This window comes from Botryllus schlosseri, chromosome 1 (genome assembly GCF_051294905.1).
Source record: "Botryllus schlosseri isolate E-star chromosome 1, Bs_hap1, whole genome shotgun sequence".
Classification (NCBI taxonomy): Eukaryota; Metazoa; Chordata; class Ascidiacea; order Stolidobranchia; family Styelidae; genus Botryllus; species Botryllus schlosseri.
In genome coordinates, this window is record NC_137236.1 from 31,024,198 (window position 1) to 31,096,286 (window position 72,089).

General features: G+C 40.9%; 1 protein-coding gene across 1 annotated transcript; it reads right to left on the reverse strand.

Moving 5' to 3' along the window:
* Positions 1-2,624: 2,624 nt before the first annotated feature.
* On the reverse strand, positions 2,625-46,393 carry LOC145441509 (NACHT, LRR and PYD domains-containing protein 13-like). The gene is made up of 5 exons (XM_080319394.1): positions 46,336-46,393; positions 43,751-43,816; positions 24,205-25,626; positions 9,193-9,506; positions 2,625-3,076 (listed from the first exon to the last, which is right to left on the reverse strand). Exons 1-5 carry the CDS (start codon positions 46,391-46,393, stop codon positions 2,954-2,956), a joined length of 1,983 nt encoding a protein of 660 aa, XP_080175520.1. The 3' UTR covers positions 2,625-2,953.
* Between the last annotated feature and the right edge of the window lie 25,696 nt (positions 46,394-72,089).

Below are 72,089 nucleotides of genomic sequence, written 5' to 3' on the forward strand. Positions count from 1 at the left end.
GACTGGAGGATTGTTTTTAAGAACCGCGGATCTGCTAACGACGTGGCTAACATCGAGTCGTATGGCAAATATTGTGCTTCTGTCTCATGCAGTGCAGGCCTGCTAACACGAAGCTGATTGATTGGAACCTTCCCTTACAAATAACATGCTTTTGGAACGAATCAAATTTTCCGACAAGTACCAAGTAGCCGATATCTGCAGCGTATCAACATGAAAAAAACGGTCACAGAGACATGCCCTATCAGATATGATATTCACACTTCAACAGGGTGTTAATTCACATTCTTACTATGATTTTTTGTTACAATCTACCTATGAATATCCTATGTATTGTACAAACGTATGATATAGGCAGTGATATGCATAGTAGTCATCGTCGGTACTCGAGTCGAAACTACTTACCTGAGTACTTTCAAGTCTTCTCACTTTCTACTCCCCCTTGAAGTAGTTTGAACACGTCGTTTAAACAACTATTTCTACATGTAAGTCAGTATAAAGTAAAAACGTTACTTCTATTTCTTCTCGATTAGCAAGTCTGGCTGCCTTGAACACATCTGTGTACACTGCGTACACTCGACTCGCAATAGTAGATACGCAAGTTGAGTAGACATTAACATAACAATACAAGTCGATGTCGAATAGAGTTTGGCGGATTTGATATTTCAAAATGCATATTCTCTCCAAATTCAATAACGGCTGGAATTCGTTTGAAATTCTCAATGAAATTGAAATCTATCAAGAATTTTTTATATGAAGAGAAGAAGAAAAACATATAAAATACCTTTTCCAATTTACGCTCAGATATATTCCGCAGATCATTCTGCTTGACCAATAGTTGTGTTTGTTCTTTGAATTTGATAATTTCTGCATCAAAAAGTATTCCAAGAAATGCAGCTTCCGCTACGGCATGAACCCGGTTAAAAGATAAATTGGCATCCTATGAAAATAAAATGCAGTCAGCTACGTCACAATCTACACTAACACAAACGTTTCTGAGACACGATCAAACATGAGAGAAGATTGTTACTGCTGAACGCTAGTGCAGGTGAAGCTATGGCTATGATGCTTGTCTTTTTTCAAAGATGTAATCGAACATTTTGAATGGACTTGACAATCAATGTATTGTATCAACAAAATAAATTATAAATTCAGCAGGCAAAAAATCATTTTACCTATAAAATCAACGTGAGTTAATTCTCGATATAAAATGATTCTCGACAACAGCATCTCGTCTGCATGACCATCATAGTTACGCCATAGGCTTCAGCCAGGCTATACTACACCGAGAAGTCATCGTCATCGTGTAGTATACAGCTCCATACACTGTGAAGTGAGTGAAGCTTTATTCCAATCATCAGTAAGGACCATTTTAATCATAAGGAAGGACTCGTTATTATTAAGTTGAATCATCTCAATATCCAACCTTGATGCAGAAGTGACCTTCAGCCGCGCCACTTATCATGATGACATCATCTTCATTTTTCAATTCAACACTCCATATTCCTACACTCAGCTTGACAACCTATGAAATTTAAGATCGTGCATTGCATCGAGCATCGGCCAAGTATCGTGACGTCATATCACACATACAGTGACGATCGACGCATCACGTATCATCGCGAGTTATACGTTATCGACACTGATTTTAATGAAGGCAGAGCTTTAACTAAGGAGTTACTACATGGACATCATTTTGACAACTATATATATATATATATATATATATAAAACCAGAAATTCAGACGAAATATTTTTAAACCGAGGATAGCGGGATGATTTTGAGTTTATCTTTCAGCTGTGCACTGTGCACTGCATGCCGCTCTTTGAAAGAAAATAGTAGATTGCCACTAATTAAATAGCATAAACGTACATCGCTACGCAATGCGAGAAGGAGCTGAAAGGCCACGACTGCGGACTTTCAAATCACCAGATGGAGAATAACTATGGATATATCATGCTTATTCATCGTACATGCGTGTCAGGAAGCCTGGTATTCCAACCAGGGGTCTGAAAATGGAATATACGAGAGCCCGACCGATTATTACTGTCGAAACAATATCCCACTTCAAAAGTATCAACGGTGTCAGCCATTGATTGAGGAACAAATAGGTGCAATTTTGTGGCGTCACCTCACAACATATCAGTAGGAGGTCAGAAAACAGTAATCTTTGACCGCCAGGCTGAGAATATTGATGAATTTCAGGATGCTTACATATCACAGGTGTTCAGTTGCAGCCTTTCTAGTTTAATTCATGTTCAAAGTATAACAATGGTTTCAAAGCCGTTCGGGGAAATGCTCTGAAACTTTGTAATGTGCTTAATAAGGTATTCCACTTCTTTCAAATATATGCTGAATGCATTGGGTTTATAGGTCAGAGTGTGAGATATCGGTTTTATTGGCATCAAGCCAGAAATCCAACTTCGGTCAGGCTCTAAAATGTACCACAGATTATTTGTTGCTTTCTTGGAGCACGAATGCCCTGCAGCGATAAAGTGCCCTAAGACTCATAAGTCTGTTGCAGACATCTCTGGCACTAACATAATTGCAGAAAGAGGAGTCAAATTGATACCGGAACTTTACCAGAAGCACAAAAGCGAAGATATATGAAGAATAAATTAATAGCAAAGAATAACCTTTGCATTGTAATTTTTTCTATTTTTGACCGATGTCGAAAATTGAAGTTAGATTGTACATGTCATTTTTTACGATTTGAACAAATAAATTTAATTTTCTTATTTTATATCGAAATGCTCAGTAATTCATGGTACAGGCATTTTTTTAAAATTCCTGAACCCACTTCACAGCTTCGGAATGAGAACATTGAATGAAGTATAGTGCTTTATCGCACGACTATAACGTGACAGATCACTAACGATTGTCACGTCACTAGTCCCTATACCAACATAAAATTATAGTTCGGCGCCCATATATGTTCGTTAGCACACAACTAAATCATAGAATCGAACTCACTTCCCACTCCAAATTTCCAGATAGCGATTCAATCCGACGATGTCCGAGAAGTGAACGTAGTGCTTCTATTGGGAAATTGTTGGTACCCAAATTCACTTCCTTAACCTTGAACGATGAATATATTTTATAATACGTTGAAGAGAACTGGCCGTGAAAAACACTATTTAAGCCAGAATGTATTTACGTTAAGGCCGGAGGATATTCAATACAACGTACATCACAAAGCCAATATTGATAGTTCGTGACATAAGCCAATTTGAAGGCAAATTTAATTTCCTTGGATACATATTGCACGAAGCAATATGATGTGAATTTATTGCCGGTATTTCAATATTTATATATAATTGAATAGTATATTATATTGAAATGAACCCGAATATTTTCGACTGACACTCGTCAGCAACTTGTCGAGAATTGGAAAAACATTGTAGCCCAGAGGTCTCAAACTCAAATGTGCTCGCGGGCAAATTTCCTATTTTTGAAGGCGCCGCGGGCCGCACCATAAATAATAGGGGAATTCAATGTATTTCAAAGTAATCCTTATTTCCGGGTTTCCAGCATAGGTCTACTCCTGATAACTAGGCTATATTGACATGTCCTTACGGAAGTCAAATGGAATCAGCGTTTCATTTTACCGTCGAATGTTGGAACAGATCAATAACAACTTGAACAAAATGGACCAGTACAATGAAAATAGAAATGTGCAATCGCCGAAGAATCCGTTCGTTACAGCTGTGAAGCGTAGGCTACGACTAGTTAATACTCGCCACATTAAATTGGCGACAATAACATCTATACAGATACCCAAGGTGACACGGGATGTAACCAACTATATCAAAGGGGCAACATAATGCCAATGTCGGTTGCCATAGGCTACCTTTAATATCTAAATATGCTATGCTATGCTACGCAACGCAAGCTACGGCCTTTTGATATTTTACTATTTCTCCTACCAGTATTATAGTTTGTTTATAGTGTCCTATATGGTGTGGACACAAACAAATCTCACGGGCCCACTGATGGCTTTAGGGGTGGGCGGTCGCCCGCCCCCTGGTGGAAGCCCCCCCCTATTTGGATGATGCGCTTTTTCAAGGATAATAACGAATAAACATGGAAATCCGTGTACCAAGCAAGAATATGATTCCGTACAGATGTGTCAATCATCATCAAATCTCTGTAGTTGTTAGACAAGTCCCGTATCCCGATAATCCACACGTCTGTGCATGCGGTGGAATTACTTAGTTTTGATGTAGTCTATCCTTGCACACGTGCAATAATAAATGTTGCAATAATAAATTTATTCTGTTCGTGGTCTTGGAACTCCCCAACAATTGCCTCCAATGTTGCATTGTAAGTGAGTTTGGTATTGTGACGCAGCCATGCTCAATCGCCTGCGTAACAATGGCCAATACGCTTGCATCTTGCAATGCTCCTCGCCTGCTCCCAGACGTCATTGTAGCATCACAATACCAAACTCACATACAATGCAACATTCGAGGCTGATTTTGGGGAGTTCCACGACCACGAACAGAATAGATTTATATTTTCGCAATCAGTACCGCGGTAGCTTTCGATTGATAACTGCTTCATAAAATTTAGGCTAATGCAGGACATGCCGGACAAAAATTACCGTCAAGTTGCCTTCGACCAAATGGAAAGTGTGACGTACACCAATTTCAAAAGCCGTGACATTTGCTTGTGTCCACACCATATAGGACACCATGGTTTGTTGCATGCGTGGTTGTACCAAGTCACGGCATTCCGAGTCACAAAAGTCCTTCTCTGATTGTAACGTTTGACGTGACGAGTTCGAGTACGAGTAATTTTACAGTGGGTCGTTCTCAAGTCCAAATCACAATTTTCAGTCACTAATCATCAACAGGTCATGTTTTACCATATCAAACAAGTAATGTCACGTAATAGTTGATCTTCCACTGAGTGGAAACTTATGTATTAGTTGAGTTTGAGTAGTTACAGACTTCTGGAATAGTTTTAGAGCGAATTTTAAGTTCACAGAAATTGGTAGTAAATATTGTCGAATACTTCAAAATCCCAAATGCCGTCGCGGGCCGCATACGGCCCGCGGGTTGCGTCTTTGAGACCTCTGTTGTAGCCCATGTCAACAGTCGTATGACAAAATATGACGTCACCAGCATGAAATTTCCAATTAGAGAGCGTTCAATGCACTATTCCCAGGTGGTACACGAACGCGTTCTGTTGACAGAGTTTCGACTGGTGTATTTTGAAAAATGTCGACTCCAAGGCACACAAATGGAAGAGCGAACGGCCCCTACCATTAACGCGAAATGTGTGCGAATAATCATCGAGACGGAAAATTTCGCGTTATTTTGTAGGGGCCGTTTCACATGAATCTGCAGTAAATTTCAAAATATTCTACATAAAATTTTGGCACGTCATAGTTACACTAGCTGCAATATTATTACACGACAGCTTTTACGTCATCATGCGTCCTCTGGCATGATGTCTATAACTCATTATTAAAACAAATTATTCCATGCACGAAAATTATTTTAATAAAAAAAAAATCGTTTCAAGCGTGAATAGTATAATAGAAAATTACATTTTCGCGATTTTTGTGGAATGCCTGTCCGCAAAGTGCCGTCAAATAAGACTTACTTTGATATTATGAATTGAATACACGCATAATTGATGTTCCTGCCTGCGGCTTCATCAGAAATTAGGATATCGGCCCTCAAGCACATTTTAGTTTGAGACCCCTGCTTTAGCGCCTACTAGCGGGCTACACTATGAGTAACGAACACGACGCCTGTCAACATGATGTCAAACTCTCAAAGCTTTGGCCTTACTTACTCGGGGCATATTTTCGAAGCTGATTACGTTCAACATCTTGACGATCCTGATAACAAAGGCGGACGAGCCCCAGGTTTAGGACCAATATGTTCTACTGAACCATTAAAACCGCTTCAACGGATTTCAGGAATACACTGTTATCTTATAATTGCGATTACAATTTGACTTCAGTAAATGATGATAATTTTATTTGCTTTTAATTGCAATTTTGCGAGATAGGTGACCCCATATTAAAATGAATACATATTATACTGAATCACGCACAGCGCAAAGAAAATATTTCTGTAGCATAAATCTACTGATATTGTTTTTTGATTAGGGAAATATTTCGAGCCCATTCCAAGACTTCAAAATTCCGGACATTTAAGCATTGTCTAGTAAGAATTTCGTCCCCGACGCAACTTGAGCAGTGCAATTCCCAACATGACTGGGAAAATCCACACGTCTGGCAATCCTAATGTGTACCGCATTCCACAATCCCTGTGATATACGTTCAACGATTCGGAAACATTCGTCATATTCAAAATTACTTGAAAAGTTTGGATCATCGTCCGTGTGCGAATTTTTCGACATAAGTAACGTTGTTGTGATGACATGTAACAATGCCTTCGGAAAATCCCAACACAGCACTGCGATTATTTAAATCCGGGGTGTCAAACATGGCCCACGGGCCGCACCCGGTTCGCCAGAAAAAGTCATTCTTCCTGCGAAGCAATTCTGAATGAATCGGAAAAATGCTTGTAATATTGAGTACATTTATGACATAATGTTTAAATTTTTGATAAGAAATTGGCTATTTCCAATAAATATTCCCCTACGAGTGTCACCCGACAGTATTCGGGTTCATTTCAATAAGATTTTTCTATTCAAATAAATATTCCCTCAAGAAAACAATTGTTGAGTTATATCCATAGGCCACATTAGAAACACTAATTCCAATGGTTTACATAAAATTCGATCAACAAAATAGTCCTTTGCAGAGTCGAAAGCGCAATGCGAAACCGTTATATAGCCCACCGGTCACATGGACGATAAAATAGTGACAAAAATATGATTCTAGTTTCTGTTTTCGCACCGCTGTGTCCGTTTTGGCCCAAAAGTACCCTGACCTCCGCAGAAACCAAAAATGGTACTTAATATTGATGAAGCAAATTACAACGTCCGCGTATATAGTTGAATCTATTTTATTGCTCACAGCGTATAGTCAGTGCTAACTTCAAAATACGACTAAAAATACCCGCTCATACTGTCGTTAAAGCCACTGCTTTTAGCAGTTTATATATCTATTGAACTTATGTCGAGTCGATTGTTTGCGAATGAAGGTGTTACCAGATTAGAACTCATATTATCCGTAAAATTATGTAACATACTATTAAGTACACCGGCTTTATAATAAAGTATTACAGTGACGAAAAGGGAACGAATTCTAAGGAAAGTTTTCTGAATAATTTGACTGATCCTGCTCGCGAGCGATCAACAGGTTTGGATCCGGCCAGTGACGCAGTTTGAGTTTGACACCCCTGATATAAATCCTATCATCAGTTTAAAATGATTTATTTCAGACGCCAGCCCGTGACATAAAATATGTCCAAGGTCGAAAATGCGAAAACTGATATTCGATGCACGATGCGATTTTAGTTGACGAATAGGCTACTGCTTTTTTGTTAAGTCACTAGTAATTTATAACTGGAAGTCACGCTACTTGTAGTGAACGACCTTTAACTCGCATACTGATAACACGGTACGTTGACATGGCACTCACTCGAGCTAAACATCCGACAATGGTCTATACCAGTGGTTCTTAACCTTTTTCCTCCACCCACCCCTTTCAAACATTATCGTGCCCCAGCGCTCCCCACCTCATATTGTAAGGACTGTAATAAAGACAAGGAAAGATGGTGGCTGTGCCGCCACTTCGTCATCCCCCTAAAAACGATTGTCTCGCGCGCCCATAGCGTCATAAACCACACTTATAAGGGCTTCGCTCCCAACAACCCCGTCGCACGATATTGATGGTCAGCAAAATTCGAGTAGCCTAGTCGTGCTAGGCGCCAAAATTTTCTATAATGGATGAATGAATAGGTGGTAATTGCATATATATGTTGCTATGAACTTCTTATCCTCTTACCAGGGCTGTGGAGTCGGAAAATTTTACCACCGAATCCAACTCCGACTCCACACATTTTCAATGGACCGACTCCGACTCCCGAGTCATTAAACGTTCCGACTCTGAATCCGGCTCCGACTCCGACTCCTGAGTCTTTGAAAATACCGACTCCGACTCCAACAGTATTACCAATTTGCTTTGAAAAGTATACGTCAAAGTGACGGTTAAATGACTATCATATAACCATTAAACATGTGCAAACATACGATTAACGATGACATGTGAAATTGTTTCGTTGTGGCACAGCTTGAATTATTTACTATGCATGCCTCACATTATATCAGTTTCCATAACATAACCTCTCTAATAACCTAATATGTATGCATCATTCGAACACTGTACTGTGTATGATTAAAATGTAGATAAAACAATCGAAGTGTTGCTCTTCTGTATGAGTCAACAATGGTCATTCTCATTCGGGCTATTCAAAAAAACCTTTTTTTCCTGAATCTTGCTGGCTACATAATTAAATCGTTAGGTTGCCTTAAAAAACGACGCAAGCCAAATTTCAATTCATTCCAACCAATATTTGCGCTCTGAAAGATAACTTTATGATTGCCAGAAATCCTACAGTTCCTTACGCAAAACAATGCCAGATTACAGCTTAGGTGAAGCGGAACGAAGTAGCAAATTCGGTCGTTGCCATTCCATGTTTACATTCTATAGTATCATCCTTTATGATGATTTCATTTTGTAGATTTCAAATACAAGTATATTTAGTCGTTTAATTCGTGCACAAAGCTTCAAAACTTATATAATGTAAAACGGGCTTTACTCTCAAAAGTGATATAAAATCCCTCCTTATTCGATTTTCACACGCTGTGCGCTGCGGGATATAATACCTAATTCGAGCCATATTGTTGAAAATAAACCTAGCAAGCGCGACAGCAGTGTTTTAACGGGAAATTGGCGATCTGAAAGTACGCGCAATTCGTTTTATATCGTCGCGTAGCGCAACCAAACATTCCAGGATTCGTCATGCTTTATCGGATATTACGTTGCTCTGAATACTCATTAAACGTGATTGAAGATATGTCCTACTACCACATCATCTAATGCGAAGCCATTTCTCTTCACCGCACCACATATTGCCTCCTGAGAGTTTTCGTCCCCTTCAACTTCGCCATCCCCCCTTGGGTGGGCACTGAAGGCAAGTTTAAGAACAACTCGTCTATACCTACCGAGCAACATATCGATCCAAGTGTTTTGTGCCTTAACTCACCTGTATTCTTTTTTCCAGGCACCCCGTAATTATCGACAAAAGCTCGTCGTTGATGTTGCAGTTGGACAAATCCAGGCACTTCAGACTTTCACTCCTAGCTGTAAGCGATCCGACAATGTGAGCCTCATCACGACTCAATGAGATGCCAGATGCATCGATATCGGAAATTCTTCTCATAAGATCGTCGTCTTCTGATTCATAGATTGCTGTATACAGTTCCATGCCAATGTATTTTTCTTCAAATCCAGTCACTTTCTCGAGTTGCAAATGAATCGATCGAGAAAGAAATCGTTGTCTAACCGACCGATATGAGACTGTCAGGCAAATAAATGCACCTCATTACATGTTATTACGAGTGAATAAAGAGAAAGCGTAGTGTGCAGAGAGGTACAGCCATGTGGATAGATTAACGGCATCATTGACTCGCATGTCTGTTTTTGGTTACTCAATGAATCCATGACGCCATGGCATTGCTGTAAAATATTTAGTTTTGCGGTATCGCTAAACTTTCCAATTGGGCGTAGCAGGTTTTTCGGCTAAGAGCGCAATTTAGTGTATGCCGACCAAGGATGTACTCAGGAAACAGGGTGCCGAGTCATACATCAATATCACTTTTATAGGTTTGACTCGAGTAAAGTCGAGCCATTTTCAATTCACCCCTGAGTCAAGTCCAAGTTCAAGTCAGCGAGCAGAGGATCGAGTCCTAGTCATGGTATCGCGACTCGAGTCCGAGCCCCAGTCATTGAGTTGACTGTTCAGTTCCGAGTTAATGCCATGTGAAATGCAATTTTGACAACTCTAATCGGTGATATCGAATGCTTCGCATTCATAATATACTAATTTCCCTAACTTTTAAATGTATCTGGTAGCATTTGCAAATACCAGTTCTGATAGATCAAATAATAATGGTGTGATACATATACAATTGGAGCGAGATAGCTTCGTGGTATAATCCGCGGCTGCAACACCAATTATTACAGGTTTTAGTCCGACCGAGGTCGACTTCAGAATCCCATACCTAAGTGCTGGACGTTTATCTAGGCTCTTAGACGCCAGTAGTATAGTAGATCAGTCGCTATTTGCCTGGGGTTCTTATGGGCCCTCTCGCACGGTGCCTCGAAACTCGTGTTGGCACGGTGACCCTTTTCAATCCCCTTCCGCCAGCACGTGCCATTGTGCCTTATGGAGTCTCTCACACGGTAGCCCTTTTCGGAAAGGGATATCTCGCACGGTGCCCCGAAACTCGTGTTGGCACGGTAACCCTTTTCGGTATAGGGATCTCCCGCACGGTGCCTCGAAACTCGTGTTGGCACGGTAACCCTTTTCGGTATAGGGATCTCTCACATGGTGCCTCGAAAACTGTTGGTGAGCCGTACTTTCGGGTATATGCCTCCACTCGGACAATATATCCGGGTAGATTCAGACTGTGTGCCGCCGCCAGACGGACTGGGGCATTTTTTTGCAACACAGATATCATATATGGGATGTCTTCTGTCACTCGGACATCATGTCTGGGGTATGTTCGGACTGTGTTGCCACCAGGACAAATATCTGGTGTAGATTCGGACTGTGATCTGTCACTCGGACATCATATCTGGGGTATATTCTGCCTATGTGGCAACCCAGACATCATGTCAGGTTATGTTTGGGCTATCTTGGCACTGGGACATGATGTCTGGGGTATGTTCGCTCCATCACTCCGCCATCATATCTGGGGTCTGCTCGGACCATGTTGCCAATCAGACATCATACCATGTTTTCATTGTGTTCTGCTCTTCGGACATCATATCTGGGGTTGATTCGGACTGCCATGTTGTCTGAATGGCAAGTGCAGTCCGAATCTATCTCAGAAATGATGCCCGGGTGGCACAGCACGGTCCTAACATACCAAACATGTGATGTCCTAGTGATGTAACATTGTGCAAACATATACCAGAGACATGATTTCCTTGTAGCAGTATAGTCCAAACATACCCCAGGCAGGTATAAATAGTATATACGATCGCTGGCACATCACCATTGGCTCTTATGGGCCCGCTCGACCAGTGCCGCGAAAACTCGTGTTGAACCGGTGACCCTTTTGACCCCCCTTGCGGTGGTGACTCGCCTTTTCAGAACCCCCTTCCGCTCGACCGGTGCCATGTGTTCTTATGCGTGCGGTCGTGAATCGCCCTTTCGGATATAGCCATCTCTCGACCGGTGACCCTTTTCGGTATATGCATCGCTCAACCGGTGCTAGTATAGCCATGTCTCGACCGGTAACCCTTTTCGGCATATGAATCGCTCAACCGGTTTCGCGGTGGTAATTCGTACTTTCGGGTATATGCATCTCTCGACCGGTGTTGAATATGTATCAAGTAAATAGTCATGTGAATGAATCTTTGTTAATGTGTATATCGTGAAAACTCGTGGTCGTCACTCGCCTTTTTTGCTATAGGCGGTGGCGGTGATTCGCCTGTCGTGTATTCTTACGGGGTCTGTGGTGACTCGCCATGTGTTCTTATGGGTGCGGCCGTGATTCGCCCTTTCAGGTATAGCTCGTGGCGGTGATTCGCCGTGAAAACTCGTGGTCGTGACTAGCCTTTTTTGCTATTGGCGGTGGCGGTGATTCGCCTGTCATGTATTCTCACGGGATCTCTGGTGATGTGCCATTGTTTCTTATGGGCGCGGTCGTGATTCGTACTTTCGAGTATAGGCATCTCTCGCGCGGTGTTGAATATGTACGAGTCACCAACAATAACCGCACGAACGGAAACGTGGCTTGTTGTGCAAGAGGATTTACGCAGTGCGTGCGACCTATATTTCGAATGACCTGCGCGCTGAATTGTTTCCCATGCAGCTGTGTGCTACTATCGATTATTACCCTAATCCATTCAGTGCGAAATAGTTTGCTAAATCTAGGAATCAGTCGCATGGTGTTACTTTAGTAATTAGTTTACCACAGAACCGGCGTAGACGGTGATTCGAATATCAGCGATAACCACGCTCACAAACTAACAGTTCGAAAAGGTGTGAAATAGTTTGCTAAATCTGTCACATGGTAATGTTTTGGTAATTAGTTTGTCCCAGAGCCGGCGTAGACGGCGATTCGAATACCAACAATAACCACGCTCACAAACTAACACTTCAAATAGGTGTGAAATATATAACAAACCCCACGATCACTCACAAGATAACACCTAAGACATAGCCATTTTTCGCGTCTTACCATTACTTACATCCCAATCGCTACAGTTTAATATGTCGATGGTTTTTACTATCAAGTAATAAGTAATGAATAACCGAACCGGCGCAGACTGTGATTCGAAAACCAACAATTTGTCACTTGCACGCGATAGCTATATGTTTTGACACTTCGCACCGTTTTCACATCTATAGAATCAATACCAACTATAATTCCACAAGAATCAAGAATCACAAGTATGTGCATTATACAGTTATTGTCTTTATTAAGTTGAAATCAAACTCTTAACAAAAACACCCATCTTATCACTCGTCAACTCTATCATGAAAATCCTCGAGTCCTTATCATCAAAAATGTTATACCGCGGCGTCGGAATCCATTCGTGGGATGTACTAAAGGTAAATCCAGATAATCCAAAATGAAATATTTTGACTTTGACATAGTCTTAATCGAAATATATTGACAAACATGACTACCAACTTTAATCCAGTCACATTTCAAGATCATACTTTGAAACAATCCTTGAAACTTACAACTCTATTCACGACTGAGTTTTCCGTTTACCAAATAAAGTTTCAGTAAATACTATCGCGATATTTTAATGTGTTACTACACACAATAGAATCAATCAATGAAATAGCACCTGTTGTAAATATTTCCAACTTGACAACCACTTGCGCATACCGCGATCGACTTGTGACGCGATGAGTTAAATAGGAATATTTCAATCTATTTGTCGAAACCTTGAACAAACTAGCAGGTTATTTTTTGTTGTTGTAATCGAGTGAACGGAAATAGTATTACGCCTCAACATTTTAACATCTTCCCATACACAAAAGAGTAAAATACAAAAAAGTCTTGTCAAGTCAATCCGTTTGTAACTTACCCAACCAAAGTAAAAAGTATCCTTATGAAAAGTAGACAAGACTACGCGAGTAATCACCACAATCCAAAATCCATAGCAAGTTCGGTTGTACTCATAGTCCACCAAATCGTATTTTTGTTCAACTTCAAAAGTCGTTACTATTCTGTAAGATAAAGTAATTACTACTCGGTATATTTTATGAACCAAAGTAAATACTACTCGGTGTGTGGTTTGAGATTAACATATTACATTTGAGTATACGAGATTTGAATGTCTGACCAACGTAGTTGAGAATTCATTTCTTACAATCGAACGCAGGCGTTATATTGAAAATTTCCACGATGTAAACATATGAATTGACACACTGAGTTTGACATATGAGATTCTGTAATAGTCGATCATGACTTGATTATTAAATTATGATATTATTAGACCGGGTTGTGTTGAAGGTTATTACGATACCAACAAACTTTTCAGAAACATTGTTATTAACATATCGATTTGTGAAACTAGATTAACATGTCTGAAATGTTTTGATTGGGAAGATTAACCCGTGTTCGTAAAAACCACGCAGCGTATTGTGGACATCAGGAAATATTTTACAAATGTAATTGTCTCCAGTAACCAAGACTAAAGATGAAACAACAATTTCCTTTGTTGAACAATAACCGGTACAATACTTTATCATCGTAATCTGCGGTGAGAATTGAAACACTTTCGCACATTACCCGGGTCAAGATATCACACTAGGTGAATTGACATACCGCCGCTTGATTAATACCTAATCCGTTCGCACCATTTCGCATACTTTGATCATTACAAAAGTAAATTGGAATATGTTTCCTAGATGCATTCAATTCAGTTAGAAATGTCTGGTGCACAACAATCGTAACATCATGGAAGTACTTGCTACACTGTTATTCACTTAACGTGTTTTGCATTGTTGTTCATTTGTAGTATTGATTGAAATTGTTTTTGAACCCCCAAATAATAATTCCGACATGAAACCAAGCCGCTGAAAGTCGTTACCATCACAACGAAACAATTTGTACGATGTTCGCCAAATGTATCCTATAGTTAGGTGTACTAGAATTATTTGTCTAACGCATACACCGACAATGCAATCGAAAATTTTTCCGTTGTCATTCGCTAAAGTAAATGTCATCACAATACTCTGTCACTAAAAGACGTTACTTGGACGTGCTTGAATTCTAGACATAGTTCTGATTTACCCAACACAAGACCCAACGACAACCCTAGTTTACAATCGTGAACACATATCCAAAATATCGCACACTCCGCTATTCCTAAAGTACAAACACCCGATACAAAATATTACTTGTTGTGTTGTTGCGGCATCATCTTCACAATATCACCCTCAATACAAACGATGTTTATGTGTAACATGCTATTGATTTGATTCACACTCACCTGACGGAAGAGGATTTACTCAATCTTTACATAACAATTATTGACCAACATCACATCACCGGATTGTATCTGTTTTGCTGGATACGAGTTATGTTAGTTTAACAGTAAACAAATTTCACCCTCTTGGATTTTGAACTCAATGCGTTAGCAGTCATTCAATATTTTGTTGTGTCAACTAGTTACTAGGTATGTTACCCCACAACTCTTACAAAAGTACGAAGGATATTAACATCGCACTAAGTAAATAACTTTACTCGATATTCTCGCATTACGAAACTAAAGAATGGTTGGTTAGACTCTACAAACTGTTTCGATATCTCACGACCTTCATTGTCTGAATGGGTGTTCATGTATCTTAATAATCAAATTGTTCAACACAGAACTAGTACTAACAGAAACATCAGAGTTGTTTACACAAAAGTTTGTATGTGTACAGTATGTGAATACCATGTGTAAGTCCAAAACAATTGCGGTATCCATCCGAGTTTAGTTAACACAAATTTATTACAACGGAGCCACGTAAACTTTCGCGAAAGAAAAGCATACTCATTTCTGGATGGTTCTATCAATGCCATAGCAATAGATCAGCTACTCCAACAAAAGAGTGCATATGTATTCTAGTGGCGGTCCCTAAATCATACACACGAAACTATCTACTTTTGCTAACGAAAAGTGCTGAGTCATCACATAATCGCTCTCACAATAAAACAGCTAGTAGATATTATCATTCAAAATATTCGTAACCCTTTACACACCAGTGACAAATCATACAACGAATATGTTTTGTGGGTCGAATTGTTGTTCAGTGTCAAGTCTACCTGTTGAAACTTACATTAAAACAACACAGTCACAATTCAATTAAAACCACGAATCTATTTTCATTTCGTCACAAACTGTCACATACAGAAAAATAAATTTTCTTTCCCCAACACATACTTGTAACCAATCGCTTTCATTAAACACACAACTTCATAAAAGTATTTACTTTCTACAACATAGACTGTCCGATGTAGTCAAGAAATATTTTTATTAATCAAAATCATCGATTTCTGTTCACAGTGTTAGTGTGTGCATGTCATACCTGTGGGCCCCGTATTAAAATGGACACGACACGACTGAATGTAAGGGGGGTAGAAGTCTATCGCATCGATTTACATGTGGTCTTCGCTACGGTTTCAAAAAACGAATCATCTATTTTGCATTGGTCGAGACCGAGCGAATCAGCCACATGTATTCGCGGTAATGATTTTGCTTGTCATATGCGAATGATAGGGTTGCTACTCCGACAAATCAAATCAACATACAACAATCTTCTGACGATCATAATAGCAATTTCATTCTTCACCCCTACGTAACTGTATACGCACGAAAAGTATATTGTACAACTCGGCAACCACGTTTAACAAGACCAATCACACTACGAGCGTTGAACACAAGATACCTACCCAAGTCAAAATATCACTCTGGTTTGGTCAACTGACGTTTACCTGTGTAAAATTATCATTTTCACTTGGAGGTCCACCGTTACCTAACTAAAATACCATTGTCCTTTGGAGATTTATCGTTTAGTCAGTGTAACAAACCCCTTTTCACCTGGAAATCTATTTTTGCTCTGGATAACACACCTTTTTCACTTGGAAATATATTTTTTTTCTGGGTAACAAACCTTTTTCACTTGGAAATATATTTTTTTCCCTGAGCAACAAACCATTTTCACTGAGCAACAAACCATTTTCACCTGGCGGGTCGTCGTTTACCTGAGTAAAAATATCATTTTCCTTTGGAGATCCGGCGTTTACCCGGTGTAACAATACATTTTCTCTTGGTCATCTAGCTTTTCCTAGAGTAACAAAACCATTTTCATTTTGAAATCTGACAAACACACCGGCCAATTTGGTATTTGCTGTATTGACGATAGTTTGAAATAGATTACAACGAACAGTGACGGAAATATACACGACTACCGGTTTCAGAGTATACCTCCATCAGTCGTATCACATCAATATCATCAGTTAACCACATACAATATGCTCTTGTACCCAGAAATGCATGTTTTGGAAAATTGGACAATAGGCTTCGAGAGTTCTGTGATGTCCGGGTTCGTGCTTTGGATTTTCCAGAGTCAAAATGTCTGAATAAAACACCTCCTTGACGATGGTTGGTATGTGGATAACGGTGTTCGGAAAACGGTTGGATTCATCTCACACATCGCGATAACAATTCCAGATCGAGTTTTCCTCCCACATGTTTACTATATTGTGTCTTTATTGGTCAATGTATGTCTCGACATTCAGTTTGAAATCGGAAACTCTAATAAAGTATGCAAACGGATCCGGATATCTACTCTGAATCGATAAACCAATGAACAATATTCAAAGTAAATATGTTACACCCTGTGTTTCCACGAAAAAATACCATCCAGACATACGTCGCGCTTGTTTGCCCACACCAGTATACGCGTAAATGGAGGTGTGTGACATTGCATGCAATGTGTTGGTATACAAACATCGATCCACAGACATTATCATAGCCGGTAGTTTTGATGCAGTAGTAATTACTTTATCTTACAGAATAGTAACGACTTTTGAAGTTGAACAAAAATACGATTTGGTGGACTATGAGTACAACCGAACTTGCTATGGATTTTGGATTGTGGTGATTACTCGCGTAGTCTTGTCTACTTTTCATAAGGATACTTTTTGTTTTGGTTGGGTAAGTTACAAACGGATTGACTTGACAAGGCTTTTTTGTATTTTACGCTTTTGTGTATGGGAAGATGTTAAAATGTTGAGGCGTAATACTATTTCCGTTTACTCGATTACAACAACAAAAAATAACCTGCTAGTTTGTTCAAGGTTTCGACAAATAGATTGAAATATTCCTATTGAACTCATCGCGTCACAAGTCGATCGCGGTATGCACAAGTGGTTGTCAAGTTAGAAATATTTACAACAGGTGCTATTCCATTGATTGATTCTATTGTGTGTAGTAACACATTAAAATATCGCGATAGTATTTACTGAAACTCTATTTGGTAAACGGAAAACTCAGTCGTGAATAGAGTTATAAGTTTCAAGGATTGTTTCAAAGTATGATCTTGAAATGTGACTGGATCAAAGTTGGTAGTCATGTTTGTCAATATATTTCGATTCAGACTATGTCAAAGTCAAAATATTTCATTATGGATTATCTGGATTTACCTTTAGTACATCCCACGAATGGATTCCGACGCCGCGCTATAACATTTTTGATGATAAGGACTCGAGGATTTTCATGATAGAGTTGACGAGTGATAAGATGGGTGTTTTTGTTAAGAGTTTGATTTAAAGTTAATAAAGACAATAACATTATAATGCACATACTTGTGATTCTTGATTCTTGTGGAATAATAGTTGGTATTGATTCTATAGATGTGAAAACGGTGCGAAGTGTCAAAACATATAGCGATCGCGTGCAAGTGACAAATTGTTGGTTTTCGAATCACAATCTGCGCCGGTTCGGTTATTCATTACTTATTACTTGATAGTAAAATCCATCGACATATTAAACTGTAGCGATTGGGATGTAAGTAATGGTAAGAAGCGAAAAATGGCTATGACTTAGGTGTTATCTTGTGAGTGATCGTGGGGTTTGTTTTATATTTCACACCTATTTGAAGTGTTAGTTTGTGAGCGTGGTTATTGTTGGTATTCGATTCGCCGTCTACGCCGGCTCTGGGACAAACTAATAACCAAAACATTACCATGTGACAGATTTAGCAAACTATTTCACACCTTTTCGAACTGTTAGTTTGTGAGCGTGGTTATTGCTGACATTCGAATCACCGTCTACGCTGGTTCTGTGGTAAACTAATTACTAAAGTAACACCATGCGACTGATTCCTAGATTTCGCAAACTATTTCGCACTGAATGGATTAGTGTAATATTCGATAGTAGCACACAGCTGCATGGGAAACAATTCAGCGCGCAGGTCATTCGAAATATAGGTCGCACGCACTGCGTAAATCCTCTTGCACAACAAGCCACGTTTCCGTTTGTGCGGTTATTGTTGGTGACTCGTCCATATTCAACACCGCGCGAGAGATGCCTATACTCGAAAGTACGAATCACGACCGCACCCATAAGAAACAATGGCACATCACCAGAGATCCCGTAAGAATACATGACAGGCGAATCACCGCCACCGCCTATAGCAAAAAAGGCAAGTCACGACCACGAGTTTTCACGGCGAATCACCGCCACGAGCTATACCTGAAAGGGCGAATCACGGCCGCACCCATAAGAACACATGGCGAGTCACCACAGAACCCGTACGAATACACGACAGACGAATCACCGCCACCGCCTATAGCAAAAAAGGCGAGTCACGACCACGAGTTTTCACGATATACACATTAACAAAGATTCATTCACATGACTATTTACTTGATACATATTCAACACCGGTCGAGAGATGCATATACCCGAAAATACGAATTACCACCGCGACACCGGTTGAGCGATTCATATACCGAAAAGGGTTACCGGTCGAGAGATGGCTATACTAGCACCGGTTGAGCGACGCATATACAGGAAAGGGTCACCGGTCGAGAGATGGCTACATCCGAAAGGGCGATTCGCGACCGCACGCATAAGAACACATGGCACCGGTCGAGCGGAAGGGGGTTCTGAAAAGGCGAGTCACCACCGCAAGGGAAGGGGGGGGGGTCAAAAGGGTCACCGGTTCAACACGAGTTTTCGCGGCACCGGTCGAGCGGGCCCATAAGAGCCAATGGCGATGTGCCAGCGATCGTATATACTACTGGCATACACGAGTGGCGGAACACAGTTAGAAATATGCCTACCCCAGACATGGTGTCTCAGTGCCAGAACAGTCCACACATAACCTGTGCTGGTGTCCGGCTCTCTATTACAGGCAGAATATACCCCAGTCATGATAGAGTGGCGGATCACAGTCCGAATCTACACCATATATGATGTCCGAATGGCGGACCACACAGCGAACACACCCAAGATATGATGTCCTAGTGGCAACAAAGCCCGAGCATATCCCAGACTGTCCGGTCGCTCGAATGCAATATCTGTTCACGAAGCGACGAGCAATCTCTATCTGCGTATGGGCACTCAACCGTTCATCACGCATTGCGCATCTATCCATCGGTTAGTCATCAATAAATCGACTCTCCGCGCTGGCACGTTATCTGGGCAAGATGATTTCACCTCGAGTCAACAGAATGACTACTGAAAAATCATGTGGCACCATCATGAATATATTCAATTAGGAATTAAACCCTCAAATTCTCACTCTCTACTACCATAGTTGCGAAAAATGGTCGCATCCTTTACATTCTGGGTTGATTTAAATTCAGAAGTTTCACCTGTCCGCCAAATATTTTTGGAAATTTTACCGGTCGTCGAGATGGAAAACGTTGAGAACCGCTGCTCTAGAGAGCCACCTTACTTCTGCATAAAGTAAAATATGTTGATGTTGCGCACCCGGGATATCACACAAAGCCGAAAAAGCCTTGAATGTAACGCTCGGCTACGTATATAACACTGGTAAGTATACACGACTTTTGCGCCAGGACTTCTTTGGTTCTATAACACATATTTGAGGGGCGCTGAATACGAATCTGACGTTATTTTTGCTCCATCACGTCACGTTTTTGAGATATATATGTGGAATATTTTTACTTTTTCGGGGAACTCAAGTATATTTTGACTACTTGCAGTACTTACTGAAGTGGTAATGTTTGACAAATACTTGAACATCTACCTGAACTGTAATCTGGATGAACTAATTACATTTGCAATCTGGTTTTTGTGAGGTAGAAAGTAGTTCAGGTATAATATTGCATCACTATCATGAGTTAAATTGTCAGAAGAAAAGTGTAAAATAGCCTCACGGTGCCTGAGTATATTATTTCGAAGATTATATCCATGTGTGGTGTCATTATAGTCATTTTGCGTTATATGCGGTGATACATCATGTGATTTCGTATGTAGCCAACCCCGACTAACCGTTAAAAGTATGCGACCACCCTCCCCCGATCAAATATGCTTAGATATTTACAGACTTTTAGTAATTCCCAGACCTTTCATTTCGTCTTCCACATGAAGTAGATTTGACATGTCTTAGAAATGACTACTTCTACTTGTAATTGAGTAGTAATGTAAGGCGTTACATGTGCTACTTGAGTTGCAACGCTGATCAATTCGACCGACTATAGTTCATAGCAAACTATTACGACAAATCAGAAACCATCAAAAATGTAAATCTTTTTTATTTGGAACTAGCTTTTAATCATGCAACACACTAACAAAAAGCCTCGAAATTAAGCGATGTTATTCTCTGGCTCTGTTCCAGCATGGAACACGTGGTATTTGTTGTAGTCCACAGTATCTCCCATGTCGAGCGAGATCGACTGTCCTAGAACCGATGCATATTTATTTCTATTGTGAAGTAACATGTACTTCAGGTTTCGTGTTGAGCTGTTAGTAAGCAGTCTCCATTCGACCGATTGTCTATAGCAGACAATGTAAAGAATCCCGTCATATAATGGCACCTCACCAATAGAAAAACAGTTCAGAAATAGCTTTCCTCGATTCCGAAAATATGACAATATATTGGAACTGGAAAAGAAGAATTAGCATGGTAAGTACAGGTGGAGATTGATGATGATAAATTATTTCAATTTAACATGATAAGCATTTTTTTCTTTGAAAAAACAGACATCCTTTTTTTTCAATGTTTCAAAACAAGCTTAAAGGGCCTCATATTCGGATTATGCACCAGAGTGAACAATCATCTTCTACATAATATACCAACAATAAAATGTTTATTTTTGCAAACTTTTACGTTTTACGAAAGAGCAGAGTCCTGTCACAAAATGCATTGACCGATTAAGTCTGCAGGACGGATGTAGAAAGACAGATAACGTATGGAACAATCTTTAAACGAAGTGTGGTATAAAAATATGATAGCTTCTACCGACTAAAAATAGTTGCACCCGCATATAAATTTATGGATCAAAAAGAGGTCCTGATCGAAAAATAAAGGGAGCCACTGGTTTCAAGTTCACCGAAAACTCAGTTATTCTGTTCTACAACACAGGTTTCATCATTATAGATGATCTCAACAACAATATTTTATCTGTTGCTGTTGTACGCTGACCGTAATGTCACTAACTAAAGCCGAAATTTGAATAATTTATGAAGATGACAAAAAGGCATAGTCAAAATTGAAGTGATAGAGAAATCGATTTCAGCAACCACAAAGTAGCCTAAATAAATAATTGAAATTTTTAGAACAAAGTCTTTTGGAAATTATTAAACCAGTGTAATTTTATTGGTCGAAAAGAGCTTCTGATTGAATGAAGATAGAGAATTACTGGATACAAGTTCACCGAAAACTCACTCATTCTGTATTACAACAACCCAGGTTTCCTGATAGATGATTTCAGTAACAATATTTGATCTGTTACTGTTGTATGCTTACCGTGATGTCACTAACGAAAGCCGGAATTTGATTAATTTATTACAATGAGAAAATTTCACACAGAAAAAATCGGACTTGATGGAGAAATTAGGAGCACAGAATTGGATTCAGCAACCTTAAATTAGCCTACATCACTCATTAAAATTTCGGCGCAAAATTTTTGTCGAAATTTGTAGACCAGTGTAATTTAAAATTCACACTGCGCCGTTCAGAACTTCGGTCAATTCAGGAGACATTTTTTGGCACATAAATTTTCCCGGTGAAAAATGCAATGTGTAACGAGCGGATCTGTGTTTGCCAGTTTTTTAATTTTCCTAGTTACACCCGAATAGCATTCCGTCATGTTAGGAGCACCGACACAACAAACACCGACGTATTTTCCCCAATGTAAACCTTGTTCTTGGACATAAGTATCGAGAGATCGAAATAATTCTGAACTGGTCGTTCGTCCAGGTAGTTGCAGGGAACAATGAAATTCGGCAATAATACTGCCTTCGTGATCATATCGAACAAAGCAAGCAAGTATCACACAATTACTCAAATCCGTGGATTCGTCAAGTTGTACAGCGAAATATTGCGAATTCTTTACTTGCTCAATAACTTGTTGTTCGACATCAACTACCATATTAACTATTCTTTTTTCAATTGGATCATTTGATAGTGGTATGGCTTTAAGTTTGTTAGCTAGTTCCAGACCCAAAATCTCTTTCACAGCTGCTTACAGGCAATGTTTTATCAAATCTTTTCCAATAGTAAAAGGCTTTTTCGCTTGGCTAACTAGGAGGGCAATTATACAAGATGATATGAGAAGATGTCATCTTTTGTAAATCAATTCTTTCATTTTCAACTTTGTACAGTAGGCTTTTAAAATAAGAAGCAGGCTTTTCAACGAGGTCGGCATGCAGTGAGTGAAAATGTCGAGTGAGCTTTGAAGGCTTCATTGCGTCGTTTGGAAGTATTTTGTTACAAACCAAGCACATGGAAAGTGATGTTTCTTGGAGCAATAGAAAATCCGTGCTCCAAGTACTTACTATCGCATTGCCTTGTGAAGTGGACTTTTCGCTTTTTGCTTGCTGGATAAGCCATATCGGCATTGCCTAACCGCTTCACGCTAGGTGGTAAATCTGAAGTGCACCCTTTTTCTGTGCTGGTAGACCCTTTAACTTCAATTTCACTGCTGGACTTCACTCGAAAGAAATTCTCAATACATTTGCGTTGTCAATTTGCACTAAATTGAACGGTCAAATTTCGTTTGATTTTGCATAAAGTCTTCTAAGCCTTCACATACAACTGGTCTTGGAAGTTCGACACTTACAGGTCAAACAGTTGTTCGTACACAACCATTCAAGTATGTACCAGCAGCAAGTGTTACGCCGGACGTAGGTAGGCCTACTGCGCATACCCAGACAAATTTTGGGTATGAGGTTACCCTGAATTCCGCTAGGCATGTAAACACCCCAACTAGCTGGTGACTGGAGTGAATTAGAAATAATATATTTATCTCGTTTCTATACTGCTGCTCAGGTGAGAAATTAGCACCAATACATTGATCGATCGAACGGAAGTACTAATAAAAATGCGAAACGCTATGTGAAACGACCAAAACGGCAAGACCTCGATGCTAAAGATTTGTAGTGATTGCTATGTGCTGTGTAGTAGTATGACACCTGACGCGCCGGCCGGAACGATCGCTTCTATGGCAGTTGTGTTGTCATACTGACTCCCAAGACGGAATTGATAAATGCCGCACCTCGCTGTTTGTAGTTGTATTTTCATCACTGCGTTACACAGGATATACTGCAAACGTATCGAAATCGATTCCCCGTCTTCGAGACGGTTGCTACTGCTGTGACTCAGTTGAAAAGCATTTGCTATAAAAGTTAACGCAATGAAGTTATTGTTTCATCACCCTGCATTTTGCGATTAGGATATAAAATTGAAATATGTCTCGCGGACCGGCAAGAATGTGGCCGCGGACCGATGCCACCACTGTCCTACACTACGAATACCTCTATATTTTCTAATGAGGCTAACCTTCATGGACGTTATCCGGCTTTTTGTCGTAAAGGAGGCCGCATACAAATCTCCGGACGACCGACCACCGCTCTTTGTGCATGTGGTTCGAGATGAAGCTCATGAACTTTGGAAGCGTCATTTCGACTACAAAGCCCGCTGCGAAGAATTCTTGCAGACTTTGATGACAGAAAAAGAAAATGAAACTTCCATCCAACAGATTGCAACTGTGGAGGTTCTTTCCTGGAACTTTCATCATGAGATCTTGAACTTCTTCTTTTGAAAGTCCAAACTTCTTCAAATCATTTTCAGAGAATGTCACTCTCCCTTCTTTCATGCCACGATATGCCATCGCCTTCAATTTATTGATAACTCCGGCGATAGCATCAGGCTTTCTAATGTTTTTCACGCTGCTTAGAGTGGATATGATTTTTTTGTAGAGTCCTGTGACCGTCGCGGGAGGAGGTTCGTCCGGATTATTGGCCATTATCACAGCGGTCAATACCAGAAAAACGGGAATGGAAACTAAATTGATTAGCCTTGGTGACAGTTGTTCTATTTTCTTCCATGCTTCATCCCCATGCTGACGTAACAGAAACACAAAAAGCTTCTTTGCGTCATCTAGGGTCAGACCAGAAAGTGTGATGATGTCGGCCGGTCGCGCTTCCGCGGGTAAATCCGAGACAAAGAATTCTCGGGAAGAGATGACGATCTTTGAATCACCGAGTAGATTACGTGAGAGTATATTGTACATGATCGTTGCTGCCACGGCTCGAGTATAGGGATTTATTCTCTTGTCGCCATCTCTGTTTATTTTCCACGTAGCCTGATCCAAGCCGTCGAAAAATAAAACTGCTTCTGATTGATGTTCGAGCAACCACTTATAAGCATGATCCTCGTCGTTCTCATTCTGAAAGAGGCCACCGAAAAGAAATTTAGATGGTCGGATTAATCCATCATCTCGCATGTCCTTTATTTCTATATAACATATTAATTTGTACTTCAGCGGTGAGCGGCTGGCAATGTCCTCGAGAGTTTTTTTCGCGATTCTGCGCATGAGAGTGGTTTTCCCAGATCCCGCAGACGCAACTATGGCGGTGATAGAACGTTCTTCGATGATAGCTTTCTGAAAGACTCCATCTAGCTCGATGAATTTGTTGTCGTCAACTTTTTGTCGGAGGAATCCGAACTCCTTTCTGAATTGATTTTTCACAACCCCTTCCTTTCGCCAAAGGAAGAACTTTCTTTTTCTTGCTACTTCCATTTCGTGAACCTCTTCATAATTTCCTTTGAAATATTCTGACTTGGTGACCCTTCTCATCTGTGGATGCACTTGGAAATCAGGTCTGTTGAGGTCATCGACGCCGATGTCATCGAGAATTCTGTCTGCCGTCTTCCGGGACGTATTGTCGTTTATGCATTTGATCAGGGCTAATGGATCTGCTGGAAGATAACAATATTCTTTCTTATTTTTTCTTGATATTTTAATAATAGAAATGATCGTGAAAAAGCTATTACTGCTTTATGTGAATATTTTATATGACCCACACATTAAACATGAATATTGATTATGGTTGAACAAAATTTGGAAATTTTAAAAATAGCATACTCCATGATTGTGTCTTATTCTGTGGATTATTGATAAAATAAATAACGCATTGAGCCTGAAAGAAGCTCACAGGAAAGATGTTAAGATTTCGGGCAAAGCGTTTGAAAGTAACTGCCCAAGAATGGGCGTGCCGCCGACCATACAACGGTGTGAAGACTAGTAATCACATAACCCCAGCTCTTGATTGGCTAATCGGCCATGCTCCAATGATCACGACAGAAGCAGCTTGTTGATTGGGTGTTCAATGAGTCTGCTACCAGTGGGGATTCTGAAAACGCATTGTTGGTAGGTTGGCAGATGATGATTTATTATTACTTCTGGACAATCGAGCATCAAAAAAGTTACATATATACTACGGCGTGAGCCAAATAAGGTCACACAAAGTATAGTGTTGTTGTTAAGCTTTATATTTGTATTCACTGATGATGGATCCCTTCTGAAACGGGGAATTTGTTCACCACTTGCATAAGCGCATTTGCTTTCACTCGATGAAAACATGGCATGCAGTCTACACACGTTTCCTTTGCAATGTAGCAGTCATGCTGTTCAAGTTTTTGTGAGGCAGCTGTTGTTTGTTCATTATGTATTTCGTACCTCAATATGTCCTCACGAGTAAATTTCGAGTCATCAAGCAATCGATGTCGATAAAAATATTGTTTCTTGCATATTTTAGGATTGTACGCGAATCACTGGTTGAACCCGTGAGAGCGACCAATCATTCAATGATAGCGCCTTTTACTGAGCCTCCGTTTTTCTCACACAAATATATTGATCGTAAACAAAGTTACCGAAGCTTACAGCTCATGCTGTCGTAGATTGTAGTATAGTAAAGTGATTTAATAGTAAAATATATATTTCTATACTCTTAACTTGACCAAACCTCTTGATTTATTGAAATTGAATTCCAATATAGTTTATATAATCCTCAACCACGAGCATAGGGTGGAATTGCATCATATCAATTTGTAGCTGGGTAATGTAGGCTATAGCAGTGCTTTTCAACCTTTTTCGTCGTGGTACACCCTGTTAACATTTTCTCAAAACTCGTACACCCCTGACCGTATAATACACCGATAACGCCGAAAGCCGCATTTTGATCACATATACAATACGTCCAGATTCCAGCGGGGAGTCGCCATGGCGCATGGACGACAAATGCTAATATGAAATTTGATACTGGGAACTTAACACCGCGGAGAGCCCTTGTGTAGCTCTGTGCCTTCACTTATTTCTTGAGATATGCAATGCGCAAATTTTCTTATTGTAGAAGCAAAACATCCCAGCAGGCTTACAAGTCGGATGTTGGACGGCACGCTCTCTCATAATTGCCAATATAGCCAAAGTAGATTGGGCGTATTTTTATATTCAGGAAGGGCTAGAAAAAAACAAGAAATTGAGTGACAATAAAATGAATTAATCGACAAGATAGCGTAATGGCGAAGCGTCCGGTTTCTTGATCGGTAGGTCGTGGGTTCGATCCCGGCCGGGTCAGACCAAAGACCTGATTAGTAGCACTGGTGTCCATGACTTCCCTGCTTGCCGCTCATGCATTACTGGGATAGCATGGAGGGTTGGTGCATGACTTAGAAAGCCGTAGAGGCTACATCCGTACTTTCTTGTACAGAGGCATATGCACATCATGCACTTATGGTATGCATATGCACAGATCGTTTGTATGTGTATCATGAGTCGGTGTCTATGCCGCAAAATAACATCAAGGACAAAATTAAACCAAGTCCTTCGCGCTAAGTGCCAAGAAAAATCTCAATTCAAATGAATCTGCCACGAAATATTCTACTTTATGAACATATAGGGAGATCTACGGAAAATGTTGCTGTTCCCTGGCTACGCCAATTCGTCCGGACTGGTATTTAAGTCATCAAGATCCCAAATTTTGGTGTCAGACTAATCAAGATTTAGGTTGGTCTTGGAAGTTCACAGTAAATGACTTGGGTAATTTATTATTTGATATTATAGGTAATTTCGAGAATTATTCCCCGGGCCCCTCATTATCTTCTCACGGGTCACATTTGGATTGCGAGCCACGGGTTGGCCGACCCTGCACTAGCTGGTCGATCCGTGGCTTACCTTTGTTCACAGCGCATCGAAAGTCATGCATGGGCGCAACTAGTCGGTTTCGTTTCTTCGACTTAATAGTCATCAGGGATGGAAATACTTGTTCGCACTCTCACCTAAATGGGAAAATTAACCTCTGGGGAATAGGGTGAGAATACGAGGAGACGATGCTACAAAAACTCAAATCCAACCCCGCCTTAACTAATAACTCCCTTCGGTCGAAAAAAAAAACAGAATCTACTCGCGTACCACCTGGATGACCATCGCGTACCACTAGTGGTACGCGTACCACAGGTTGGGAACCACTGGTGTAGAAGGTCGCAAAATTATGGTTATGCGGTCGTAAGTCCGCAGTTTGAGCACCCCTGGCCTAGCCGAAATAAGGATAGACATTTGAGCAAGGCTGCAACGTATAGTAAATGATAAACACGAATAAGGGCTCGAGGTTACTGGACCACCATCTAACGCAGTGGTTCGCAAACTCGACCCCGTGACTGCGTAAGCTTGTATTCTGTGCTATTCATAAGCTGACCGCAGGAAGCACCAATTCAAAATGTCCGAGATTTAGCGGTGGTTTCCTCGATAATCATCAGACAGATATCGCAAGCAGAATACATGCTAACTCCACCCTGCTCTACTCGAAAAGGAAGTAATACGTCCATTACCAAAGGTTGAATGATGAGAAACATTTGCTTATGACATCACATTGTACGATATTACACACTCAGTGATTCTGTTTTGAAGCATAAACTGGCGAATTTTTGTGATAGCTATAGTCATCGTATCATCGGTTCATCATAATGTGGATCTGGTACATCCCTGTACACCCCATCCGAGTGGTGCACCCTTTGAAAACTCTGGTACACCCTAGGGTGTACGACAACCCCGGTTGAAGAGCACTGGGCTATAGCATCTTATACGTTCGTTTCTCTATTCTATATTTTGGCTGGTAACTATAATCCGAGGCTGTGCTATTACTTAGGTAGTTTAGCATTTCTACGTATATGTGAGCTTAAAGCGCCTTCTTGCGTTTATAGTCAACTCTATATACGTTCATGAATCCATAATCGATGACCAGTCGAGCTGTATTTCTGACAGCTAGCACAATGCAATAACGCGAGCATGCCTCATACTTCGAAAAGGCAACTTGACTTGACTCGTGACTTGACTTGACTCGTGACTTGACTTTACTTGACTCGACTTGACTCGAGTAACCTCTAAAAATCGAGTGACTTGACTTGACTCGAGTCACCTTCCAAAATCGAGTGACTTGACTTGACTCGAGACACCTTCGAAAATCGAATGACTTGACTTGACTCGGGTCAACATGTGCAATGACTCGAAATAACTCGTGACTCGAAGGTGGTGGCTTGATCCCAACACTGGTACATGAATGCTCAACCTTTGTTCAGTTGTTGTTCATTTTTCGATTTAAAACTTTGTGTGGCCCACCTTCTATCCTCCTAGAGTCATGGTCTTTTTCAATGCGTGGTAATCGCCGGCACTGATATGCCTATTTGTCTAAACCAGTGGTTCTTAACCTTGCCTCCAGTGCCCCTTGGGGGTGATTTTGAAGGGGGAGGAGACACTCAGGGGGCGATATGGGGGAGGGGGCGCTTGGATCAGGGGCGATGAAGAAAAATGGCTTCGCAGTAGATAATGATGTAGTGGTAGGACATATCCTTGATGAGTATTTAGAGCAAATTAACATTCCACAAAACATGTCAAATCCCGAAATTGTTGGTCGCGCTTCGCGACGATTTTTGTTACATATGTTTTCATAAATGTAGGGGGTTATTATATTTCGTGTAAAATTAATTGCGCGTACATTTAGATCGCCGATTCTCCGTTGAAACAATGCCTTCACGCTTGCTAGGGTTATATTCTACAAAATGTTTCTAACTATCCTGAAGCGCACAGCGTGTGGAAATCTAAGAAGGAGGCACTGTATATCACTTTTGAGAGTGCGAGGCAATTGTACATAAAATACGTTTTGAAGATTTGTGAATGAAATGAATAACTAAATATAATTGTATTTGAGAGCTACAAAATTAAATCTTCAGAATATTTCTTACTATCTAGTGTTGTGGTCCACAACCTCACAAGAAGGTTACATAATATGAGTTGCTTTATTTGGAATACATTCACGTTAAAATTAATAACTGGGTAGGCCTACAGTACCAAATTCAATGTGGGCAGATATATGCATCCCATTCTCAGTTGACTTACTTGGTCACACAAAGCACTAAAACAAAATCCAATACCATCACTTTCCCCGCATTGCCAATCGCAGATGTGAATTCGGAATGGTTTGAACCATAGGGTATGGGAACGTACCAGATTGTTGGTATATCAACCTTGATTTGCCCCTGAAGATACCACATACTATCAATATATGGTTCATTATAGTCGAGGGGTCCTCGAGAAATATTTCCAATACTAAAGTCCCAAAAAGACCGACTGGAAACGGTCATGACCGAATAAGTTTAATTATTAATTACGTGGCCTCAATTTTCCAAGACAACAGCTCACTCAGCGCTATTGGTAAATCTGATTACGTGGGCTGAGAGGATTGAAAGTTTATAACGACATATATATGCAATTACCGCCTATTCATTCATGCATTAAAGAAAATTTTTGCACCTAGGGCCACCACGCCACACAAAATTTGCTGACCACCAAATCACGTGACGGGTTTTTTAGGGGCAAAGCCCCCAGAAGTTGGATCAATCACCCTATGGGTGCGCAGTGAGCAAGACAGGTTAAGAACCACAGGTCTAAACTATGCGCATTTTTCTCTACCTATATTTAAATGTAAACATCTAGGACAGTGATTCTCGACCTTCTTGTCTTCACGGACCCGTTTTGGACCATCATTGACCTCCGCGGACCCCAAAAGGTACAAATTTAGGTCTAATATTTGCAATCGACATTTGTCTTGTGCTAATGATACCCATAGGCTTGGTGATAAACAGCGAATTTTCTTTGAAATGTGATCATACTATACACGTAAATATTGGGTTGACTTCAATCACTTCAAAATGAATCCTACGATTGCATTTTTGATATAAATAGATTTTGCGTCTTCAAGAACCGGAAACAATCTTTACAAATATAGGCGGTGGTGAATGGAAAACATGGGGTGATGAATTCGTGAATGTAATCGATTGCGATTATGATTACTTCTGATTCTCGCGATAACGATTACGATTACAACAAAATCTGAAAGTTGTCGATTACGATTACATTGGAAAAGTAATCATGAATACTTGCGATTATATTTATTTTACTTACTTATAAATTTATCTTGGAACACATGTTGCAGTGGTTCTGAACCGGGGTCCGCGAAACATTCTCGGGGGGGGGGGGGGGGGTTCGCGAAACCTCTAAAGTTGTAAAATGATTGATAACTTAATTTGTATTTTTTATCAGGGAAGTAACGAGACCGTATCGCCTAATTATTGATAAATCTTAAAATCAGCATATTGCTGTTTGGAGATATTTTGGTAGGAATTGTAGAATTTCTTGAAGAAAAAGCTGGAAAAGTAAGTTCACAATCACGGTGACTCCCTAATGGTAGCGAAACCCATGCTATCCTGCGATATGCATCACCATCACCACCGTTCCACAATAACTTCAATATGAGCTTCTAGTTACAAATCACCAGGCTGGATGTTAGATGCTCATTAAAAAATAGGTTTCTCAATTTTGGTACCGTCTTTGTTGTAATCAAACCACTGTGTGTTTGTTTGTATTGGGGTATTCATGGTGCTTGTCGACTGCTATGGTCATTTACACCAGGCCGATATTCCTTTTATTTTCCGTAACTGCCGACTTATAGCACGGCCCACTTGTACTAGGCTTTTGTAAGACACCGCTGACGCGGATGAGATGGCGAGGAGGAGCCAAGTTAAACTCCAACACTTAGATATCGGAATTCGGAAGTCGACCTCGGTCGGACTCGAACCCGCATCCATTGGTGTTGCAGCCGCAGATTACACCGCTGCGCTATCTCGTCACTTACAACCAATGTGTGTCGTTGGAGGCGTTACTCGTTTTTTTTACATTCGACACCAGCCACCTTCGTGGAAATGGAGGCAATGGAAGCATGTTATGCATATGTGCAGGTCGTAGGTAGGTGCATCAAGGCGTTGCCAATTCGGTATCGATTCTCAGATAAAAAATTTTCGACATCGTCAATCTCATTAGGTCAGATTCCCGGGATTGGCCGTCCTCCGTAATGCCCATTCTCTGTAATGACCATTCTCGGTAATGTTTTTCTCGGTATTGTCGGTATCGCCTAACGCTTCCGACGACACGTGACACTTCTGACAACAATTTTGAACACGATCGCAACATATATGGCACAAAAATTAAGAAACAGAATATTCAATGATGTTATACCATCCAAGCTAGTCATTTCTACACAGCAGCTCATCTTCAAGATATTCTGGAATAGTTATGGTTACGTGATGAGGATCAAATCCCATTTTTGTGACTTACTTGGAAAAAGCTGTTTTCAACCAACCGCAACAAATCATATCTAAACAGCAATATGATTGTATATGTAGGTTATCAGCAATTGGGCAATTGAAATGAGTTTACACAGAAAGATATGTAATCTCATACGCCCATTCCGTTGATGTGCTTACTGAAGCATCAACAGTTTAGAAGCAAAACTGCTTCGTGGCTTTCCTAATATATAAAAGTTAGAATTTTGTAAATTTAGAAGTTTTGCGAACCCAGTGCAAATGCTTCGCGGACCCCCAGTTGAGAACCACTGGACTAACTCACGAACTACATTTCTATGGTAACAGAGAAGAGAAAGAGATTAATTCATGAAGGTCAGCACAACTAAAGTATCAACAGAGAACGAAAAGAGCAAATACAGGTATATGAAAAATTATCGTTTGTCCCAGAAGTTACCTAACCATGATACCAACGAATTTAGTGCGGATTATCCCACTATCCTAAAATCGGGTGTGTGCATCAGAGTTGGATCAATTGTAATTTGTAATTGAGCTGAATGTAATAAATTACATTTTTCAATGTAATTGAAATGTAATTGTTATTGAAGCATTTTTATTTTGTGTAATTGTAATTGTAATTTGACAAAAAAATTTCTTAATTACAATTTCAATTACAATAGATTGCTATTGAGACCTGACAAGCGCAACATAAAATAATTGACTTATAATGCATTCTCTTGAAATGTCGACAAAGAATTTAATGGATCCTTTCGCGGAAGCCCTTGACTGCGCCCTTGCGGGAGAAGTTTTTTTTTAAATTTAGACGGTTATGCTGGCCTCGGCTGCCATTGTATACAATTTTTAGATTACTAACCAACGGATGGATTCGCAACACGTGACTCACGATTGAATACGCCGAAAAGCGAACTGCTGAGCCGGCTAAAAGCAGCAGAATTGATAGTCCCATAGCTGGCGATCCAAGCGTCGAAATTTGATATGTATTGTCCTAATCGAAAGCTAGTGTCGCACTGATTTCGCAATAAAAGTATATTTCCAGGCAATGGTACCATCCGAGAATAGTCGTGAAAGTCTGAGAATCGGTATTGTTCTGAACAATCGCTTGGCATAATTGGTCATTGTTGTGGTCATGCTGCTGCGGCGCTCTCACTTTTCAGAACAGTCGGCCTTAAACGGCTATTTTGGAGCAGTTACATTGCCCTGACGAGATTTTAATTTGTATTTTCGGAATAATTGCATCAATAGCTTACGATAAAGACCAGATGCATCAAATTTGCACGCTTGGATCGCCACCTCTAGGACTACAAAGTTTGCTGCTTTTAGCCGGCTCTGCAGTACGTTTGTCGGTGCATTCATCCGTGACTCACATCTTGCGCATCTATCCGTGGGTTGGCAATCTACCATACGATTTCAGATCATGATGCTGCATCGTTACTTCGTCTGGCTAACTAACCAGACCACTGGATATTATATAACGTCTTATCTGACAAAGCACAGTTTTGTTTTCACTCCTTATCCTAATTCCTACGTCCCTCGATAGAAATAATATTATTTCTTTAATTATATACTATATACGCAAATCCAACACGCGCATATAATATAATAATTTTTTCAACGTCATACTGCACCCTATCCCTAATCCTAACCCATAGGAAATTAGGCAAATAACATTTTGCATTTCTAATTACGCGAGTCATAATTACCGAGCATACAAAACACGCTTATATTACCGGACAGTGACATCTTAATAACCATACTATGTACGCACATGAACGCATTTATTACTACACAATCTGAACTAGACTTGAATTGTTGTTAAATACGACGCTACGGTTGTCAAGGAGCACGGTTGAATCTGTGATTATTCAATTACATGTGTAATGTAATTGAAGCATGCAAAGAGTAATTGTAATTGCAATTGTAATTTGATATTTTTAGATTGGCGTGATTTTAATAGTAATGTAATTAAAACATGCATGAAAGTAATTGTAATTGCAACTGTACTTGAACTGAAATAATGTAATTGATCCAACTCTGGTGTGCATTATGCATGAGTACAACAATTCTTGGAAAATATCCACCTCAAAATAAAACTTGAAATCACATCTTTTTTTATTTTTGTGTCAATCGCGTATCATATTCAACCATCCTGCTCAATAATTCGTAATATCAGTATTTTGCGTTGCCAATTAACGAGAAGTGTTTTGATAATTAGCTAGAATCGTCTACGCTGCGTACTAGCATGCGGTCTCCTGCTGAGTTGGTTTGCCATTTGTACGCTAACGAAGTTAGGTCAACTATTTCTGCACGCACGCGCGATATTCACTGTTCCGGTTAATCGCGTCAACAATATGCCGAAACCACTGCGTCTAAAGCAGGCCAGGGGCGCTAAATCAAATAGCTGGCACAAATAGTCACCTCTGCAACAGGCTTGGTTACGCTGGACGCATGATGTACTGCTCCTTCAGGTTACGTGCTATAAATGAGTACAGAATTTTCCCAGAATCTACAGTTTCAGGAAGCGTGTTTTATATAGAAAATTGCAGTATAGCCAATGAAATCGACGAAATATGACCTAGAGCCGTGTTCTTTAACCTTTTTCGTTGTTGTACATCTTTTTAACGTTTACCCGAAACTCGTACACCCCTGACCAATGCTCCCTCTAATTTTGATGAGTCTGCGCAATCAGGCCAATCACTGCGCAGGCCCATAGACAACAGTGCGGAGCCAGGCTCCCATATGGTAATAAGCCAAATTTCTGGGGGGGCTTCGCCCCCCAGACTCTACCCCGGGCCTTACGCTTTTTGCCGATACTTATCATATATATTGGCTGTCCGTTTAGTGGGTATATATCCAGGGCGCAAGAAGCGAGAAAAATTTGTATAGTTTATCATTGAATCGGTCAATATGATCGAGAATTGTATATATATTGCTATCAATTTCTATCCTCTCTCTGCTCACGTAATCAGATTTACCCGGAGAGCTGATCGAGTAAGGTGTGTTGGAAAAGGTAGAACCCATGAACAATGTTCCCTCTAAATTTTCGCGAGTCCACGCAAACACGCCTACTCATTGCGCAGGCCCTTGGACAGCAGTGCGCAACCAGGCCCCACACAGGTTGATGAAACCCCTCTGTGTCTGTGCTTTTTGCCAGTACTTATCGTCTATACATTAGGTACCCGATTAGTGGTTGTGTCGCGACAATGTTCCCTCTAAGCTGCGCACGTGCGCTGTGCTGAGACGGTCTCTGCGCACAGAAAATCTAATCTGCGCACAAAAAATCCGAAGTGATATTGTTTTTATTAGTCGTTGCACACTGTTGTCTAAGGGACCACGCAGGCGCGCAGACTCGTGAAAATTTAGAGGGAACATTGCCAGTGAAAATAGTGTTATCACTGAAGTCTGAAACCGAGGCACAAGTGCGGCCCGCAAAGGTAAATATTGCGCTCCGCGACGAAATGAGAATTTGCAATCACGTGCTCCTCACGAAAGAGAATTTTTTTGTAGTATTGTCTCGTACGCGTAAGCGATACTGATATCATTTCAATAGCGCATTACTTTCTGTGAATGGCGAAATAACATGCTTTAACGCAGGCTCGAATTGTATCATGAGTAATGTATTGCATCTTATCAATTCGTTTCTCAATTTTGGCAGGTAACTATAAAGCGAAGCTATGCAATTACTCATGTATAGTCAAACAGTTCTACGTATATGTGAGCGGTACAGCGCCTTCTTGCGTGTATATTCAACTCTATATTCGTTCATCGGTTCAGAATCAATGACCACTCAATCTGTATTTAACACAGCTGGCAAAATGCAATGACGTAATCATGCCTCATACTTCGAAAAATCAATTTGACTTGAATTGTGACTTGACTCGTGACTTGACTTGACTTGACTTGACTCGACTTGACTTGACTTGACTCGACTTGACTCGAGTAAACTCCGAAAATCGAGTGACTTGACTTGACTCGAGTGACCTTCGAAAATCGATTGACTTGATTTGACTCGAGTCAAAATGTGCAATGACTCGAAATGACTCGCGACTCGAAGGTAGTGACTTGATCCCAACAAGATTTACCAGTAGAGCTGATCGAGTGAGGTCTATTGGAAAAGCCAGGCCCTCCAAAGAATATTAAAACATCCGCGGGAGTACCCGTTGATATACCGACTTCGTTACATGATGCTATTTCGTGACCTCATATCTGTTATGTCAAAAGATATGGAAATCACCCAAACGTACTCAACTAAATGACGTACACGATTTGGAATTGGTATTTTTTTATTGGCAAATAATGTTCCCTCGATATGCCATTTGTCTTGTTGTGCGCGACTCGGATCGCAAGGACAGGAACATTCAGCGCCAGCCATTTAGGCGCCTATATACAATTAAACATGTGTGTATAATTGTATATATGTCGAGGTTTTCGGTCAGCACAAGGGCAGTCCTTTTCGGCCAAGGTTTTTTCGCTGCTGATCGTTCTGGCGCACTTCTCGCAGCCACATGTTACATAGCCTATAATTTCATATGTCTTGGTGCGTTGTGGCGCGGTAGTGGCCGACTCCCAAGTAACAATCATGCTTATTTTTTCTTGTAGAAAGGGTATCCTCTAGGGTTGGTGTGAACCTCTGAAAGGTTCAGGTTCGTGTGAACGCGGACCCTTTTTGAAAGGTTCTGTGTGAACACGAACGTGAACCTGATAATGTCACGTGACGTCATATTGCTAATTCCAACTTTACATTTTGTGAAGTGATAGGCTTGCCATACCGAGGGCCAACTCGGACCAAAATGCTGAAGTGCATATTGACGTTTTAAACGTCTACAGATATATCAACTGGGGCAGTCAATTGATATAATCATCCCAGAAAATGAATATCTTCCGTCGCTTTGTCAACAATTTCGATGAGGACTGAGTAACGCTATACGTTGATATTGAGCAGAGTGTAAAACGGGTTTCTACAATTGCTACCGATATTATAACATTGACAAGTAATACAGCAGTAGCCAATACCCCAACCGCAAGGATTTGGTTTTTCTGATACAATAGAATTATGAAGTCACGATTGATCCCGAACGCCTGCTAGATTTTTACAACAGACAACGATATCAATTTCATTGATTGGTTGAATAAGCAACATTCGCCGACTAACTAGGTACCTACGAGTAATGTATTTCGCTCTTGATGTTGTGTAATTGCGGTTCAAGCGCACAGCCGAGAGTCACTAAATATTCACAAACGGAAAGATGGATATTTCGAGCAAACTATTGTAACAAAGCAAGTAAAATTTGTGAGATGGTTAAGGTTCGTGGTCGGTTGGTGTTGATTTTTTTATGTTGCCAGCGCCATGCATAGTGTGGCGAAGAACGCGAACGTGAACCTCACGTTCACACCATCCCTGGTATCCAATAATCAAGATAATTGTCACCACTGAATCACGCCCGGCGCGATTTTTTTTTGAAAAATTCCAAAAAACTACATCATGATTTATGTTAATTCACGAAATAGTTTTTGGTTCCCTTTGAGCACGGCCCCTCAAATTGAGAGGGTTGGGAGTGGGGCAGTTAAAATACTGAGTAAATCTTACTCAATGTTCATGCCACGCGGAGAAGACTATTCGTTAGATTCTCGCAGATTAACTTGGAGCTAGCCCATTGTTATTTATAACTTTATTAAAGCATGTTATTTCGCCATTCCCAGAAAATAATGCGCTATTGAAATGATATCAGTATCGCTCACGCGTACGATACAATACTACAAAAAAAATCTCTTTCGTGAGGAGCACGTGATTCCAAATTCTCATTTCTTCGCGGAGCGCAATATGTACCTTTGTGGGCCGCACTTATGCCTCGGTTTCAGACTTCAGTGATAACACTATTTTCACTGACATACAATGTTCCCTCTAATTTTTCACGAGTCTGCGCGCCTGCGTGAGACACACACGATTCTGGCTTAGTATATCATTATGGGATTCATCATTTACCTCAGCGGTTCTCAACTGTACGGTGGAGCTGAGATTACAACTATTACTTTAGAAGGGAAAATTCAGAATCATCCTGAATCCTGAAGTTGAAAGATTAGGGAACCAATTCGTCGATTCAAATTGCATATTGACGGAACCCAACACACGCTGATTTATTTAGGTGTAATGTGACCGTTCGTCTGCAGGGGGACAGCCTCTGGCCTGTTGAAATAAGGATGTGCGAGGCTGTAACGTATTGGAAGTGCTAAATACTATGATGAGGGCTCGAGGTTACCAGAGCACCCTCTAATTTAGTAATTATTCAACTCGACCCCGTGACCCGGTTGCTATGCCCTTGCAATTATGTACACGGCGCTATCAATGAGCATCCTACAGGAAGTACCAATTCAAAATGTTTGAGCTCAGTCAATAAGTCTATAACCAACATTTAAATAATGAGGAGCAGCATTTGCTTATGACACCACAAAATAATGTAGTCTACAAGTTGCGCACAGCTGGAATATTGTACAATATCCCACATCCAGTCAATGTGTTCTGAAGCATAAACTTGCCTCATACTATGATAGCTAAGCTATAGTCACTGGTAAATTTTATTGCGGATCTGGTACACTTTAGTAGATCCCATTTGAGTGGAACACTCTTTCAACATATTAGTACACCCTGGGTGTACGATACACTCGGTTGAAGAATGTAATATACACATCATCGGTCGATGCTATGCAACATATGCAAGGTTTGCACATCGTCTGCGATATGTTTTGTCAAACAGAAGGTTTATGGCCTCGAAGGCAAGCGAAATAGCTGGAAACAACATATAACGATACATATAAATTTTGGAAGATATTATGGACTGCTGCGTTCCAAAATCCAATAATAGTCGCTTAGATCGGACACTGCTGATGTCGATTGCTATTCACGGCCGCATTTCGATTACTCATGTTGGCCACCGACGCATCGCAGGCAATGTTCCCTCTAATTTTTCAAGAGTCTGCGCAAACACACCAACTCACTGCGCAGGCCCTCGCACAACAGTGCGCAACCACCCTCCAATGGGGTGATCAAATTAACTACTGGGGGGCTTCGCCCCCAGACCCCCCCTACGGCTAGGCTTCTTCGGGTACTTATCATGCACATTGGTTGCCTATTTAGTAGTAGCGTCCCTAAACGCGCGAAGCGCAAAAAATTTTCTATAATTTATGATTGCATCGGCCAATATGACCGGAAATTGCATATATATTGCTATCAATTTTTATCCTCTACCTGCTCACATAATCAGATTTATCGGTAGAGCTGATCCAGTGAGGTGTGTTGGAATAGATGGGCCCTCTAAATAATAATAAAATATCTTCGGGCGCACCCGTTGATATAATGACTTCGTTACATGACGCTATTTCGTGACCGCCTATCCGCTATGTCAAAAGATATTGAAATCGCCAAATCGTACTAAAGTAAAAGACGTACACGATTTCAAATTGGTATTTCAGAACTGGAAAATTATGTTCTCTCGATATGGCATTTGTCTTGTTGTGGGACTTGGATCGCCAGGACCGGAACATTCGGCGCCAGCCATTTAGGCGCCCATGCACATGGACAATTACACATATATTTGTATATATCGAAGTTTTCGGTCAGCACCGTGGCAGTCCTTTTCGCCCAAGGTTTTCTCGCTGCTGATCGTTCTGACGCACTTCCTGGATTCGCATGTTACATAGCCTTTAACTTCATATGTCTTGGCGCGTCATGGTGCGGTAATGGCCGACGCCCAACTGCCCATTTCTATAGATCATGCCTAATTTTTGTTGGGAAAGGGTACCCAATAATCAGATATCTGACAATAATAAAACGCGCGTATAGCGCGAAAAAAAATCCTGAAAAATTTCAAAAAATACACCATGATTTATGGTAATTCTCGAAATTCCCCTTTGAGCTCGGCCCCTCCAATTGGAGGGTTTGGGGTGCGAAAGCTACGGTCCTGAGTAAATATTACGTAATGTTCATGCCACGCGAAGAAGACTATCATTCGTTAGTTTCTCGCAGATTAACTTCGAGCTAGCCCATTGGTATTTAAAACTTAGTTAAACCATGTTATTTTGCCATTCCCAGAAAATAATGCGCTATTGAAATGATATCAGTATCGCTCACGTGTACGAGGCCATACTAAAATAATATCTTCCGTGAGGCGCAGGTGATCGTGAACTCTAATTTCTTCACGGAGCGCAATAGTTACCTTTGCGGGGCGCACTTGTACCTCGGTTTCAGACTTCAGTGATAACACTATTTGGCCCTGGCAATGTTCCATCTTAATTTTCACGAATCTGCGCGCCTGCGTGGTCCATTGGACAACAGTGCACTGCAACTATAAAAAAAACATCATTCTGATTTTTTGCGCGCAACGTAGATTTTCTGTGCGCAGAGACCGTTTCAGCACTGCGCATTTGCGCACGTGCGCAGCTTAGAGGGAACATTGATTACAGGGGATAGTTGTAATGAACTGCCTGGACGACAAATACCCAATCTAATATGTCCATGTACATTTCCGATCAGCTCCGGATTAATGTATTTATTAATCTTGGCTTACTATACGCACCGAAGTCGCGAGCTGTGACGTTATGAATAGTCCACTGGAATAGATATAGTCGATAGAGTTTTCAGTTTCACGAACGAATCTCGCTACTAATATTTGTAGGTTCACATATTCGTATCAAACACTTATTCTATGTGATCAGATTCACCATCGAGTTGTTGGAAGAGCTGCATTCTAGAATAGTTAGTTATAAAGGACGGGTTAGTCCAGTGGTTCCCAACGTGGGCGATATCGCCCCCCAGGGGGCGATTTGTCGGTCCAGGGGGGCGGAAATAGCCAAGGGGGCGATAGGGGGGGGCGAAAACGGACGAAGGGGCGATAGGGGGGCGATGGCGCGTTTAAATGGCTATATTGGCGTCCATGACCAAAACTGCCACACCCAAACCCACAATTGGGAGTCCGAGCTCGAAGGAGGCCCACAATTTTTTCGTGAATTAACATCAATTATAGAGTATTATTTTGGAAATTTAGGCAACTTTTTCAAAAAAAATTCGCGCTACGTGCCATTTCGTGGTCTCATATTTCTTGCTTATTGGATAAAAATCAATTGCCCATGCAGAAATACCAATTTGAAATTGTGTGCGTCTTTTAGTTTAGTACGTAGGGGCGATTTGAATATCTTTTGACATAGCAGACAGGCCACGAAATGCCATTACGTAACGAAGTCATTATACCCACGGGTCCTCCCGAATATGTTCGATTAATATTTACGGGCCCTACATTTTCCAAGACACCTCACTCAGTTTTACCAGTAAATCTGAATACATGAGCAGAGAGAGGATGAAAATTGACAGCAATATATATGCAATTCCCAATCATATTGACCGATTCAATTATGAATGATAAAAAATTTTCCCGCTTTGCCCGAATTAGGCCGACTAACTAAAGAGTCCAACAATTTGTGCTGAGAAGTAGCGGTAAAGAGGTATCGGGGGATTTTGGTTTGAAAGGTGCAGAAGTTTGCTTTATCGCCCTGTGGAGGGGGGTCAAGACCAACGTATTGGGGGGGGGCTGACGAAGTGCTGTTATGGTCTTTCTGGAATCAAGTCGGAGATATCACCTTCCTTGTTAGTCAACTCACCAAAATTCAGCTGGAAAAGTGTAATTTCAAGGTCGAGCCGAAAAGTTGACCTTTTTATTAGTCAACTCTCCGGTGATTTAAGTCTGTATGCCCATTTTTATGTTCCCAATATTTGGGGGGGGCGATTATCGGTATGGAGTTTGAAAAGGGGGCGACGAGTCGAAAAAGGTTGGGAACCACTGGGTTAGTCAATTAGTCGCTTTGCTGCATACTGTTAGTAGTTAGTTGCTGACATCCCACCAGGATTGTCGATATAGCGGAAATATATCTGAATCGCCCAAACGTGCTAGAAACAAATTTCTTTCGTGAGGAGAGCACGCTTCAAAGTTGATATTTATATATGGGGTGCAATATTTTACCCTGCCCTTCACATATGTACTGTGTAGCTCAGATTGCAAAGGGCGTTGTTATATTATAATCGAAATTAAAGTAGTGTTAAATCGCTCGCAACGCGTAGAAAATGTCAAGAATAATTAAAGTCTTTTAGTAATTCGGGAGTCAATTCGTAAATTTGATGTGCATATCGACGGCTGCTAACACAAACAAATTAAATTACGTGTCGACTGCCGCACAAATACTCTTCTGCTGCCGCTCATTGGCAACCCCTGATCAGCTATACCTCATAGAAATCTCACACAATTTGGGTTGTCAGAAACATCGAATAAGTCATGGTCGACAAGATAGCATAATTGTGAAGCGTTCGGCTTCTTGTTTGGTGGGTAGTGGGTTCGATCCCCTGCCGGGTCACCCAAAAGTCCTAATTAGTAACAGCGGTCTTCATGACCTCCCCGCTTGTCGCTCTTGCATTACTTGGATATCATGGAATTTTGGTGCAAGACTTAGATAGCCGTACAAGGCTTCTTTGTCCGCTGACATATGCCCACCATGAACTTATGGTATGCCTATGCACAGATCGCGTGTGTGAGTCGGTATATATGCCGCTTAACCATGATAGACAAAAATAAACCACGTTCTTTTCCTTCACCAATTCCATTACTAGTCAGTAAATTCTTGGGAGTTGCTGCTATTGGCATATTCTCGAATTGAGGTGAGGGCGCCGAACTCAAACTCGGCCACATCAGTATGACGAGCCAGATATAGGCGTCACTCCATGAAACCTAAAACAAACTACAATGTTACTTCCCAATCCAGTTCTTGCGACGCATTTGAACTTTATTACGCACATATTATCGCCATCTTCTGACCAACCTTACTATTCCACGAAAACATATCATTGTATCCCTACTGTCTGATATTGAAATAATCATTCGACCCCGGTGGCAGATCAGCAGTATCCTTCATTGCAACACAATTTGTATTTCTACTGTATATTTTGCTAAGGAAGCCGCTATCAGCAGGTGGTTTTTGTTGCCGGTACGGTAGGTCCCGGGAAAATAATGCATTCGGAGACCATTCCGACACTGTAAAATATTCGTGTCTGCTCTTCGTGTTTCTGCTCAATGGATCATTACGGAAATCGTCCGCGAGACGCGTGGCATTCCGTATAGCTTCATTTTTGCTCAAATGCATTCGTTGAAAATGACCTGGAACTTTTGTATGAGGAGGCATGTGTAAATTCCGTATACTTCTTATAATACCCAACGATAATTGTGATCATTTGGAATCGTACTTTGTAATGGTGTGGAGAGTGCAGTTAGATATGCATGACTTATGGTCACGAAAATGACCATTGAATTTATGAAAACATGCTGCACTACAAAGTTCCTGATAAAACACTCACACTCACCAATTTGATCTTCTGCCGCAACGTTCACCGAGCTGTTTATCATCCGTAGATCGATGTTTTCGCAATCTGCCAACAATCAAGATCCTGAGACGCGTGAGAATATTCTAATACATCTTATGTTCCGATATATGAGCATTTGAAAGCATTTGCAAATCAAGGTACGACTTACCATCATGAAAACTTACAAGAATGTCTTACTAATATTGGATTATGCAGTGCGCCATCAGACATGGGGTGATTACTTTATGAATGTAATCGATTGCGATTGCGATTACTTCGGAATCACGCGATTACGATTACGATTACGATTACAGCAAAATCAGTGAGTAGTCGATTACGATTACGATTACATTGGAAAAGTAATCACGATTACTCACGATTACATTTATTTTGCTTCTCAGAACTAATCTTGGCCGATATATTGGAAGACAATGTAAGGAAATACGGATTGCGATGAACAGGCCTCATGAGATAACAACTTTGTTTTTAATGGTAGTCATTTGCTTGTTGCATCACAATGTACCCATTGCCCAACTTTATATGGGGACGATTTATCGCACGCATAGATTTGCATTCTTGCCAGGTTCGTAACTGTCGCACCCTAAACTCCCCAATAGTGTGGGAAGCGAGCTAGAAGGGGTCTCAAAAGTCTTTCATACATCAACATAAATTAGAGTATTTTCGAGAGATTTAATTAACTTAAAAATTTTCTTTGAGCTTGGCGATTTAATGTAATTAGATCAGCGGTTCTCAACCTTTTTGGACATGCGCCCCCCTTGGCGATGGTCAAAAAAAGTGCGCCCCCTTACTCCTACTGTACTTATGGTCATGTCAAAAAGAGCACATCATCTAATACAGAGGTAAGCAACCTTTTTGCTAATCACGACCGCATTTCGACTACTTGTGCACCAAAATCGCGAGTAGCAATGTTATAAAGAGTTGCTGGGGCTGAATATGGTCGCGAAATTTTTCAGATTCACGAATGAATTCCGTAATTAATAGTATAGCAGTATCACATAATATTACTATCAAATAGCCTATTTATCCTTTCTCAGTGCATGTGATCAGATTCACTGGTAGAGTTTATGGAGGTAGTGCTTTCGAAAATTTAGGGCAAGTTATAAAGGATAATGCATCTTCGGGTGGGCCAATTGGGATTAGTCACTTCGTTGCATGTTGTTATTTCTTGAGCCCCCATCAGGATTGTCGATTGTATCGGTAGTGGAAATAGTGGAAATATATTGAAATCGCCCAAATGTACCGTAAACAAATTTATTTAGTGAGGAGCACACGATTCCGATTGCGGCTCAGATTGAGAAGGGTGCTACTATATTAAAATCGATAAATAAAGTAATGTTGAGTTGCGCGGAGTGCGAAGAAAAATTCAAGATTAATTAAATCTCTCAAAAATTCGGGAGTGAATTCGTAATTTCAATTTGCATGTCGACGGCCACCAACACATACTAATTCAATTAGGTGTCGACGGCCGTGCAATTTCCCTTCTACGGTCGCAGGTTGCCCATCCCTGATCTGATAGTATAAATATGGTATGTCTTACGCCAAGTTTAAATCCGCATTCCAGAAAGCTGGATATTCCGAGCAAACTTATGTACCAAAGCAGGTAAAATTATTGAGATTGCCAAGGAGCATGCTCGTGTAGTGTTGATTTTAATGCCGCCAGCACCATGCTTAGAGTGGCCCGCAGTTGAAATGCAATAAATTTCAAACAAATATGGTATGACTAAGTGAAAATTGTATTATATGAAAAGGTTCACAGTGCAGAACCTACTAAGGTTCGTTTGTGAACGTGAACTTCTAAATTTCCGAGGTTCACACACAGAACGCGAACGTGAACCTCACGTTCACACCATCCCTATAGAGTACAATATTTAAAATCTTTGTCGCGGCAACGGCCAAACTGCGTTTAACTATAGATTACTAACCTACCGTAGCCGTAGGTTAGCAATCTATAGCTTAATTAAGCATAACCTAACATCTATACATAGGTTACTATTTGAAACAAGGAAGAGTGTTGATTATTTTCCTGTTGCGAGGTAGTGGCGTCTGGAGTGCATTGATATATCCTGATATAGAGCATGGCGGATGTTCTTACAATCAAGCTACAATTGTACATCCAATATCTGTTTACCACATGTGGAATTGTGGATACTTCTTACTCAATGACGAGCAAGGCTAATACTTCTGACGTAAAATGAGCAGTGGCGTTTGAAAATCAGACGTTTGTGCTATCACTAATCTGGTATAATATCTCTTCTTAGTTCACGAATGTTCAGTTTATGTCATAGTCCTTGTATAAAAAGTAATCGTTCTTTCTCAAAGAAATCGATTAGATATGGGAAGTAGTCGATTACGATGACGATTACTTTGGAATTTTTTCGAAAGTAATCGATTGCGATTACGATTACTTGAAAATGCTGTAATCGTCGTAATCGATTACGATTACTAATCGCGATTACCCCATGTCTGTGCGCCATATTATTATATTGAATAACTTTAACATGATTTTTGGTGAATATAATATTGAAGAAAGAAATGGGAACTCAGATACTTCAGTAATTACTTACTGCCGTGCACTTGTAATATTGCGACACCAGAATTCCCGTCTTTACCCCCTTCCGCCATGATCACGATCCGGTAATGTTAAATATCATACAATACTAAGAAGGCAAGGACAGTAAATAGACCACATTTTTTGAGAAATTATATTTGAATACCGCTCTGAGACTAGAAGAATCGATTTGAGTCCTCTTATTCAGGAGCTTTGAACATCCACAACATTAGAACATACAATAACCCTATAGTAATAAATGGGATTGATGTAATAAAATACTCTAATTCACCGGGCAAAACCACCGAGATTCTAAAAAAATTGAGCTTGGTGCGTCCAGACTATGATTGGGATTTAAGGGGAGATAGGGTAATAACAGGGGGAGACAGGTAATAACATTTCTCGCTAACCCCATTATCGCTGAAATACGTTGTCATGTAGCCTATCGTGTGTAGATCATAGTCCAAAATAAAATGAAAGTTTTGATCATGAAATTTGTTATTGTATTTCTACTTATTTAGTAAAATATCACTTCTTTTATAGTAACAATGCATATCGCCAGTGTTAGAGAGCAAAGCGTAGCACTCATTTGAATATTTAAAGTGTTGGTTGGTCTACCAAGGCCTATTTTGTCTAGATGTCGCATTCTTGCTGCCGGCGGCCTCTACGAAAATCCATGACGTCATGGTAGCACTAATTCGAGCTCACTGCATGGGATTCCTCGTGTGCTCCATATTTTCTCAGAAAAATCTGGTATTTATTGTTCGGAAATAAAGGCCGAAACGAGAGGTATAGAACAGACGGGCGAAGCCTCACCCTTGACAACACAATTCATATTTGGCTTAGAATTTTTTACAACTGATATAAATCGAGTGTGACTGCCACAATGATTACGAAAATCTAAATACCTAATCGACTTCTCAAAATATTCGGCGGCAACATAATATTGTGCTACACGCCTACATTTTATCGTCGGTACTACACCGAGCTATACTTACCGATAAAAAACGTGGATAGCTAGGACGTTGTTTCTAATTCGAGTTTGTAACAGTTCATTTCGCGAGGTAGATCAGGAAGACAATTCGTACTTGAAAACCGCGTTTAGAAATGGGCGGCGCCGTGTCTGCTATGCTCTTTGATTAATCAACGTATCGCACAATTCAAGATGTTGAGTCGGATACATCTAATTCGCGAGTGATTTTGGCCGCCGGCTTTGCAGTAACTCAAATTTGATGATTTTGAAAAGAGGGGCTCGAGCCCCTAAACATGAAGACGACATTGTGTTCACTTTTCAAAGACATGTCTGTACTGCCACGAGAATATTTATTTTGGCCGTGATTAAAATTTACCAACAACTCGTAGCAATAATGATCAATTCAAAACAAAAATAAATATTTGGCAAAGAGCCATGTCTTATACCCAAAAGAGTCATATACGGCTCGCGAGCCATAGGTTCCCGACCACTGCCTTAAGCAGATATTTTCATTAGGCAAAACTTCATACATTGGACTGGAAACTGAATATTTCTCGAAACAAGTGGCTCTTGTAAAATATTGCGATCAATAGGTTCAAGGTTAAATCTCGGAGGCCAGCTCCTCATCACCTAGTGCGTTTTTGGAGGACTGCTGTCACACATACACATATAACAGCAGTTCATTAGCTTGTGTTGATGGAATACTCTGATTTCTGAACCCTGTTTAACTTCTAATGATTCAAATCGTTCTCTAACATCGTCATCTTGATCGAAATCTTCAAACGTAAATACGACTCAGGTAACACTGGAGCAGCTGCATGAGGCAATGGATGTACAGCTGGCAATATATGTAGCCGATTGTTTATTTTTCTTGCCATATCCTGCAGTTTGCATCTAATCTGTGTCTGAAAGTTCCTTGTGTGATTACATCCTTTACCGTCCAACCAAAGCTGGACTGAAGCATCGGCTCATATCGATACCAGTAGGCTACATTTTTCCTATAAATATTCGAGCGACCCCTTCGGTAATACACTTAATGCACGATTAACCCTACGTTAGTACCCTGGTAATTGTGACACCGGTATTCCCGTGTCCGTCAATGTATTTCAACCTCGTCTATATACGAATCAAATCTTGAAGGATTCTACGACATGATAGCACGAATTCAGTCACAGGGGTTAATAGCTCGGGCTGGATAAGAGGTTATAAGTCGTGAATGGGATGTCATCATTACGGCATGACTCAATGAGAAAGGACCGTTAAAAATCGTATCTTGCACAATTCAGTAGAAAATGGACGACAGTTTCGGCGATATTACAATGGAGACATAGTGGAGTATCTGAATATCCTATTTTAAACGAATGGGCTTGAAGCCTACAATGGCCGGAGCGCCGACGGAGCATGATGACCTCGAAATGCCGACATGCATGCATTGACGGGAATTTAATTGAAATTAAACTGTGGAAACGCTTATAATGTATCCCTCTATCTTCACACGCGTACAGTTCCTGCCAGAGAGTTTGCGAATATGGGCGGACAAGTGACTTAGCTTCTCCGATGGTCACCTCAGGGACCTGACGATTCGGGCCAGACAAGGCCGCGGATGCTGCTTCGCGGTCGGCGATCTCGTTGCATGGATACCTTTGTGACTGGGATTTCATCCAAATTCTACCTCTATACCTCTTCCAATAACCCGCTCAAGCAAGGGGAAAAACTTGTTAAAGATATATGTCGGCGCAGTGAAAGGGTTGGATATCGTGTTCGAGTAACTAAGCGAATCTGAAAAAATCACATATTTGTCTTCTTTGCATCCATCATCGGAAACCCAGGACAGTGCATGAAGAATCGCTAAAAGTTCAACATGAAATACGGAATGATAAACATGACAAGTTCTAGGCTAACCGATACCGATCGAGAGGGGTTAGAGAAAGCGTAAGTGGTTGCTATTGATGTCTTGGACCCATCTGTATATATCTCGATAGCTCCGTCGTGGCATTCAAACATATAGTCGTGGAAACATGCTTTTATGACATCTTGAGTAACATTCTTTGGGTGTAAACGTAGCAGTTGCGTATTGACGATTGGTGGGCAGGCCAACCACGCAGCTTGATAGTGGTAGAGGTTTTTCTCCCCTGAAATTTTCCGAAACAACGGGACGTTGGAGTGAGTGTTATACGTGACAAAGCTAGGTCTAAGTAGCCCATATATCTCGTGCCATGACTCTTGCAATAGCCCTAGTGCGGAATGTTGGTCTGTATTTTGTTTGAGTAGGTAACAGCGATAAGTCATACACAGATATTTATGTCTAATGTGAAGAGGGGGCCGTTACATGCTGCTTGTAACGCACAGACTGCGGACGATGTTCATACATGAGTGCCGAACCTCGGTATGGGAAATATGCCTGTGTATATTTTGGGTATTCGGCATACCCGCAATTTTATCATGAGCACATCCTTGTTGGCCAATTGTATACGCTTCGAAAATAATGGTCACTATGTATTACGCGAAATGGGAGGGAGGATAAAAACGTGATTTCGTGGCACATGTCAATAAGAAGAGCACGAGCCGAGAAATTCCATTTCATCGTTGCTATGAATCGGATGAACAAATTAATACTCGCTTTTTCTGAAAGTTCTTTAGTAGGGCCGCGAAATTTGACAGTGTTATTGCGAGTATGTAATTATGCATGGTAATTGCAATTCATTACTGCGCCTCATTGTCATTCACTCCGGTAAGTGGTGTGTATCGTGATTGGAAATTACTATTACTTGATTACAATTACTGAATTGTGCTGTAATGCGTCGAGTAAACGTCGATAGTCATTCGTTTTCTATTGCCTTGCACGTCAGGACCTTCTGTTATGTTCGCATGAATAAAGTGTCAAGTTAATACATTACATGGCGTTGTCGGCAGGACCTATCTAAAAGAAAGGCCACACAAACTATCATAGATGGCTACGAGAGGAGAGCAAATGGAGGAACTGCTCGAACACTTGATTGCAGAATCAGAGAAACGCGAAAAATAAAGGGAAGATGAGTTGAAGAGATTGGAAGATCACCACAAAGAGGTGTTGCAGCGCATGGAAGCTGATTACAAAGATGCCATTGCATCTCTTATGGGGCAACTCAAGCCTAACTCGGAACGTTCGGAGGAAAACATCCAGTCACGTTTCTCCGAATAAACCACCAAGACTTGTGGCAGATATAGACATAAAAGACTTTCGAGGGTGGGAGCAATTATGGGCGGATTATGCAACAGTTATGACACTAACGAGTTTACCGAACGGCGAACAAGTATCCCACCTTAAAAGATTGTTCTCCCCAAAATTACTGGACACACTTATCCACGTATTTCATCCACAATATTCCGAACAAACCGATCTAACTGTCAAAGATATTCTAGAACAGTGGTTCCCAACCTTTTTCGGTGTGAGGGCCGAATTTAAAATTTCAGAGTTCGGTCGGGGCCGCACGAATACTAGGGCAATGAAACGGACCAAAATAGTCATCAAAATATGAAAATCGGCATTGTTCCGATCAATCGCTTGACGCCATTAGCGATTGTTATGTTCATTGTGTTACCGCGCTCCCATTGTTCAGAACAATCGACCTTTGATGGCTATTTCGGAGTCGTTTTATTGTCCTGGCGAGATTTCAAAACTGCGTACAATGTTTACCGCTACTTATCTGCAGCATTGGGTGTCCATTGAGTGAATCGACTTTTCTCGCGTAAACGCGCGAAGCGCGAGAAATTTCTTTACTTCATGACTGAATCGGTCAATATGATCGGGAATTGCATATGTTGCTATCAATTTTCATCCTGTCGCTGTTTACTTAACATGATGTACTGGTAGAGCTGAGTGAGGTGTGTTGGAAAAGGTAGAGGCCCCTCGATAATAATTAAAGATCTCCGTGGGTATTCCCGTTGGCAGAAATGTAACAGCATTTCGTCAGCCCCCGGGCTCCAATAGGGTGATAAACTGGCCCCGCATCACGTTTTTCGCTTTTGACACGAAATTAAAGTTTTATTGTTTAGTGAGCCAGCGCGAAGCGCGAATATTTCGATAATTCATGATAAAATCGGTGAATAAGATCGGGAATTGCATGGTTGTCGTCTCTGCTCACGTAATCACATTTACCGGTAGAGCTGAGTGTCTTTGAAACTGTGGACCCCATAAAATTGAACATCTTCGGGCGTGCGGACCCCGTGGTATGACTTCCTTACATGATGTTATTTCGTGACCTCTTGTCTGCTATATCAGAAAAAGTAGAATTGCCCAAACCTACTAAACTGAATGATCACACGATTTCAGATTGGTATTTCTTCACTGGCATATAATTTTTTTCCTGCGGGATGGTATTTGGCTTATGAGGTTCAGATTGCCAAGACAGGGACATTCGGCGACAGTCATTTCGGTGCCTATATGGACAATAAAACCTATAGGTATTTTGTATATATAACGAAGTCTTTGGTCAGCATAAAAGCAGTCAACCAGTCAACCACCTGTTAATGTGAAAGAAAAACTGTATTTTCTAGGAGTTGAGCCTATTTATATTTTTTAGTCAAACGACCACGAAGTGGGCAAAACTTACCATTTTTTAGGATTTTCCTCCGGTTTTGAAAGTTATGAATACCTATATATATCTATAGCTACTGCTCGTTCAACTGGAAAGTTAGGGCACATTGCATTGAAACAGCTGTGACGTAACGTTAGCAGTCTACTCACAACTTCCCTGCAATTATATAATTAAAAACTACAGAGGCCAAGCCAAGCAAGAGTATACCTATTTTATAAATATAAGTTTTTTTTGTCATAAATCGAGTTCTTACTATATTTTGGGGCCGCAAGAAGGCTATCTGGGGGCCGCATGCGGCCCTCAGGGCCGCGGTTGGGAATCACTGTTCTAGAACGAATCTATAAATACTTGAGAGATCAGCGGAATGTTGATCTTGATAGAGTGGAGTTTAAAGAACGCCAACAACGAGCTGGCGAAAGCTTTGACTCATCTTATATGGATCTGAGGAAGATTGCCAATAATTCCGAACTTTGAAAGCATTGTTTTGAAACGCGTTTGACAATACGCATTATTTCAGGCGTCATATCAGGAGAAGTGGGAAAGGTCTGATGCAAACCAAATCCTTTCCCAGTTTGAAAGAAGCTGTGGACATATGTCGGAGTATGGAATCGGTGTCCATAGGTGACCAAGCCTTGGCGACTGCAAGTTCAGAATGGAATGGGCACACTGTGAGCAAAGTCATAAGGAGCAAGAAACCAGCGAGCAAAGGGGCGAACACATGTCGGAATTGTGGGTTACCTCATGCAGAAGCTGCTAGATGTCCAGCAGAAGAGGAATTATGCTTTTCTTGTAGAAAGAGTGGACATTTCTCTCGAATGTGCCAAGCAACAAACTTGCCGAAGAATATGGTGATAACATTCTAAAATCTATCGGGGCGTGTCGTTGAAAGAGCACCACCATCGGTATAGTCATTACTGTGTATGATGTTCGAGATCGTAATTTGGGACGGCATGCTGTGTTGCCTGACAGTGGAGCGGGAATTTCAATCGCGTGCGAAGAGTGGATCATGTCGATCGGATTGAAACGTGCTGATTATTCCAAGCCGCCTTGCGACGCTGTCCTTGCTGCAAATTTCCAGCCGATGAAATGCGTAGGATATGTTGTTTTGAAGATGGAATACGGCGGTAGGAAGGTGACTCTCGAAGTTCTCATCTGTAATGATTGCGAAGGAGCGATGCTTGCGTGGTATGTTTGTGAGGAGCTGAGAATTCTTCCGGCAAATTATCCGTCTCCATTACCTATTGCGGAACAAGTAGTTACCGATAAACGAGACATGTTACGTGAGGTTATCGGTGATATACCTACAGAACCGGTCATGGCTGAGATCTGTCGAATCGAGCAACGTATATTCCAGCATTTTGAAGACGTTTTCTCAAACGATGTCAAACTGTCGCCTATGACGGGTGCTGATATGAAGATACATGTCAAAGAAAAGTTTGAAGCTTATGCCACACACGCTGCACGGGTGGTTCCGTTTCCTCAGAGGAAAGATGAGAAAACTCTTATCGACGAGATGATAGTCAAGGGTATTATAGAACCGGTCACCTCGCCCACAGAGTGGTGCCATCCGATGGTACTGGTGCAGAAACCCGGTGGAGGTATACGTTTATGTGTTGACTTAACCAAATTGAACAAGTTCGTGAAACGTCCTGGATACCCTTTGGTGACAGCAAAGGAAGCTGTCGCGCAGATACCGAACAACACGAAGTACATTAGCACGTTTGATGCAACACGCGGATACTGGCAGCTCCCGCTATAGAAGGACTCTGAATTGCTCACTACGTTCATGACTGCTTGGGGAAAATTCAAATTTATACGCGCACCAATGGGCTTATTTTCAACGGGAGATGAATACTGTCGCAGAGGGGACGAAGCACTGAGAGGGCTCCAGGATGTCGCAAAAGTCGTTGACGATATTCTTGTTCATTCCGAAGACTTCAAGTCACGCGTCCATCGAGTATGGAGTTTTCTGCAGCGGTGGCTTGAAAATAAAATAACGCTGAACCGTAAAAAGACAAGATTCGCAAAAAGCGAAGTCAAATTTGCTGGATTCATTATATCCAAGTACGGAATATCTGTAGATCCTGATAAGAGCTTCTTGGAGGTACAGAACTTCAATTAAATATACTATTTAATACTAATTAATTGTAGATCCTGATAAAGTGAACGCGATTACAGAATTTCATGCTCCGACCAACATCACAGAATTACGTAGCGTCATGGGAATGGTGAATCAATTGGGGGAATTTTCGAAGGAGATAAGCACAGTGGCAAAGCCTCTTCGCTGTCTACTCGAAACGAAAAATGAATTCATTTGGTCAAGCGTACAGGCCGACGCATTTCGGAAGACGAAAGCAGCATTGACTAATACATCTGTATTAGCAACATTTGATCCGAAGTTGCCCGCGAGTTTGCAAACAGATGCATCAAGGACAAGAGGTTTGGGATACGCTCTATTACAGTTGCATGGTGACACATGGAGACTGGTTCAATGCGGCTCCCGGTTTATACGTGACACAGAATCGCGATATGCAATGGTAGAGCTGGAACTTCTTGCAGTTGTATGGGCAGCACTCAAATGCAAACTATTTCTGACAGGATTTCAACATTTTGAAGTGGTTGTCGACCATCAGCCGCTAGTTTCCATTCTAAATGCTCAAACGTTGGATTCCATCGAGAACCCACGACTTCAGCGACTGAAAGAGAAGTTATCTGCATTTGTATTTACGACGTCATGGAGAAAAGGAAAACTTCGTGCCATTCCTGATGCATTGTCAAGAGCGCCAGTGCAAGACCCAACAAGAGAGGATCAAGCAGCGGAAAGAGACGACGCCGCTTGCATGGCATGCCATCTCACCACCAAGAGCCAAATTTTCAGAAGAGAGCAAGCGGGTTGAATGCACTAGAAGACTTGGTCTTATCGCGCATGAGACAAGTTGCACTCACTGACAATAATTATCAGTCATCAATCGAGATTATCCGAAATTTGAATGGTGTAAATAACCATATTAGTCGACAGACACAATAAATACCTCAAAACAAGCGCAATGTCTTGATAAATTATTTTACCACGCGCAGCTTAATATTCTTCAATCCAATAAAATAAATTATCAAATGCTTCTCCTTGACATATTGATTCGCGGATAGAGTCACAATATTACTAATGAGGCAGCTATAGAATGTATGACTAGCCTACATCGGATGCGGCAGGTTGTTACAAATATGAAACATGACTAGGTAGCCTAATATTGAAGTATCATTTTATATTAGGACCAATTCCTACAGCTACGTTGCACGTTTATGTTCAATACCTCGAAATAAATGCAATAAAACAGTATGGTATTGTTCAGGTTAGCTGAGGGCCTCATAAAAAGTACCAAATAAACGCATCGTATCTTCGCAAACATTTCTATAACATGTCATGTTTGCTACAACTCCGCAAGCAACGTAGCACTCACGCAGCAAATAACATTACGGTCCATTAGTTCGGCTAAAGTACTTTTATCACGTTTCGGAAATTGACGCACCGACTCATAAGTTAGAAGTACTTTACTCGAGTACCAAAACTGACTACGTTGACAGCCGCATATTAATTGTTAGCATTCGAAAGGTTCAAACTATTATTGTATGTGACTGTTTAGGTCTCAACGTTCTTTGCATGCAATGCGGGAGAGGAGTAACGGTGTAAACATTTGACATCTGCTCGTGATTTTTTTGCAGGAATCGGAACCATGTCAGAATCCAAACCAACTGAACGTGAAAATACACACTTACGCAGTGCATGAGCTAAAGAGTGATAATAGTCGTTCGTGTTCGGTATACAGGTCAACTTCAAATTACTATCTCTCGCATCTCGCAGCATAACGGGGACAACACGCCCATGTTTTCCCACTAACCGAGACCTTTTCTGGGTTTGAAACTTCCCCAATGCTCTCCGCGCCTTTCAATGTCAGGTGTCATTTAAGTTAGAGTGCTAAATATGGGTCGGACACTACAACAAAGCTGCATTTGAAGATAAATTATGACTCGAGCACGCTCGTCCAATTCTGATGGATTAAAATTTGAATCATTACACTTTACAATTTCAGCTACCAAGCCAGGGCCCATGTGACACTTGGGTATATAGTAACTTTGACTGCTGTACCCGTTCGAAGCAAATAAGAAGAAAATTATCCTCCGCCGAGAATAATGGCTTATAATTCCGTGGTATAAGGTCGGAAAGGGAAATGGAGCAACGTTTTGAACGAGGTATTAGTTAATGCTTGGTAGTGCGGAATCATGCGTAACTGTTTATTTGAAGCAACAATCTTTTTCCTCTTACACTTCTACGTTACATCAATCAAATAGTTGAGTAAGGCGTAGAGTAATAGTTACTAATGCAGCAGCTATTCATTATATTTGAAGAGCTTACATTGGCTGTGCAGCTCCGTTAGAATACCGGCTCATCATTCGATAAAATGTCGTCGTATGAATTTACATCATTTCACATTCATTCAGCTTCCAAATAAATCTCCGAACAAATCAAATTTTAGTGCTCCATAAGACTACGCACTCAACGATTCATCTCTTTGCATACCAAGCACTTATAATATGCATATTTGTCCGATTTCCACGCGGCATGTATTCATGTATTCCTACTTCGAAATTTATTAGTCTTGTTAGTACGTGAACAATGCGACTTAGTGACAGGTATTATTATTCACAGTCAAATGGTGCCAACTGTTCCTAAATCTGACAGTTGATATATCAATTTTGACAACATGAAATGCGTAAGAGGAGCGACCAGATAAACGTGGATATCACCTGGTAAATTACTTGCAATGTTAGAAGTCATTTTGGGAATGGGAAATATCAGCTTAAAGCAGAAACACTTGCACGATGTGTACATTACATTGTAACAGTCGCCACTTGAATCGGATATTTCGGAGCATTTTGCACCAAGATCTTTAACGATGTAGGATTAGTGCGAACCTAGGTCTTTGGTATGCGCACCGGGATCCTGTTCGAAAAAAGCCATTGTAGTTTTTACCATGGGAAGATTTATCTGAATTGCACGAATCTACAGTAATCTTAACAATCAAATTCGATGAAATTTTCAAATCCTATCAATCGGTGTACTCAAGCGAGCCGGAACCTTTGAATAATGATTTTATGGATTGAATATAATATTTGATTTCCCTGGTTGATACATTTGGAAGGTTTGAAACGTCAAGATGTACCTCAGCATTGCGGCATTATGTGGCCCGAGTCGTCGCTGGGTATTGTGTACAAAGGGCTATCAGTTCACTGAAATAGTGGGTTGGAATTACCTTTATGGCGTCACAAGGTTCACGTTCGCGTTCACGCAGAACCTTTCAAAAAGGTTCTCGTTCACACGAATTCGAACCTTTCAGAGGTCCACACCATATCCAGTTATCTTAACTGCGGCTATAGACTGTGCACAATGTACGGTGTACAGTACACGTGTCTAACTAATTCTAAGCAAATTAACAGTCACAATAAACATTCGCATATATATTTGATATCCAGACAGTAATGTCTGAAGGGAAGATTGTGTTCGGTGGTAAAGTTGAGGTGCTCAACTCAGTGAGAAAAAGTAGACTCTACTAAATAACATATTGAATTTCAGTAGAACTCAGTAAAATATACCTATGGCAACGGAGTGGTCGAGTTATTTTCAGTGAAAGTCTTTAAATTACACAGGGTTGATGTGGAAACGGTCGCATACCGGTACGTATCATCTTAAAAGTCTAAAAAAAGTGTGGAAAAGTGTGACTTCTTCATGATTGGTATCATACGCACATATTTTATTACCTCAAGTCGACAGATTTCGGTAGGTAACTTCTATTAGGAGTCAGAAAAACCAGCGAGTGTCTTTGCTGCAACCAAGTTATACCAAATCATTGGGTGTTCTAGTAACTACCATTAAAATGTTGATTCAGTCATTAATTATGTGACGAAGTGATATCGCATGATTTACTCGAAAGTGGCAATGATTGGTGTTTATCATCATGAACGCGATCTTGTAAATATTATGAGCAACAACATGACCAACATTTTCTTCGCAGTGGCACATAATGCAGGATACATATTTAGACCAGCCGCGCCGTCCATACTATATTCGACACAGGCCTTTTGCATTGAATTTGTTTTATATATGATTCAATTCTTCATTTTCGTTATCACCATGGAAGAGAACAGAAATACGCCTATTTAGTATTTTAAATTCGACGACAAAAGCTTCAGATTCATCTTTACCGCTACAAACTTTTATTTAGATGTGTCGACTAAACATCCTATTTCTAGACCGGCCTATCGCGGCATTTTAAACTTAACAGCGGTTTTCAAAACAGATTTTCATCCCCCGTTGTTTGAACTCGTCAAGCTCCTTTTCTCAAACTCATTGCACATTACTCCTCTGCTTGTGCACTACACCTGATCAATTGTAGAATGGAAGTGTATGGAGTTGTACGTACAAAACCGTCCATACAGGTATTGCGACATGGATGGATATATCTTTCCGAAAATACTGCGCGTATCATCATCGTCATTGGCTTATTAGAAATTTTCATCAGTTCAATTCACCACAAAATTGCGATAAAATGAAAAGAAAGGCAGGTGTCCAAGCGACTTTGGTTAGTCTATGGCAGGGGTTCTCAACTTCCCTTGCATAACGGGCCGCATTTTAACAGCAAAGTACGTTGCGGGCCGCAGAACATTATTTCCATGTATTTGTGGGCTGCTATTAAATTTAGGCTACTGTAGCCTATTAACCAGTCGTATACGGGCGTTTAGTACCTTTTTTTGGATTCTAAAGCATTAATGGACAGTGTTCGTAAGTTTGCTGTTGTTGTTTTTGTGAGAATATTATTTTCCAGCGCCGCAAGTATATCCCGTCATTGAGCGTGCACTGCAATAGTTGGCAAGTCGGTATATGCACCTTCAAACCCTTACACCAGAGAACCGAACTCTCTGTTTCAATACGTGAGCGAGCAAGTAGCTGTAGCCTCAACATTTGCCAGGTGATGTTGTCTTTGCTGTTAAGTTCCGGAAGCAGCGAATATTCGCTCAGTATGTTTAGGTTTTATTGAAATGACATCTTCTCTGGCAAATTTCATGGATTTAGCGATATTGAAAGCAATTCTGAACCATGCGTCTGTAACATCGTCGACAATTTTAACAATGCCTCGAAATATGGATTGGTGGGTTTGACACCTAGCTAGCAATGTTTTTTCTAACATCAGGCGATACTTATAACTCCGGAAGAAAGTGTGGTGGTATATTTTTTAGCTTCTACGCTTCGTTACGACAACTGATCTTCGACAAATATGTCCCATCGGTTTTCCGATTGTACCTGAGAAAGCAAATTTATTGTTCCAGGCAGACTTACAAACCCATTTCCCGCCATTCAATTGACGGGATTTTGAGCAGCTCGTAGTTGGGATGGTGTGAACCTCTGAAGAGTTCATGTCCGTGTGAACGCGAACCTTTTTGAAAGGTTCTGTATGAACGTGAACGTGAGGCTGGTGACGTCACATTGCTAATTCCAAACCTATATGTCAGTGAATTGAAAGCCTATATTGATGTACACGATACCTGTGCGATGAATCGGGCCGCATAGAAGAACATATTTTCCATAAAATCAATATCGATTTGCCAACAATTTCAACGAGGAGTTGCGAGAGAATATGAGCTTACGCCTTAGTCTAGGCCAGGCCGGAATATGTTTCGGCGTATCAGTATTGCTACACGTTGATATTGAGCAGAGAGTAAAACGGGTTTTTATACCTGATACCGATATTACGAGATAAAACAAGATATACAGCACTTGCCAACACCCCAATCGCACGATTTTGGTTATTATGATACAATAAACATATGAAGCAAGATTGCTGTCGTATGCGCCACCTCGATTTTTTACATCTGACAACTATATCAATCTCATTGATTGTTGAATGAGGATCATTCGCTGGCTATATCTAGTGCATTTTACTCTTGAAGTTGTGTTATTGCGGGTCAAGCTCACAGCAGAGAGTCCCTAAATATTCCAAAACGGGAGGCTCGATATTTCAAGCCAAGTATGGTAACAAAGCAGGTAAAAATTTTGTGATTGTCAACAGGGCTTTGGAGCAGCCGTAAATTAAAACTGCTCCAGCTCCGGCTCCGGAGCTTTCTTCTATTATAGATTAGCTCCGGCTCCAGTTCCGGAGCCGCATTATTACCACTGCTCCGCCTCCAGCTCCGTCTCTGAAATCATCGAATGCGCCTGTCTATATCAGGGGTGGCCAACCCGCGGGCCAAATGTGGCCCGCGAGAGGATTTTGCGTGGCCTGCGAGGTAATTTTCTATTATATTATCGAAAATTAATTGCTCAGATTGTGAACTTGCGATGCCAACCAAAGATTGCAAGTCTGGCTGCGGCACTTGGGATGTTGATGACTAAAATATCAGTTCCGACGCATCGGCTGATCCACGGTCCAGTCACATTTTTAGTAAATCGTCGTACATAACAATAAACTAAAATAATACTGAAATTTTTCTTCACGCTTCGCGTGTTTAATTGTCACACTATTTCTTGCATGGTAGCCTACCCCCTACTGAAAATGACAAAAAAAACCGCTTAATTTACCCGATTGCGTCTAACTGTATTTGCAATTATGGAAAATGTAGGCACAAAATGATTGTCGCATATTATCGGAGACTTTCGATGTTGATGTGGCCAGACGCCGAATAGTCGCGTCCTTGCAAATTGAGCCTAGCGGGCGGTATTCAGTAGACCCGCAATATACTCAAGTAATAGTATTACTCACATAGTTTATTTATAAACTTTGAAAATTTTACCCGCTTTGCGCGGCTAGTGGACCGTGCACTCGTTCGTCAATTGCATGTGCTCCGTTAGCCAAAAAGGTTGGCCATTCCTGGTCTATATAGATTACTTATCTACCCATAGGTTAGTTATCTATAGTAATCTAGAGTCTGTCAGCCGTCGGTAATATCCGATGTAGGAACGAAGACATAGGTGCCGCCGTGCCGGCTTGTGACGGCATAATTAATACTTGTCAATTGTCGATAACACCATAGTGTCCTATATGGTGTCGACACAAGCAAATCGCACGGTTCAATGAAATTGTATCACGTCACAGTTTCCATTTGGCTACAGGCAATTTGACGGTGATTTTTGACCGGCTTGCCGAGCATTAAATTTGATGAATTGGGTATCAATCGAAAGCTGACGCTGTACTGCCTTCGAAAATATAAATTTTATTCCACTCATGGCCCTGGAACCCTCACAATCAGCCCCAAATTATTCATTGTCGAGTAGATTGGCAGTGTGACGCAACAATGCTGTCTGGCGAAACGAGACACTAGCTCAAGAGCAAGGATGCGGCCGAGCGGCGAGAGTGGGATCAGCTGACGTCGCGGCAATAGCAATGTGCAACCGCGCCACAGAGAAACGCTGCGCTGTTGTTACTTTTTCTATGTGCTTCGGTACAAGCGAGCACACACCAGCCTTTCCTCGACTTGTCAACGTTTATAGTGATATCAGATATATTCCAGTGAAAAACAAAGGTATGAATTTGGTGGTAACATTTTGGAATCATTTGGCAGGTATGGCCCGCAAGCTTTCTAGTTACGGATTGAATCCGGACAGCGATACCAGTTGATTCGACACTCCTGCTGTTAAACTTTATTCAACAATCAACATTTTACCTGCTGCATTCGCGGACTAAGTCCTACCGATACGGATAAAATAAAAGCTTGTAATGTATGCTCATTAGGGCTGTTCAAAAATAACTTTTTTTTCCTGATTCCAGCCATTCACTGATTAAATTGTCAGGTTGCCACAACAAAGGCTGCACACCAAATTTGGTTCAATTCGAACATGTCTAAGCGTCCGCAGAGCCAATTAAAATTTTTAAGATGCTACGTAAAATTGAAAAAAAAAATTTCAAATTTTTCTCTCAACCCCATGAAAATGTTGAGATGTCTTCAAAGACCATGCAAATGAAATTTGAGTCAATTCCAACCAGTAGAAACGGAGTTATTTGACTTTTTCGTTGATAATTCTCGGATTATCCACGAATCAAGGATAATTGGAGAATTATCAACGAAAAACTCCAATAACTCCACTTCTACTAGTCCGAATTGAGTCAAATTTTATTTGCATCGTCTCTGAAGACAGCTCAACAATTTCATGGGGTTGACAGAAAAATTTGAAAAATTTTTTTTTTCAATTTTCCTGTATAAATTAAAAATTTTAATTGGATCCGCGGAGCCCTATACTTGTTAGAATTGAACCAAATTTGGTGTGCAGCGTTTTTTAAGGTAACCTGACGATTTAATCACTGAATGGCTGGAATCCGGAAAAAAAAGTTATTTTTGAACAGCCCTAATGCTCATGCTCAATGCTCCTTGCTCACACTTAACCATAAAAGCGACTATAGAAAGTATCGACACCCACCATCAACAGCGCCACGCATCTCTGGAGCCCTGCGCAACAAGCGGGCTAAGGCAATCGATATCATAATAATCCGACATATCTAATGTAGACTACTTAACGTAGCCTACATATCTCTATCAGCTGAAGGATATTGCACGAAAATTGGTAGGGCCCTAATACATTCTGTGGACCCAGTTCTACCCTTACAAGTCAAGGAAAGGCTGGTGTGTGCTCGCTTTTAGCGAAGCGCCTATAGAAAGTATCAACAGCGCCACGCATCTCTGGAGCCCTACGCAACAAGCGGTCTAAGGCAATCGATATCATAATAATCTGACATATTTAATGTAGACTACTTAGACGTAGCCTACATATCTCTATCAGCTGAAGGATATTGCACGAAAATTGGTAGGGCCCTAATACATTCTGTGGACCTAGTTCTACCCTTACAAGTCAAGGAAAGGCTTGTGTGTGCTCGCTTGTACCGAAGCACATAGAAAAAGTATCAACAGCGCAGCGTTTCTCTGTGGCGCGGTTGCACATTGCTATTGCCACGACGTCAGCTGATCCTACTCTCGCCGCTCGGCCGCATCCTTGCTCTTGAGCTAGTCTCTCGTTTCGCCAGACAACATTGTTGCGTCATACTGCCAATCTACTCGACAATGAATAATTTGGGGCTGATTGTGGGGGTTCCAGGGCCACGAGTGGAATAAAATTTATATTTTCGCAAGCAGTACAGCGTCAGCTTTCGATTGATACCCAATTCATCAAATTTAATGCTCGGCAAGCCGGTCAAAAATCACCGTCAAATTGCCTGTAGCCAAAAGGAAACTGTGACGTGATACAATTTCATTGAACCGTGCGATTTGCTTGTGTCGACACCATATAGGACACTATGATAACACCATAATTGCACTAAAACGCACTTCACTCTCCATGCCATTGCTGTGCACAGCATTAAAATTCAGGCCTGCTGTTCAATTATGATAAATTAGCAGATGTGGTTGTTGCATATATAATAGCATCTTATGAAATACGTCGAGCCGGAGCTATTCCCCAAAAAACGGGCTCCAGCTCCGGCTCCGGCTGAATCTCATGTAGAGCTCTGGCTGCGGCTCCAGCTCCGGTTAAAATGCACGGCTCCGGGGATCCGGGCTCCGGCTCCAAAGTCCTGATTGTCAAGGTTCATGATCGTTTAATGAGGATTTGTGTATGCTGCCAGTGCCATGTACAGAGTGGCCCGCAGTTGAAATGCAACACATTTTAACCAAAGATGTTAGAATGAAGTGAAAATAGTTATATATGAAAAAGGTTCACAGTGCAGAACCTACCAAGGTTCGTGTGTGAACGTGAACCTCTAAATATCAGAGGCTCACACACAGAACGCGAACGTGAACCTCACGCTCACACCATCCCTAGCTTGCAGAGAGTTTCTACCATGAAAGTGAAATTTTTATCTGAATATATTGACATACTTTATTTATCATCCAATCAATCCAAGTTTGCCAACCCCAGAAAGATGGTCATGAAACTACTTGTTCTGTTCGGTTCTACAGGCCAACTCATTTCCAAGCAGATATTTCCGACCATCAAGATTCATGAGAGAAGACTGCGTTCCGATATAACTAATGTTCCCGTGTATGCTATACTAATGGTTTCTAAATCCGACAGACAGCCGGGCTTTAAAAACTTGTCGACTACTTTGACCGACCACCAATGTCTGATTGACCTCAACAGCTGTCGAAGTAGGCTACATTAGTTTGATAAATATAATATATACTTTTATTGGCCTCTATGGTTCAAAATTTATATTAAAAGCGATTTAGTCCTTATAAAGGTGGATAAATACGCTATGTATCGATTATTTATTTCCGCTCGTCAACTACTTAGGTTTCCAATATCATTTAAAATGCGCCTTTACCACTGTTGCTACAGTGTCTGCTGATAGGTACTGTCTGCCTGTCACGCCGTAAACGCTAACTGAGCACACGCTTTTCAAATGCGATGAAGTATCAGGATGGTAACCAAATCAACAGTATCTTTATATGATGGTCGAGTAATTGATCAACACACGTTTCTGTCCGTAGTTAACCAACAGTTATTTGATATCCAACGAACATTCGGTACTATAATAAGTATCGGTGAACGACCAAGCATTTTTTCTGCCAGGACTTCCGTCGAAACGGAATACCACGGCCCTCATGAGTTAGTCTTCTTCGTTTTGTTATATTCTGCAAGATCTCATGAATAAGTCAAATATTTGAAAAAGGTTTAACAATTTTTTTTTCATGGCTCTAATTCTTATTGCATCATTTATAGTGTTGACAAACGTTACATTAACGTCGACCCGAAACTATGTAGCATGCTATTTAGGTAAGACTATCCCATTAAGTAGCAACGATATTTCAAAACTCTCAAGTCGAAGCTAATGTCAAACTAGATAAAACTTATCAAAAAAGGTTGATGCGGTCAGTAATGTTACATGGGTGGATTAAAACAGTATTGTTACCTATTCGATATATATTCCCATACCTATTCCCATATAAACGCCTGACGATTAAATGTTGGAGACCGCAGTCAGTGCTCATAACTTAGGCCTTTAGAATATTATCAACAATAGCCCGATAGTGCGGGTTCACGCGTAGCTTTTTCATCGAAGCAGCAAGCTTATTTTCTCCCTTCTGCGTGACACTGAGCAGCATTTGTGAGGCGTTGAGGAATATTTAATGATGCAGCAACTACGGATTCCAGCGAGATAGCGAAGTGGTGTAATCCATCGCCACAGCACTGATGGGTTGCGATTACGAGCCCGACCGAAGTCGACTCCAGAATTTCAAACCAAAGTGATTGAGTTTGTACAAGCTTTTCCTCGCCACCACATCATTGTAAGCGGTGTCCTACGACAGACTAATAAGTGGTCCTTCCTACAGGTAGGGCTTTGGAGCCGGATCCCCGGAACCGTGCATTTTCACAAGAGCAATACCAAAAGCCGTAGCTCTACATGAAATTCATTTGGAGCCCGAGCCGTAGCGGGATCCAGTTATTCAATCTTTCCTCCTTGTCGCTATCTTTTCCGTCTGGCCCAGTGATTCCCAACTTTTTTCGACTCATCGCCCCCTTTTCAAGCTCCACACCGATCCTCGCCCCCCCTTCAAGTTTTGTGAACCAAAAAATGGGCATACAAACTGTAATCAGCTGCGGGTTGACTAAAAAAATGTCAACTTTCGGCGAGATGTCAAACATTTTTGCAGCTAAACTTTCGTGGTTTGACTAGAAAAAAAGGTCATTTCTCCGACTTTACTCCAATATAACCGTTTTAACGTGCCATCGCCCCTTCGCGCTATTGACCCAAAATTTGCCCATTTTCGCCCCCTATCGCCCCCTCGTCATTCTCGCCCCGCCGTCCCTAGACCGCCAAATCGCCCCCTGGGGCGATTTCGCTCGCGTTGGGAACCACTGGGCTAACCAGTTTCGATGATCTATTTACATACATGAGCACTGAGCAGCGAACTTCGGTATGCTAGATATGCCTGTGAGTACTGTGGGTATTCGACATACCCGCAAATGCATCATCAGAACAACCTTTTTTGCCGATTGTGTGGTTTGAAAATGAATATCACTATGTTTTAGCCCTGTGGTTCCCGACCTGGCGGGCGTGAAAGCTCGGAAGGGGACGTGAAGAAGCGGTCAACTGAGAAAAAATTCTCGCTTTGCACAATTCACCTCCAATTTCATATTTTTCAATTCTCTCATTAACAGTGATAACCTTCCATTCCATCAAAATATCTGTTGGAGTTGCTAGCATCCCAGTTAGATTTTGTGATATAACGACAAGGGGACGCGAAATTTTTCACTGTCATAAAGGGGCGCGTATCTAAAAAAGGTTTGGAACCACTGATTAGCCGAATAGGACGTAGGATAAAAACGTGATTTCGTTGCACATGTCGATATGACGAGCTCGCGCCGGAAAAATCCTATCTCATCGTTGGTATGAATCGGATGAGACATACTCGTTTTTCCGTGATAGGTTTTCATGCAGGACAGGAAATTGGGCAGTGTAATTGTGTATGCATGCGAATTGGAGTTCAGTAATGTGCGTTCCTTCGTTCATTCACTCTAGTAAGGATTTTCGAGCGTAAGCGTAAATAGGAGATGGCATAAGAGTAGCCTAAACGCCGCCAAACTCAGAAAAGCCTTGTCACGATTCGAGTTACTCAATGCGAGACCCAAACCCTATGATATTTCATGTTGGAGACAAATGACCATTTTGATACGCGATTTCCAAATTGTAATCATCTGTTTCGTGTAGTCTTCTTATTGTCTGTGACATGTAAATGTGCATAGTTTAATTGGTTACGGGCACGGCGTAATGTGCATGCCACAGTGTTTAATTAGTTGCAATATTATTAAAGAAACGTCATATTCTGAGTGTCACCAATTCAAATTTTATTCGACTCATCTCAACGGGAAAATGTGGTATTCCGACAATCTGGATCGACACTCGATGGATTGGTAACGAATATATATCGAATTTCAAACCATTAGCTATGCTATAAGGTACAAAGCGGATTCCCATAGATCAGGTCGTAATATGCACCCATATTGCTCTTATTGCAGTTATATATATCATAATATTCGCACATTGACATATTGAATTCAATTGTAGGGATTAATGTTAAGGGGTGTCAGTGTCAGTGTGAAAACATCGCATCAGTATTTTAATGCTGTACACAGCAATGGCGTGGAGTAAAGTGCGTTATAGTGCACCTATGATGTAATGAATTATTTGCATGGAGTCAGTACGAAGTCACAAGCCAGCACGGCAACACCTACGTCTTCATTGCTGCATTCGATATCACTGACGGCTGACAGACTAAGATTACTATGGAAAACAAATCGACGTGTCACACATACGGCCTGCAGGTCGCATCCGGACCAGAGCTCCGGAGCATCCGTAAATTTGCATTGCTCCAGCTCCGACTCCGGAGCTTTCTTCTATCATACATCAGCTCCGGCTCCAGCTCCGGAGCCCCATTATTACCACTGCTTCAGCTCCAGTTCCGGCTCCGGCTCTGAAAACTATCGAATGTGTCTGTCTTTATCAGGGGTGAGCAACCCACGGAATGCGAGCCATATGTGGCCCGCGAAAAGGTTTTGAGTGGACCGCGAGCTAATTTCCCATTTCATTATCGAAATTATGTTTATCGAAATTGAATTGCTCAGTTTGTGAACTTGCAAGGCCAACCAAAAATATGATTAGTCTGGTCGCGACACTTGGGATGTTGACAGTGTTGGGATCAAGTCACTACCTTCGAGTCACGAGTCATTTCGAGTCATTGCACATTTTGACTCGAGTCAAGTCAAGTCAATCGATTTTCGAAAGTGACTCGAGTCAAGTCAAGTCACTCGATTTTTGGAGTTGACTCGAGTCAAGTCGAGTCAAGTCAAGTCAAGTCACGAGTCAAGTCACAATTCAAGTCAAGTTGGCTTTTCGAAGTATGAGGCATGATTTTGTCATTTCAGTTTGCTGGCTGTCTGTAATACATATTGAGTGGTCATTGATTCTGAACCAATAAACGAATATAGAGTTAAATATACACGCAAGAAGACGCTGTATCGCTCACATATACCTAGAACTGCTAAACTACGTAAGTAATTGCATAGCCTCAGTTTATAGTTACCAGCCAAAATAGAGAATAGAGAAACGAATTGATAAGATGCACTTTACAAACATTCGAGCCTGCGCCAATGGTTGATTACTATATAAACTATTTTCGAATTCAATTTCAATCAACCAAGAGGTTTATTTAAGGTAAGAACAGAAAACAGAAATATACATTTTACTATTAAATAACTTTACTATACTAGTTTACGACATCGTAAGATATAAGCTTCGATCACTTCGTTTGCGGTTAATTTATTTGAGAAAGAACAATGAAGGCACAGTGAAACGCAAGATCATTGAATGCTTAGTCGCTTTCGCGGGTTACACGAGCGTTTCGCGAGCAATACGGCCATATGCAAGATACAATGATTTTTATCGACACCGATTACTTGATGACTTGAAATTTACTCGTGAATTTTGCTCCGAGTCACGAGTCAATCCACATTTTTGATACGCCGAGTCAAGTCAAGTCAAGTCATTTTAGCAAATTGACTCGAGTCAAGTCAAGTCATACGAAAAAGGTGACTCGAGTCTGACTCGAGTCAAGTCATGACTCGAGTCGTCCCAACACTGGATGTTGATGACTAACATATCAGTTCCGACGCATTGACAGATCCAGGGACCAGTCACATTTTTAGTAAATCTTCGTACATTACAATAAACTAAAAAAGTAGTAACAATTTTCGTTACGCTTCGCGTATTTAATTGTCACACGATTTTCTTGCTTTGTAGCCTAACCCTACCTGAAAAGGAAAAAGAAAGTCTTTTCGCGTTTTCGCTCGCAGAAAGATCGTCGACGATGAAAGGCATAAAGTGATTGTCGTATATTAGCAGAAATCTTCGATATCGATATGTCCAGATGCCGAATAGTCCTGTCCTTGAAAACTGAGGCAAGCGGTCGATATACAGTCCACCAGTAATATACCCTAGTAATAATAATATTACCTTTGAAAATGGTACACGCCTGTCGCGGCTAGTGGGCAGCGCACTCGTTCGTCAATTTCATGTGGCTCTTTAGCCGAAAAAATTGACCACCTCTGATCTATATAGATTACTAATTTACCCGTAGGATAGATATCTATGGCAATCTGGAGTGTGTCAGGCGTCAGTAACATCGGATGCAGCAATGAAGACATAGGTGCTGCCGTGCCGTATTGGTCAATTGTCGAAAACATATCATAGTTGCGCTAGAACGCACTTTACTCGGCGGCATTGCTGTGTATACAGCAATAAAATTCTGATGCGGCATTTTAACACTGGCACTGTGCTCGTTAACATTAAGCCATACAGCTCAATTCAATCTTTAAATGTGCGATTATTATTCAACTGTAACTGTAGTAAAAGCTATATGGGCGGTTATCACGGCGAGATCAATGGAAATTCGATTTGTAACAAATGGCCAATGGTTTGACGTTAGATATTGGTGCACTCGTTACCAGTCCATCCGGTGTCGATCAAATTTATCGGAATATATTATTTTCCCGTTGATACGAGTCGAATAATCGAATTAAACACTGTGCCATGCACGTTGCGCCATGCCCATAACGAATTACACTATGCAGTATGCACAATTGCACATTGCATATTTACAAATCACAGTGCGCGATAATCCGAGAATACTAGATTATATCAAGCTGACATCGAGAATGAATTTATGAAACAGATGATTACAAATTGAAAATCGCGTATCAAATCAGTAATTTGTCTCCAACATAAAATACCATGGGGTCGTGACTCCTGACATCGCATTGAGTAGCTCGCACTGCGACAATTGTTGGGCTACTCTCCTGCCATCCCCTATTTACGCTCGAAAATCCTTACTCATTTCCGGGGTGAATGCCTATCGTGCCTCATGCGCAGCGATGAATTCAAGTTATCATACATAATTGCATACTCAATAACACTTTCCAATTTCGCGGCCCGATTAAGGAACTAACACGGAAGAACGAGTATTTGCTCACCCGATTAATTCATTAATAGTATCGATGAGATGAAATTTCTCGGCTCGTGCTCGTCAGATCGACATGTGTAACGAAATCACGTTTATATCCTCTTCCATTTCGTGTGATACATAGTGATCATTAGTTTCGAACCGTACAATCGGCCAAAAAGGTAGTGCTGAAGATGAAATTGCGGGTATGCCGAATACCCACAATATTCACAGGTATATTTCGCATACATCGAGGTTCGGCACTCATGTATGGAAATTGAACATTGTATATATGACTGCTCTGCTGTTTAATCTCCAGGAGCATGGTTAGTCGGAAAAGGTAACGCCAAAGTGGAAAAGATTCTCAAATTCGCGAAAGCCTGCTGTTGAATTATGTGAAATCAGGAGATATGGTTGTTGCATATATGATGGAATCTTATGAAATACATCGAAGCCGGAGCTACCCCTCAAATAACTGGCTCTATCTCCATCTCCAGCTCCGACTGAATTTATGTAGAGCTCCTGCTTCATCTCCAGCTCCGGTAAAAATGCACGGCTCTGGGGCTCCGGCTCCGGGCTCCGGCTCCAAAGCTCTGATCCGGACGCGAGACAATTCTCAGTAGATTTGAAAATTTTTATGTTTCCTACGTTTGTACCAAATGTTGGGATTTTCAGGGCCTAATTATAACTAGCCGGCTATACGGTGCTGTGTTTCGACTATAATTACCACTAGTATCAACAAGTTGGTGAGATTTTCAACCATATCCAAGAAGGCTACAGAGCTGGACCTAAAAGTAGTTGTTCATAATATAATTGATTAGAACTGGGTCGTGCTACAAGTCGGCAGCCACGGAATAAAGATGAAGAAAATTGGCCTGGTGTGAATGACTATAGTAGTCGACAAACGCCATGAATACCATAAACAACAACAATACAACAAGTACAGAATTGAACTGTCCGAATAGAAACTGCAATTGCAAAAACATCCGCAGTTGCACATTGACCTATACACCGAATGATGGCACGAAAAAAACTTTGATACCGGTATGTAATGCAAGTACGACATTTAAAGTTCTTAATTTTGCTAAACTCGCGCTTATCGTGACGCAACTGTGATATTTGCACTATTCCGCTAACGTGGTTAGTTGCTTGCAACAATTAATAACCCGATCGACCAAGCTAATGTTCAGCATAAGCGCTTTAGGTACGGTTCTCATTATAAACCGCTATTTTAGGGCAGCCAACAGATCAAAATTCAACGTTGAAAGTTCTTTGAGTCTGATCTGGAGCGTTTTGGTACTATTTCCGGCGAAACAAAATAACACATTAAGTGTTGTACAGTCGTATTGCAGCACCCTAAAGCCCGATAAGCACTAGCTTTGCGGCGCGACTAATGCACGAAATTTCCTGTACATATCGCGCTCTCGATCGTGGAAGTTGTGTACTGACGTATACTACGAAGCGTCAAGTAAATTCCTGCATGCAAACTGATAGTCTGTTCGTGATAGTCGACGTTTTGGTCAGTTTCGGAAACCACCGGCACGCTCGTCTCAATCTTAAGACGCAAATTACACTGGTCTACAAATTTCGAAAAAAAAAATTGCGCTAAAAATTTTAACGATTGATTTAGGCTAATTTAAGGTCGCTGAATCCGATTTTGTGCTCAGAATTTCTCTATCACGTCAGATTTATTAGGTATGTATTTTTCTGATTTTCATAAATTAATCAAATTTCGGCTTCCGTTATTAATATTACGGTGAGCACACAACAGCAACAGATAAAACATTGTTATTTAACTAATCTATAATAATGAAACCTGGATAGTTGTAGAACAGAATAAGTGAGTTTTCGGTGAGCTTGAAACCAACGGTTTTCTATCTTCTTTCAATAAGGAACTCTTTTCGACCCATAAATTCGTACGTGGATGCAACTATTTTTATTCGGTAGCAGTTATCATCTTTATATACCACTCGTCATTTAAATATTGTGATTAGTAGCTCCGTGCCTAATTTAGTTCCTTACGTTATCCATCTTTGAACATCTGCCCTGCAAACCAAATCAATCAATGCATTTTGTTAAAGCAGACTGCTCTTTCGTAAAATTTTGCTAATAATAAACATTGTATTGTTGGTATATTATAAAAAAAGTGAATTGTTCATTCCGGCACATAACCCGAATATGTGGCCC

Coding starts and splice junctions, on each gene's coding strand:
- LOC145441509 (XM_080319394.1), bottom strand. CDS start 46,393: ATGGCGGAAGGGGGTAAAGACGGGAATTCTGGTGTCGCAATATTACAA. Junction 25,627..43,750: donor TGCGGCAGAAGATCAAATTG/GTGAGTGTGAGT, acceptor GTTATCTTCCAG/CAGATCCATTAGCCCTGATC. Junction 3,077..9,192: donor GCCTGGAAAAAAGAATACAG/GTGAGTTAAGGC, acceptor TCATCGTTCAAG/GTTAAGGAAGTGAATTTGGG.